The sequence below is a fragment of the Theropithecus gelada genome, chromosome 1 (assembly GCF_003255815.1).
Source record: "Theropithecus gelada isolate Dixy chromosome 1, Tgel_1.0, whole genome shotgun sequence".
Lineage (NCBI taxonomy): Eukaryota > Metazoa > Chordata > Mammalia > Primates > Cercopithecidae > Theropithecus > Theropithecus gelada.
The window spans coordinates 3,279,285-3,351,373 of NC_037668.1; the positions used below are offsets into that span (position 1 = coordinate 3,279,285).

At 38.0% G+C, this 72,089-nt stretch overlaps 1 pseudogene; it reads right to left on the reverse strand.

Moving 5' to 3' along the window:
• Positions 1 to 10,469: 10,469 nt before the first annotated feature.
• Positions 10,470 to 57,806, reverse strand: LOC112605816 (annotated as a pseudogene).
• Positions 57,807 to 72,089: the final 14,283 nt, after the last annotated feature.

Genomic DNA, 72,089 nt, shown 5'->3' on the forward strand with positions numbered 1-72,089 from the left:
TCATGTTCCAAATCTTAGAGGAAAGACTTTCAGTTATTCCCCATTCAGTTTGATATTAGTGCGGGTCTGTTATATATGGCTTTTATTATGTTGAGGTATGTTTCTTTTATACCTAGCATTCTGAGAGTGTTTCATCATAAAGAGATCTTGAATTTTACCAAATCCTTTTTCAGCATCAATTGAAATGATTATATAGTTGTTGTCCTTCATTATGTTGATATGATGTATCACATTGATTGATTTGTGTATGCTGAACCATTTGTACATTCCTGGGATAAATCCTGCTTGGTCATGATAAATAATCTTTTTAACGTAATGTTGAATTTGGTTTTCCTGGTATATTGTTGAAGATTTTTGCATCAACATTCATCAGAGATATTGGCTTGTAGTTTTATTTTTTAATGTTTCTTTGTCGGGTTTTGGAATTAGGGTAATACTGGCCTTGTAGAATGAGTTTGGAGGTATTTCCTCCTCCTATTTTTTTGAATAGTTTGAGTATAATTGGTATTAGTACTTCTCTATGCTTGGTAGAATTAGCAATGAAGCCATCAGGTCCAGGGCTTTTCTTTACTGACAGACGTTTGTTTGTTTGCTTGGTTGGTTTTTTGTTTTTGTTTTTGTTTTTGAGATAAAGTCTTGCTCTGTTTCCCAGGCTGGAGTGCAGCGGTGCAATCTCGGCTCACTGCCATCTCCCCTTCCCAGGTTCAAGCGATTCTCCTACCTCAACGTCCCAAGTAGCTGGAATTACAGTCGTGTGCCACCATGCCATGAAGAAATCCAAAACCTGAGCAGACCAATAACAAGTAACAAGATTGAAGCTGGGAGACATTATTACAGCTTCAGTATTATTACTTGTTATTGATTTGTTCAGGTTTTGGATTTCTTCATGGTTTAATCTTGACAGACTTTATGTATATGGGAATTTATCAATTTCCTCTAGATTTTTCCAATTTATTGACATATAGTTGCTCATAATAACCACTGATACTCCTTTGAATTTCTGCATTATTAGTTGTAATGTCTCCTTTTTCATCTGTGATTTTATTTATTTGGGTATTCTCCCTTTTGTTCTTTATTAGTCTGGCTAAAGGTTTGTCAATTTTGTTTATCTTTTCAAAAAATCAACTTCTTGTTTTCTTCATTTCGAATTCATTTATTTCCACTCTGATCTTTTATTCTTTCCTACTAATTTTGGGTTCAGTTTGCTCTTACTTTTCTAGTTCTTTAAGACATATAGCTTTTTCCTTTCATCAACTTTTATTTTAAGTTCTGGGTTACATGTACAGGACGTGCAGGTTTGTTACATGGGTAAACCTCTGCCATGGTGGTTTGCTGCACAGATCAACCCATCATCTATGTATTAAGCCTAGCATCCATTAGCTATTCTTTCTGATTTTTCTTCTTTTTTGATGTAGGCACTTAGAGCTATAAATTTCCCTCTTAGTACTGCTTTTGCTGTATCCTACAGGTTTTGGTATGTTGTGTTGCCATTATCATTTGTTTCAAGAAATTTTAAAATTTCCTTCTTAATTTCTTCATTGACCCACCTGTCATTTAGGATCATATTGTTTAATTTCCATGTGTTTGTATGGTTTCCAAAACTCCTATTGCTGATTTGTAGTTTTAATCCATTGTTTTCAGGGAATATGCTTGCTATTATTTCAATTTTTGCATATTTTCAGACATGATTTGTGACCTAACATATCACCCAACCTTGAGAATAATTCGTATGCTGAGGAGAATCATGTGTATTCTGCAGTCTCTGGGTGAAATATTCTGTAAATATCTATTAGGTCAATTTGTTCTACAGTGTAACTTACATTCAATGTTTCTTTATTGAGTTTCTGAATGGGAGATTTGTCCATTGTTGAAATTGCGTATTGAAGTCTCCAGCTATTAAAGTATTGAGGTCTCCCTCTCTCTCTTTAGTTCTAACAAAATTTGCTTTATATATCTGGGTACTCCAGTGTTGGGTGCATATATTATAGTCATTATATCCTGCTGCAGGCTGATGCTTTTATCATTGTATAATTATCTTCTTTGTCTCTTCTTACAGTTTTCATCTGAAAATCTATTTTGTCTGATATAAATGTAGCTACTCCTACTCTTTTTGGTTTCCATTGGCATGGAATTTTCTATCCCTTTATTTTCAGTCTATGTGTCTCTTTATAGGTGAAGTGTATTTCTTGTAGGTAACAGATTACTGAGTCTTGTTTTTTCATTCATTCAGCCAGTGTATGTCTTTTGATTGGAGAGCTTAGTCCATTTACATTCAATGTTACTGTTGATAAGCAGGGATTTACTCATGCCATTTTGTTATTTGTTTTCTGCTTTTTTTGTGTTATTCTCTTCTTTCCTGTCTTCTTTTAAGTGAAGGTAATTTTCCCTGGTGGTATAATTTTATCTTGCTTTTTATTTTTGTGTATATGTTGTATGTTTTTTTATTTGAGGTTACCATGAGGCTTGCAAATACTATCTGGTAACCCATTATTTTAAACTGATGACAGCTTAACACTTATTGAATAAACAAACAAACATGCAAAAAGAAAACTAATACAAACTCTACACTTTAATTTCATACTCCCACTTTTTAACTTTTTGTTGTTTCTCTTTATGTCTTATTATATTGTCTATGACTTGAAAAGTTGTAGTTATTTTTCATTGGTTAATGATTTAGTTTTTCTACTTAAAAGTAGTTTGCAACCACAGTTACAGTGTTATACTGTTCTGCATTTTTCTTTTTTTTTTTTTTTTTGAGACGGAGTTTTGCTCTGTAGCCCGGGCTGGAGTGCAGTGGCCGGATCTCAGCTCACTGCAAGCTCCGCCTCCCGGGTTCCCGCCATTCTCCTGCCTCAGCCTCCGGAGTAGCTGGGACTACAGGCGCCCGCCACCTCGCCCGGCTAGTTTTTTGTATTTTTAGTAGAGACGGGGTTTCACCGTGTTCGCCAGGATGGTCTCGATCTCCTGACCTCGTGATCCACCCGTCTCGGCCTCCCAAAGTGCTGGGATTACAGGCTTGAGCCACCGCGCCCGGCCTGTTCTGCATTTTTCTATGTGCTTACTATTACTAGTGAGTTTTGTACCTTAAGAGGATTTCTTTTTTTCTTTTCTTTTTCTTTCCTTCTTTCTTTTTTTTTTTCTTTTGACGGAGTTTTGCTGTGTCGCCCAGGCTGGAGTGCAGTGGCGCCATCCCCAGTTCACTGCAAGCCCCACCTCCTGGGTTCACGCCATTCTTCTGCCTCAGCCTCCTGAGTAGCTGGGACTACAGGCAACCGCCACAACGCCCGACTGTTTTTGTTTGTTTGTTTGTTTTTGTTTTTTTGTATTTTTAGTAGAGATGGGGTTTCACCGGGTTAGCCAGGATGGTCTCGATCTCCTGACCTCATGATCCACCCACTTCGGTCTCCCAAAGTGCTGGGATTGCAGGAATGAGACATGGCACCCTGCCTACCTTAAGAAGATTTCTAATGTCCTTTGCTTTCTGACTGAAGTACTCCCCTTAGCATTTCTTGTAGGACAGGTCTAGTGTTGATGAAATCCCTCAGCTTTATTTGTCTGGAAAAGTCTTTATATCTTCTTCATGTTTGAAAAATATTTTTGGTGAATATACTATTCTAGGGTAAGTTTTTTTTTTCCCCTCTTAAGCACTTTGAATATGTCATGTGATTCTCTTTTGGCCTGTAAGGTTTCCACGGAAATGTCTGCTGCCAGACATATTGACACTCCGTTGTATGTTATTTGTTCTTTCCTCTTGCTGCTTTTTTCTTTATCTTTGACCTTTAGAAGTTTGATAATTAGATGCCTTGAGGCAGTCTTCTTTGGGGTGAATATACTTGGTGTTTGATATGGTTTGGCTGTGTCCCCACCAAAATCTCATCTTGAATTGAAACTCCCACAATTCCCACATGTCACTGGAGAAACCCAGTGGGAGGTGACTGAATTATGGGGGTGGATCTTTCCTGTGCTGTTCTCTTGATAGTGAATGAGTCTCATGAGATCTGATGGTTTTAAAAATGGGAGTTTCCCTGCACAAGCTCTCTTTTTTGCCTGCCACCATCCATGTAAGACATGACTTTCTCCTCCTTACCTCCCACCATGATCGTGAGGCCTCCCCAGCCACTTGGAACCGTAGGTCCATAAAACTTCTTTTTCTTCCCAGTCTTGGATATGTCTTTATCAGCAGCATGAAAACAGACTAATACAATGTTCTATAACCTTCTCGTATATGGATATTGATATCTTTCTCTAGGATTTCTCTATTATTATCCCTTTGAATAGGCTTTCTATTCCTTTCTCTCTCTCTACCTCCTCTTTAAGGCCAATAACTTAAATTTGCCCTTTTGAGGCTATTTTGTAGATCCTGTAGGCACGCTTTATTGTTTGTTATTCTTTTTCATTTTATCTGTCTCCTCTGACAGTATTTTCAAATAGCCTGTTTTCGGGCTCACTAATTCTTTCTTTTGCCTGATCAATTCTGCTATTAAAAGACTCTGATGGATTCTTCAGTATGCCATTTGCATTTTTTTTTTTTCAGACAGAGTCTCACTCTCTCACCCAAGCTGGAGCGCAATGGCATGATCTCGGCTCACTGCAACCTCCACCTCCTGGGTTGAAGCAATTCTCCTGCCTCAGCCTCCCAAGTAGCTGGGATTACAGGTGCTTGCTATCATGCCTGGCTAATTTTTTGTAATTTTTAGTAGAGATGGGGTTTTGCCATGTTGGACAGACTGGTCTCAAACTCCTGACCTCAGGTGATCCACCTGCCTTGGCCTCCCAAAGTGCTGGGATTACACGTATGAGCCACCGTGGCCAGCCTGCCATTTGCAATTTTTTTTTTTTTTTTTTTGACGGAGCCTTGCTCTGTTGCCAGGCTGGAGTGCAGTGGCATGATCTTGGCTCACTGCAACCTCCGACTTCTGATTCAAGTGATTTTCTCCTGCCTTAGCCTCCTGAGTAGCTGGGTTTACAGGCACGTGCCATTACGCCCAGCTAATTTTTGTATTTTTAGTAGAGATGGGGTTTCACCATGTTGGCCAGCATGGTGTCGATCTCCTGACCTCAGGTGATCTGCCCATCTCAGCCTCCCACAGTGCTGGGTTTACAGGCATGAGTCACTGTGTCTGGCAGCCATTTGCATTTTTTAGCTCCAGAATTTCTGCTAAAAAATGTGATTTAAAAAAATTATTTCAATTTCTTCGTTAAATTTATCTAATAAAATTCTGAATTCCTTCTCTGTGTTATATTGAATTTCTTTGAGTTTCCTGAAAACAGCTATTTTGAATTCTATCTGAAGGGTCACATATCTCTATTTCTTCAGGATTGAGTTATTAAGTTAGTTTGGTAAGATCATGTTTTCCTGGATATCTTTATGTTTGTAAATATTCATCAGTGTCTGGGCATTGAAGACTTAAGTATTTATTGTAGTCTTTGCAGTCTGGGCATGTTCGTGCCCATCCTGTTTGAGAAAGTTTTCCAGGTATTCAAAGGGACTTGGGCCCTAAGTCCAGTAATACTCTTGTTTATGAAGACTTGCAGAGGCACTGCCTTAGCAGTCTTGGATAATATCCAGAATAATTATCTATATTACCAGGCAGAGACTCTTGTTCTTTTCCCTTCCTTTCTCCCAAATAAACAGAATCTCTGTTGTGTACTGAGCTGCCTGAAACTAAGGTGGTGGTAATGCAAGCCCTCTGTGGCCACCCATCACTGGGGCTATACTGGGTCAGACCTTGATATGGTTTAGGTGTGTCCCCAATCAAATCTTAAGTTGTAACTCCCATAATCCCCACATGTCATGGGAGGGATGCATTAGGAGGTAATTGGATCTTGGGGGTGGGTTTTCCCATGCTGTTCTCATGATAGTGAATAAGTTTCATGAGATCCGATGGTTTTATAAATGGGAGGTCCCCTGTACATGCTCTCTTGCCTGCCACCATATAAGATGTGACTTTGCTCCTCTTTTGCCTTTCGACATGATTGTAAGGCCATTAGTGGGTATATACCCAAAGAATTATAAATCATTCTACTATAATGACGTATGCACACATATGTTTATTGCAGCACTATTTACAATAGCAAAGACTTGGAACCAACCCAAATGCCCATCAATTATTGAATTTTAAAAATGTGGCACATATACACCATGAAATACTATGCAGCCATAAAAAAGAATGAGTTAATGTTCTTTGCAGGGACACAGATGAAGCTGGAAGCCATCATTCTAGCAAACTAACACAGGAACAGAAAACCAAACCCTGCATGTTCTCACTCATAAGTGGGAGCTGGACAATGAGAACACATGGACACAGGGAGAAGAACATCACACCCTGGGACCTGTTGGGAGGTGGGGGGCAAGGGGAGGGAGAGCATTAGGACAAATACCTAATGCATGTGGGGCTTAAAACCTAGATAACAGGTTGATAAGTGCAGCAAATCACCATGGCACATGTATATCTTTGTAACAAACGTGCATGTTCTGCAATGTACCCCAGAACTTAAAGAAAAATAATTAAAATAAATGTGGTGTTCCTGTGAGGGGAATTAATGATGTAAGATTCTATTCTGCCATCTTGCTCCACCCTCTTCTAAACTTTGTTTTAAGACAGCTTACATAAACTTTTACCTTTAGTAACTTCTCCCTTGCATAACTAACCTCCTCACATATGCCTATGATCAATGATAGCATGCATATCCCACATTATAACCTCCTGCTTATTCCCAAATAAATGTTTTCTCTGGAGAGCCACTCTCCCTGTTGTTACTTTAGGTTAACATAGTGGGGCGTCAGAAGTGAGATCCAAGCAAGCTCACCTTGCAAGATATCGGCAGCCCCTGGAATTGTGTACAGTATCCACCTGAGCATCTTAGGCTCTCTGCATCTGTTGAGTTGCCTTCTCACCCTAGTGAATCTCCTCTTGGATTGTTGAACTTCCTCCTTTTGATTAAGTTTTTTTTCTTTATTTGGTATCTGATTGAGATAAGGCTGCTTTAGTAAGGACCTTAAATCCCTCTTGGGATTATAAAGACTTTTATGTCTTTTCTGGTAAATCTTTTCTAGTATAAAGTTGGTTTATCTTTCCGGTAAGTACACTTGGTTTAAGTTTTGGTTACTTATGCATGTCTGTAAATTATTTTGTCCTTTTACCTTTCTTCTCTCTCTCCTCATATGTTTCTGAACATCTTTCAAAAGCGAAGATAAGCATATTAAGCTGATCAGATTTTCTGTTGGCACATGAGTGATTAATAAGAAGTGAAATGAGATTCTTCAATTCTAAAGCATACAACACTTTCAGGAACTCCAACTGGTTATATGTTCAAACATTATGGCCCTTCTTAGTGCACATTTGTAAAGCAATGAACAAATTTCACCAAAAATAACTCAGAATTCCCATGTCCATATCATCCAATCATTCAAACTTTTCAAAATTGTTTTTCTTAGCGCTATATTAGAAAATTATGTCTATAAAGTTAAACAGTCCAAATGAGATGTACATTTTTAATTGTCATCCTGAGGCTTCAAAATGCGTTTAGAACACAAGCATTACTTCACTGCAAAATACTATCTCAAAGCTGACTGAGTCTCTTTCTTCTCCAAAGACTTCCTCTTCTCTTCCTACAACTCCTCTTCTTTATTCTTCTCTGGCAGAACGTTTATTTTTTTCAAAACTTCTCAGGTACTAACACAATTCTCTTCATAGCCACCAACTCAGATTTTTATATGTGAAATTTCTAAGATGTTAAAATATGCTATTCTGGCATATTGACTATTTAAGTTAAAAACACTTGAGGGCTGGGTGTAGTGACTCATGCCTGTAATCCCAGTACTTGGGAAGTCAAGGTGGGAGGATCACTTGGACCCAGGAGTTCAAGACCAGCCAGGGCAACATGGAGAGACCCTAACTCTATTTAAAAAGAAAAAGAGAGAGAGAGAGAGAGAGAGACTTGAAAAATAGCAGGTACATAAAGATCACTTTGACCTTTATTCTTTTTTTAAAAAAGCAGAAGATAAACTTCCCATGTGAAAGTCAGCCTCCCTATACTGGAAGAAAAGGCACATCCTTGTCTTCAAGAACAACACATATAAACCTTATTAGAATAACACAACTTTAAGCCTCCTCATAGTATTTAGTCACATTTTTAGAGTTTACTATTCTTTGTCCAATCCAGCATATTGGTAACTGACTCTAACTGCTTCTTTGGGGCCTTTACTTCCTTATGGGGGCTCCCATGCAACATAAAACCTGTATTGAGTTTTTCTCCTGTTAATGTATCCTATGTTAATTTAATTTTTGGACCTAATTGTGACCCTAAAGGCTGGGACATTTCACTCACTCTAGAGCCTTCAGATGAGACTCGGGAGCCAGTTACAGAGGCTCATACTTGGCTCACTCTTTCTAGACTTTCTCCAAGCTACTCAGAAGACTGAAGCAGAGGGATCACTTGAGGTCAGGAGTTCAAGATCAGCCTGAGCAACATAGTGAAACCCTATCTCTAAAAATACCAAAAAAAAAAAAAAAAAAAAAAAAAGATGTGATCCTGAGAAAAGCAAACAAAAAGTAAGAATTCAGCTTTCTTGAATCTTTATCCATAATGCCTGGTTGAGAGAAAAAAATGTTTAAAATTTTGTCTTTATTTTTCTAAATTTGGAGTAAGAATAAAGAAATACATTTGCATAATATTTTTAAATTTTGACTGTTGTTAATATGATTTCAGGTGCCCATTGTTTATTGATCCACAGCCTCCCAGATATAGTCCTTGTTTTCCTTGTCTCTATTTTTTGTGTGATTTTTTTCTAAAGAAAAATTATAGTATACCTATTACCATATTGCAGCCCTGTTTATTGTCTTTGAGTTTTTGTTATTTTACAATCTGGACTAAATCCCAAACTCTTCTAGTTTTCTCTAATTTCTCACTACCATAGGTCTCCATGGCCATTCAATTTGTTTAGTTGGTTGCCTGTAAACCTAGATCCATAGCTCAGAACCATTATACAAACTTGAGTTATCATGCTGTGGTTATATTATTCTTTTAAAACTTTGTACCTGTTGTTGGTCAAATTTCTACAGACATACAACACCTAACAGAATAATGTTGTCAAGCACTTCAAAAGAATACTTCCAACAACTATGGAATTGACAAAATTGAACTTGCCAGTGAACTCCAGGAAAACTTAGCCTGACAGCCACTCCTTATAGACCTCCTTGTTGCTCAAATGTGGCCGGAAGAATCTTGACATTGACTCGGAATTGTTAGCTATCATCTCTCACTCCCAATGTGGGACCAGACCAACCAGGACAGGTCGATTCCAGCACTGAAGGACAATTAAAACCTAACTACAGACTGATTTAGTAGCAACGCTTTCAGAGAAAGGTTTTGATCAAAAGGGGAAAATATAAAAGCTGCTTATGGCAAAATTGAGTCACTTATGTCACACCCAAGGCTGCAGAGCTGGCAGATCATGAAGGAGGGACCTCATGCTTGTATGTCTGAGCTAAGAACTATTACCAAGACTCTCTGAAGGCCTTATGCACATATGCCCATGGTAAGAACTATTATAAGAACTCTTTGAAAACACAAAAAATTCCAGATAAATTGCTTCTATGAAGACATCTTCCCAACGGCAATTAGTGTTACCAATGAGTAATCACCAGTCCCTGCAATGGGCTTCTGTGACTGATCAACTTTGTTTTAAGACAGCTTGCATGAACTTCCTCTTTTTGCCTGAATAGCTTCTTCTTGTCCTAACATCTTTGAATATACCTATGATCTGTTCTAGCAATCGTATCCCAGATTATAATTCCCTGCTCATTCCTGAATAAATGTATGTCTTTGAAGAGCCACTCTTTCTGTTGCTTTTAGGTAGACAAAACTTATAAATGAATTCAGTGAAGTTTCAGGATACAAAATTAATGTTAAAATATCACTTGCATTTCTTGCATCAATAACACACTATCTGAAAAAGAAATCAAGAAACAAACCTATTCATGAAAGCATCAAAAAGAATAAAATACCTAGGAATACATTTAACCAAAGAAGTGAAACACCTGCACACTGAAAAAATCCATAAACATCCAGTGTTTATGGATTAGGAGAATTAAAATTGTCAAAATGTCTATACTACCCAAAAAGGTCTACAAATTCAACACAATCTTTATCAAAATTCCAAATGCATTTTTTTGAAAAAAAAAGTCTAAAATTTTTATGGAATCATAAGAGACCTAGAGTAGTCAAAATAATCAAGAGAAAGAAAAACATGGTTGGAGAAATCATACTTCTTGATTTCAAATTATATTATAAAGCAATAGTAATCAAAACAGTATGGTTCTGGCACAAAAACGGACATGTAGCCCAATGAAACAGAATAAACAGTGCAGATATAAATTCCAACCTTATAGGTCAACTAATTTTCAACAAGGGCAGCTCTTCTCTATTGGTGCTTTTATCAGTATGTGGTACTACAATCCATAATTTCAGTCCTGCATATTAAGATCAAGAGTTTCTAGCTTTCATTTTTTTCTTTATTTATCTGAAGATATTTTCTGAGGAATTATTCCAAGTGTAGCAGAAATTGGCCCATGGTGTTTACTGCTGCCTGCTTTATGAGTATATTCTTGCTTAATAGAAGAATGATTAGAAATTTTGTCAGGTCTGTGATGTAATCCTGAATGCAGTAATATAGAAGTCCCTGTTGTAAATTGATGTAGTACTGGCTACTAGACAAAAATGTCTCCTACTCTGTGAATACATCTGTTCTGTCCTTGTTGATTCTTGATGTTGAGGCTGTTCCTTGTGTGATGGCAAATGCATGAGATATTTGACATTGCTATTGCTAACATTGACAAATTATCAGTATATGACTGTCTTTTACAGAAATATTGCCTGAATTTAGCAGTACTGGCCTAGCCTGACCCTGACCCATCCTTCCTCACTGGGCAGGGCCTCCCTGCAAGAACTCCACCAACTCCAGCCAGAGGCTCAGGAACAAAACCCTGATCTCCCAGGGCCTGAGTCCCTAAGGGGAGAGGTGGCCACAGTCTCTGCAGACTAGCAGACTTAGCCTTTCCTGCTGGTAGTTCTGAGGAATCCAGGCAGCCCCGATGAGTGGGTTTCCCCCCAGCAAAGCATGCCCCCTCCACCAAGGGACAGTCAAAGTGCTTCATTAAATGGGTCCTGTTCCCCTGCCACCCACCTGGGTGAGAACCTCCAACAGGGGTTATCAGGCACCCTATACAGAAGCAATCCTACTGGCATCAGGTTGGTGCCCCTTGAGGTCAGAGATCCCAGAAGAAGGAGAGGCACCATTTTTGCTGTTATCCAGCCTCCTTGAGTGACAACTCCAGGTGTGGGAGTGAACCAGATGAGTAGGGCCTGAAGTGAGCCCCCAGCAAATTGCAGCAGCCCTACAGAAAAGGGACCTGACCATTGAAAGAAAAACAAACAGAAAGCAACAACAACAGCATCAGCAAAACAAGAAGTCTCCACAAAAACCCCATCCAATGGTCAGCAGCCTCAAAGATCAAAACTAGACAGACTTACGTAGGTGAGAAAAAATCAATGAAAAAATGCTGAAAACCCAAAGCCAGAGTACCTCTTCTTCTCCAATCACCACACCTCTCCAGCAAGGGCACAGGACTGGATGGAGGATGAGATGGATGAATTGACAAAGGTAGGCTTCAGAAGACGGGTAATAAAAAAAACTTTGGTGAGCTAAAGGAGCATGTTCTAATCCAATGCAAAGAAGCTAAGAACCTTGATAAAAGGTTAGAGGAGCTGCTAGCTAGAATAACCGGCTGAGAGGGGGACATAAATGACCTGATAGAGCTGAAAAACACAGCATGAGAACTTCGTGAAGCATACACAAATATCAATAGCCAAATCGACCAAGCAGAAGAAAGTATATCAGAGTTGGAAGACCACTTTGAGTTTGAAACAAAATATACAGACAAGGTTAGAGAAAAAAGAATGACAAACAAACAAACAAACAAAGTCTCCAAGAAATATGCGACTATGTAGAAAGACCAAATCTATGATTGATTAGAGTACCTGAAGAAGACGGGGAGAATGGGAACAAGCTGGAAAACGCACTTCAGGATATTACCCGGGACAACTTCCCCAACCTAGCAAGATGGCCAACACGTAAATTCGTGAAATACAGAGGACACCACCACTAAGATACTCTATGAGAAGGACAACCCCAAGACATATAATCATCAGATTCTCCAAGGGCGAAATGAAGGAAAAGGTGTTAAGGGCAGCCAGAGAGAAAGGCCAGGTCACCTACGAAGGGAAGCCCATCAGACTAATAGTGGACCTCTCAGCGAAACTCTACAACCCAGAAGAGATTAAGGGTCAATATTTTACATTCTTAAAGAAAGAATTTTCAACACATAATTTCATATCCTGCCAAACTAAGCTTCATAAGCAAAGGATAAATAAAACCCCTTTCAGACAAGCAGATGTCGAGCAATTTTGTCACCACTAGACCTGTCTTGCAAGGGCTCTTGAAGGAAGTACTACATATAGAAAGGAAAATCTGGTACCAGATGCTGCAAAAATACGCCAAAATATAGAGACCAATGACACTATGAAGAAACTGTATCAACTAGTGTGCAAAATAACAGATAGCATCATGATGACAGGATCAAACTCACACATAACAATACGTTAAATGTAAATGTGATAAATACCCCAGTTAAAAGACACAGACTGGCAAATTGGATAAAAATTCAAGACCCATCAGTGTGCTGTATTCAGGAGATTCATCTCACGTGCAAAGACACACATAGGCTCAAAATAAAGGGATGAAGGAAAATTTACCAAGCAAATAAAAAGCAAAAAACAAACAAACAAACAAAATCATGGAGTTCAATCCTAGTCCCTGACAAAACAGACTTTAAACCAACAAATTTCAAAAAAGACAAAGAAGGGCATTGCATAATGGCAAAGGGATCAATTCAATGAGAAGAGCTAACTATCCTAAATATACAGGCATCTGATATAGGAGGATCCAGATTCATAAAATAAGTTCCTAGAGACCTACAAAGACACATAGACTTCCACACAATCGTAGGGAGACACTTTAGCACCCCACTGTCAATGTTAGACAGATCAAAGGACAGAAGATTAACAAGAATATTTGGGATTTGAACTCAGCTCTGGGTCAAGTGGACCTAATAGACATCTACAGAACTCTCCATCCCAAATCAACAGAATACACGTTCCTATCAGTGCCACATAGCACTTATTCTAAAATCGACCACATAATTGGAAGTGAAACACTCCTCAGCAAGTGCAAAAGAACTAAATCATAACAAAGAGTCTCTCAGACCACAGTGCAATCAAATTAGAACTCAGGATTAAGGAACTCACTCAAAACCACATGATTACATGCAAATTGAAAAACCTGCTCCTAATTGACTCCTGGGTAAATAATGAAATTAAGGCAGAAATCAAGAAGTTCTTTGAAACCAATGAGAACAAAGAGACAATGTACTGGAATCTCTGGGATACAGCTAAAACAGTGTGTAGAGAAAAATTTATAGCACTAAATACCCACATCAGAAAGCCAGAAATATCTCAAATTGACACCCTAACATCACTATTAAAAGAGTTAGAGAAACAAAAGCAAACTAATCCAAAAGCTAGCAAAAGACAAGAAATAACTAAGTGTAGAACAGAATTAAGGAGATAGAGACACAAAAAACTCTCCAAAAAATCACTGAATTCAGAAGCTGGTTTTTTGAAAAAAATAACAGAATAGATAGACTACTAGCTAGACTAATAAAGAAGAAAAGAGAGAAGAATTAAATGACACAATAAAAAGTAATAAAGGAGATATCACCACTGACCCTAGAGAAATACAAACTACCATCAGAGAATACTATAAACATCTATATGCAAATAAACTAGAAAATCTAGGAAAAATTGATAAATTCCTGGACACATACAGCCTCCCAAGACTAAACCAGGAAGAAGTCAAATCCCTAAATAGATCAACAAAAAGTTCTGAAATTGAGGCAGCAATTAATAGCCTACCAACCAAAAAATATCCCAGGACCAGATGGATTCACAGCTGAATTCTACCAGAGGTACAAAGAGGTGATGATACCATTCCTTCTGAAACTATTCCAAACAATTGAAAAGGAGGGACTCCTCCCTAACTCATTTTATGAAACCAGAATCATCTTGATATCAAAATCTGCCAGAAACACAACAACAAAAGAAAACTTTAGGCCAATATCCCTGATGAGCATCAATGTGAAAATTGTCAATAAAATACCTGCAGATCAAATCCAGCAGCATATCAAAGAACTTATCTACCATGATCAAGTAGGCTTCATCCCTGTGATGCAAGTCTGGGTCATCACATGCAAATAAATAAATGTAACCCATCACATAAACAGAACCAAAGACAAAACCACACGATTGTCTCAATAGATGCAGAAAAGGCCTTCAATAAAATTCAACATCCCTTTATGCTAAAAACTCTCAATAAACTAGGTATTGATGGAACATGTCTCAAAATAATAACAGCCATTTATGACAAACCCACAGCCAGTAACATATTGAATGGGCAAAAGCTGGGAGCTTTCCCTTGGAAAACAACTACAAGACAAGGATGCCCTCTCTCACCACTCCTATTCAACATATTATTGGAAGTTCTGGCCAGAGCAATCAGGCAAGAGAAATAAATAAAGGGTATTCAAACAGAAAGAGAGGAAGTCAAATTGTCTCTGTTTGCAGATGACATGATTATATATTTAGAAAACCCCATTACATCAGCCCAAAACTCCTTAAGCTGATAAGCAACTTCAGCAAATTCTCAGGATACAAAATCAGTGTGCAAAAATCACAAGTATTTCTTGACACCAACAGTAGACAAGCAGAGAGACAAATCACGAATGAACTCCCATTCACAATTGCTACAAAGAGAAGTAAATACCTAGAAATACAACTAACAAGGGATGTGAAGGACCTCTTCAAAGAGAACTACAAACCACTGCTCAAGGAAACAAGAGAGGACACAAACAAATGGAAAAACATTCCATCCTCATGGATAGGAAGAATCAATATCATTAAAATGGCCACATTGCCCAAAGTAGTTTATAGATTCAATGGTATTGAATTGAATGCATCAAACTACCATTGATATTCTTCACAGAATTAGAAAAAAAAAACTACTTTAAATTTCATATGGAATCAAAGAAGACCCCATATAGCCAAGACAATCCTAAGCAAAAAGAACAAGGCTGGAGGTATCACACTACCTGACTTCAAACTATACTACAAGGCTACAATAACCAAAACAGCATGGTACTTGTACCAAAACTGACATATAGATCAATGGAACAAAACAGAGACTTCAGAAGTAATACCACACATCTAAAACCATCTGATCTTTGACAAATCTGACAAAAAAGAAGCAACAGGGAAAGAATCTCTTATTCAATAAATGGGGTAAATGGTGCTGGAAAAACTGGCTAGCCATATGCAGAAACTGGACCCCTTCCTTACACCTTATACAAAAATTAACTCAAGATGGATTAAAGATTTAAATATAAACCCAAAACCATAAAAACCCTGGAAGAAAACCTAGGCAACACCATTCAGGACATAGGCATGGGCAAGACTTCATGAATAAAACACCTAAAGCAGTTGCAACAAAAGCAAAAATCAACAAATAGGATCTAATTAAACTAAAGAGCTTCTGCACAGCCAAAGGAAGTATCATGCCCGCAGAATGGGAGAAAAATTTTGCAATATACCCATCTGACAAAGGTCTAATGTCCAGAATTTACAAGGAACTTAAACAAACTTACAAGAAAAAAAAAACAAACAATCCTATCGAAAAGTCGGCAGAGGATATGAAAAGACACTTCTCAAAAGAAGACATTTATGTGGCCAAAAAACAGAAAAAAAAGCTCAATATCACTGATGACTAGAGAAATACAAATCAAAACCACAATGAGATACAATCTCACACCAATCAGAATGGTGATTATTAAAATGTCAAGAAACAATAGATACTGGTGAAGCTGTGGAGGGAATGTAAATTAGTTCAACCATTGTGGAAGACAGTATGGTGATTCCTCAAGGATCTAGAACCAGAAATACCATTTAACCCAACAATCCCATTACTGGGTATATAACCAAAGGAACATAAATCATTCTACCATAAAGATACATGCACACATATGTTTATTGCAGCACTATTTACAATAGAAAAGTCATGGAACCAACCCAAATGTCCATCAATGATAGACTGGATAAAGAAAATGTGGTACATACACACTGTGGAATACTATGCAGTCATAAAGAAGAATGAGATCATGTCTTTTGGAGTGACATGGATGAAACTGGAAGACATCATCCTCAGCAAAATAACACAGGAAGAGAAAACCAAACACCACATGTTCTCACTCATAAGTGGGAGTTGAACAATGAGAGCACATGGACACAGGGAGGGGAACAACACACCCCAGAGCCTGCTGAGGGATTGGGGGTGAGATGAGGGAATTTATAGGATGAATCAATAGACGCAGCAAATCATCATGGCATATGTATACCTACGTAAAAAACCTGCACATTCTGCACATGTATCCCACAACTTAAAATAAAATAAAATAAATTTACAAATTTTTAAAAAAGAAAATGTGTGATACTGGCTCGGGGGGGCATGCCCAAGATGGCCTAATAGGAACAGCTCCAGCCTCCAGCTCCCAGCATGAGCAACAAAGACGACGGGCGATTTCTGCATTTTCAATTGAGGTGCTGGGTTCATCTCACTGGGGCGTGTCAGACAGTTGGTGCTGGTCTACGGGCGCAGCCCGACCAGCGAGAGCTGAAGCAGGGTGATGCATCGCCTCACCTGGGAAGTGCAAGGGGGAAGGGAATTCCTTTTCCTAGCCAAAGGAAATTGAGATACACAGCACCTGGAAAATCGGGTAACTCCCACCCTAATACTGTGCATTACCAAGGGTCTTAGCAAATGGCACACCAGGAGATTATACCCCACACCTGGCCCAGAGGGTCCCACGCCCACGGAGCCTCCCTCGTTGCTAGTACAGCAGTCTGAGATCTAACTGCAAGGCGGCAGTGAGGCTGGGGGAGGGGCGCCCGTCATTGCTGAGGCTTAAGTAGGTAAACAAAGCCACCCGGAAGCTCGAATTGAGTGGAGCCCACTGCAGCTCAAGGAGGCCTGCCTGCCTCTGTATACTCCACCTCTGGGGACAGGGCATAGCTAAACAAAAAGCTGCAGAAACCTCTGCAGAGGCAAATGTCCCTGTCTGACAGCTTTGAAGAGAGCAGTGGTTCTCCCAGCATGGAGGTTGAGATTTGAGAATGGACAGACTGCCTGCTCAAGTGAGTCCCTGACCCCTGAGTAGCCAAACTGGGGGACATCCCCCACTAGGTGCAGACCGACACCTCACACCTCACACGGCTAGGTACACCCCTGAGACGAAGCTTCCAGAGCAAGAATGAGACAGCAACACTCGCTGTTCAGCATTCTGCAGCCTCCGCTGCTGATACCTAGGCAAACAGGGTCTGGAGTGGACCTCAAGCAAACTCCAACAGACCTGCAGCTGAGGGCCCTCACTGTTAGAAGGAAAACTAACAAATAGAAAGGACAACCACACCAAAACCCCATCAGTACATCACCATCATCAAAGACCAAAGGCAGATAAAACCACGAAGATGAGGAAAGGGCAATGCAGAAAAGCTGGAAATTCAAAAAATCAGAGTGCATCTCCCCCTCCAAAGGAACGCAGCTCATCACCAGCAACGGATCAAAGCTGGATGGAGAATGACTTTGATGAGCTGAGAGAAGAAGGCTTCAGTTGATCAAACTTCTCAGAGCTAAAGGAGGAACTATGTAACCAGTACAAAGAAACTAAAAACCTTGAAAAATGAATGGATGAATGGATAACTAGAATAATCGATGCAGAGAAGACCTTAAAAGAACTGATAGAGATGAAAACCATGACACGAGAACTACGTGACAAATGCACAAGCTTCAGTAACCGACTCAATCAACTGGAAGAAAGAGTATCAGAGATTGAAGATCAAATGAATGAAATGAAGCAAGAAGAGAAGTGTAGAGAAAAAAGAGTAAAAAGAAATGAACAAAGCCTCCAAGAAATATGGGATTATGTGAAAAGACCAAACCTACGTCTGATTGGTGTGCCTGAAAGTGATGGGGAAAATGGATCCAAGTTGGAAAACACTCTGCAGGATATCATCCAGGAGAACTTCCTCAACCTAGTAAGGCAGGCCAACATTCAAATTCAGGAAATACAGAGAACGCCACAAAGATACTCCTCAAGAAGAGCAACTCCAAGACACATAATTGCCAGATTCACCAAAGTTGAAATGAAGGAAAAAATGTTAAGGGCAGCCAGAGAGAAAGGTCAGGTTACCCACAAAGGGAAGCCCATCAGACTAACAGCAGACCTCTCGGCAGAAACTTGACAAGCCAGAAGAGAGTGGGGGCCAATATTCAACATTCTTAAAGAAAAGAATTTTAAACCCAGAATTTCATATCCAGCCAAACTAAGTTTCATAAGTAAAGGAGAAATAAAATCCTTTACAGATAAGCAAATGCTGAGAGATTTTGTCACCACTAGGCCTGCCCTACAAGAGATCTTGAAGGAAGCATAAACATGGAAAGGAACAACTGGTACCAGCCATTGCAAAAACATGCCAAAATGTAAACTCCATCGATGCTAGGAAGAAACTGCATCATCTAACGAACAAAATAACCAGCTAACATCATAATGACAGGATCAAGTTCATACATAACAATATTAACCTTAAATGTAAATGGACTAAATGGTCTAATTAAAAGACACAGACTGGCAAATTGGATAAAGAGTCAAGACCCATCAGTTTGCTGTATTCAGAACACCCATCTCACATGCAGAGACAAACATAGACTCAAAATAAAAGGATGGAGGAAGATCTACCAAGCACATGGAAAACAAAAAAAGGAGGATTTGCAATCCTAGTCTCTGATAAAACAGATTTTAAACCATCAAAGGTCAAAAGAGACAAAGAGGGCCATTACATAATGGTAAAGGGATCAACTCATCAGGAAGAGCTAACTATCCTAAATTATATGCACCCAATACAGGAGCACCCAGATTCATAAAGCAAGTCCTTAGAGACTTACAAAGAGACTTAGACTCCCATACAATAATAACGGGAGACTTTAACACCCCACTGGCAACATTATACAGATCAACGAGATAGAAAGTTAACAAGGATATCCAGGAATTGAACTCAACTCTGCACCAAGTGGACCTAATAGACATCTACAGAACTCTTCACCCCAAATCAACAGAATATACAGTCTTCTCAGCACCACATCGCACTTATTCCATAATTCACCACATAGTTGGAAGTAAAGCACTCCTCAGCAAATGTAAAAGAACAGAAATTATAAGAAACTGTCTCTCAGACCACAGTGCAATCAAACTAGAACTCAGGACTAAGAAACTCAATCAAAACCGCTCAACTACATGGAAACTGAACAACCTGCTCCTGAATGACTACTGGGTACATACGAAATGAAGGCAGAAATAAAGATGTTCTTTGAAACCAATGAGAACAAAGATACAACATACCAGAATCTCTGGGACACATTTAAAGCAGTGTGTAGAGGGAAATTTATGGCACTAAATGCCCACAAGAGAAAGCAGGAAAGATCTAAAATTGACACACTATCATCACAATGAAAAGAACTAGAGAGCAAGAGCAAACACATTCAAAAGCTAGCAGAAGGCAAGAAATAACTAAGATCAGAGCAGAACTGAAGGAGGTAGAGACACAAAAAAATCCTCCAAAAAAATCAATGAATCCAGGAGCTGGGTTTCTGAAAAGGTCAAAAAATGGATAGACCGCTAGCAAGATTAATAAAGAAGAATCAAACAGATGCAATAAAAAATGATAAATGGGATGTCACCACCGACCCCACAGAAATACAAACTACCATCAAAGAATACTATAAACACCTCTACACAAATAAACGAGAAAACCTAGAAGAAATTAATAATTTCCTGGACACTTACACTCTCCCAAGACTAAACCAGGAAGAAGTTGAATCCCTGAATAGACCAATAGTGGGCTCTGAAATTGAGGCAATAATTAATAGCTTACCAACCAAAAAAAGTCCAGGACCAGACAGATTTACAGCCGAATTCTACCAGAGGTACAAGAAGGAGCTGGTACCATTCCTTCTGAAACTATTCCAATCAATAGAAAAAGAGGGAATCCTCCCTAACTCATTTTATGAGGCCAACATCATCCTGATACCAAAGCCTGGCAGAGACACAACAAAAAAAGAGAATTTTAGAACAATATCCCTGATGAACATCGATGCAAAAATCCTCAATAAAATACTGGCAAACCGAATCCAGCAGCACATCAAAAAGCCTATCCACCATGATCAAGTGGGCTTCATCCCTGCAATGCAAAGCTGGTTCAACATATGCAAATCAATAAACGTAATCCAGCACATAAACAGAACCAAAGACAAAAACCACATGATTATCTCAATAGATGCAGAAAAGGCCATTGACAAAATTCAACAGCCCTTCATGCTAAAAACTCTCAATAAATTCGGTATTGATGGAACGTATCTCAAAGTAATAAGAGCTATTTATGACAAACCCACAGCCAATATCATACTGAATGGGCAAAAACTGGAAGCATTCCCTTTGAAAACTGGCACAAGACAGGGATGCCCTCTCTCACCACTCCTATTCAACATAGTGTTGGAAGTTCTGACTAGGGCAATCAGGCAAGAGAAAGAAATAAAGGGTAGTCAGTTAGGAAAAGAAAAAGTCAAATTGTCCCTGTTTGCAGATGACATGATTGTGTATTTAGAAAACCCCATCATCTCAGCCCAAAATCTCCTTAAGCTGATAAGCAACTTCAGCAAAGTCTCAGGATACAAAATCAATGTGCAAAACTCACAAGCATTCTTATACACCAGTAACAGACAAACAGAGAGCCAAATCATGAATGAACTCCCATTCACAATAGCTTCAAAGAGAATAAAATACCTAGGAATCTAACTTACAAGGGATGTAAAGGACCTCTTCAAGGAGAACTACAAACCACTACTCAGCCAAATAAAAGAGGACACAAACAAATGGAAGAACATACCATGCTCACGGATAGGAAGAATCAATATTGTGAAAATGGCCATACTGCCCAAGGTAATTTATAGATTCAATGCCATCCCCAGTAAGCTACCAATGACTTTCTTCACAGAATTGGAAAAAACTGCTTTAAAGTTCATATGGAACCAAAAAAGACCCCACATTTCCAAGACAATCCTAAGCCAAAAGAACAAAGCTGGAGGCATCACGCTACCTGACTTCAAACTATACTACAAGGCTACAGTAACCAAAACAGCATGGTACTGGTACCAAAACAGAGATATAGACCAATGGAACAGAATAGAGCCCTCAGAAATAATACCACACATCTGCAGCCATCTGATCTTTGACAAACCTGACAAAAACAAGAAATAGGGAAAGGATTCCCTATTTAATAAATGGTGCTGGGAAAATTGGCTAACTATAAGTAGAGAGCTGAAACTGGATCCTTTCCTTACTTCTTATATGAAAATTAATTCAAGATGGATTAGAGACTTAAATGTTAGACCTAAAACCATAAAAACCCTAGAAGAAAACCTAGGCAATACCATTCAGGACAAAGGCATGGGCAAGGACTTCATGTCTAAAACACCAAAAGCAACGGCAACAAAAGCCAAAATTGACAAATGGGATCTAATTAAATTAAAGAGCTTCTGCACAGCAAAAGAAACTACCATCAGAGTGAACAGGCAACCTACAGAATGGGAGAAAAATTTTGCAATTTACTCATCAGACAAAGGGCTAATATTCAGAACCTACAAAGAACTCAAACAAATTTGCAAGAAAAAAACAAACAACCCCATCAAAAAGTAGGCAACGGAAATGAACAGAGACATCTCAAAAGAAGACATCCATACAGCCAACAGACACATGAAAAAATGCTCATCATCACTGGCCATCAGAGAAATGCAAATCAAAACCACAATGAGATACCATCTCACACCAGTTAGAATGGCAATCATTAAAAAATCAGGAAACAACAGGTGCTGGAGGGGATGTGGAGAAATAGGAACACTTTTACACTGTTGGTGGGACTGTAAACTAGTTCAACCATTGTGGAAAACAGTGTGGTGATTCATCAGGGATCTAGAACTAGAAATACTATTTTACCCAGCCATCCCATTACTGGGTATATACCCAAAGGATTATAAATCATGCTGCTATAAAGACACATGCACACATATGTTTATTGCAGCACTATTCACAATAGCAAAGACTTGGAACCAACCCAAATGTCCATCAGTGACAGACTGGATTAAGAAAATGTGGCACATATACACCATGGAATACTATGCAACCATAAGAAAGGATGAGTTCATGTCCTTTGTAGGGACATGGATGCAGCTGGGAACCATCATTCTCAGCAAACTATTGCAAGAACAGAAGAACAAACACCACATGTTCTCACTCATAGGTGGGAATTGAACAATGAGATCACTTGGACACAGGAAGGGGAACATCACACACTGGGGCCTATTGTGGGGAGGGGAGATAGGGGAGGGATAGCATTAGGAGATAAACCTAATGTAAATGACAAGTTAATGCGTGCAGCACACCAACATGGCACATGTATACATATGTAACAAACCTGCCCATTGTGCACATGCACCCTAGGACTTAAAGTATAATAATAATTTTTTTAAAAAGATAATATGCTACATAAACACCATGGAATACTATGCAGCTATGAAAAAGAATGAGTTTATGTCCTTTACAGAGACATGGATGAAGCTGGAAGCCCTCATCCTCAGCAAACTAACACAGAAACAAAAACCAAGCACCACATGGTCTCACTCATAAGTGGGAGTTGAACAATGAAAACACATGGACACAGTAAGGGAAACAATGCACACCAGGGCCTGTTACGGGGTGGGGAGGGTGAGGGAATGGAATTAGAGGAGGGGTCAATATGTGCAGCAAACCACCATGGCACACGTATACCTACCTGCATGTTCTACATATGTATTCTGACACTTCATTAAAAAAAAAGAAAAGAAAAGAAAAGAAGTAGTGGCCTAGGGAATGCCAATGTAGATCATTTCTGAAAACGTGGGTTTATAGGCACATCTGTGATACTATCTATTAAAATGGAATTCTGGACCAAAGATAAAGAAGTGGTGTCTCTGATAAATATCATCTATTTTTGGTTTATTAAATGACTGATTGGCCTTTGAGTTTCTAATCGTTTTCAACTTAACAGGTGCTTTCTCTAATATTTTTAGAAACTCATATTTTAGCTCATCTAATAATTCTAGAGTAACTGTAGAATCCACATATTACCGCCAATGCTTTCCATCAATGAACACAGGAATCTCTCAATTGAATCATTTGCAAGTCAAATGAATGTATACATGTGCTATCACTGTTGGTTTGTACTGAAGAGAGAAGGTTATGTGATGCAGACTGTTTATAGCCATGAAATAATACATCTCTGTCAAATCCTTGCTTGCTTTTACTAACATGGTACATTTTACCACATCTAATTGTGGATGTTCAATGATGATCTCAAAATCTGGTGTTTGTAAGGTTATGGTTTCAATTAAAACCAATTCTTGAGTCTGTTGAAAGTAAATACATTTGGTATTCAGCACTCTAGGGAGTGAAGACAAGCATGTGCTACTTTAATAACATGTTCAAGTTTTTGAGCCTGTTCCTCCCCTTTTACTGCCAAAAAATTACAGGTTGACAATATTATCCACATTCCTCACAGAAGTATTTCTGTTTCCTCTAAAGAGAGCTCAATTTTCATCTTCCTTTAGTGCAACACTGATACCCAGCACTCTTCCAAAGTTTCTGGTGAAATCCACTAATTCATTCACATTACCTCCTCATCAGTCTGCAGACATTTTACTCCAAGGATTCCTATTGAATTTGGTGAAAGAATAGTACATATAAACAATTGCAGTGTTTACTGTAAGCTGAGAGACATTGAGATGCTGTCCCACATCTTGGATGAGGTTAGCCATCTGCTGGCACTAGGAGAGCTCTTTATCGACCTGCACTCCACATTGGCTACTTGGCCTGTCATCTAGCTGTTCCCTAGTAAGAGCCAATGAGAAGAAGCTCCACGTCTGGCACCATGACACTTCCTCCTCCACCCACTCCCCACAAATTATATCTTTTTCTTTTCATTGGCATACAATAATTGTACACATTCATGGGGTACATAGTGATATTTCAATACATATAATATATAGTGAGCAAATAAAGGTAATTAGCATATTCATCATCTTGAACATTTATTATTTCTTGAACATTCAGTTCTTGAACATCTTGAACATTCACTTTTTTTCATTCTAGTTATTTGAAACTATATAGTATATTATTGTTAACTCTATAGTAATTCTACAGGGCTATAGAACTCTAGAATTTATTCCTCCTATCTAACTACAATTGCATATCTTTTAAGAAATTTTCCCTATTCTCCTCTTTCCCTTACCTTTGCCAACTTCTAGTATCTTCTGCTGTACTTTTCACTTCTATGAGATCAGCATTTTTAGCTTCGATTATATGAGTAAGAATATGCAGTATTTTACTTTCTATTCCTGGATTACTTCACTTAATATAATGTCTTCTAGTTCCATCCATGTCATGGCAAATGACAGAATTTTATTCTTTTATGACTGAATAATATTTCATTGTGTGTATATATACCACATTTGCTTTATCCATTAATCTTTTGTTGGAAATCTAGGTTGATTTCATATATTGGTTATTGTGAATAGTGCCACAATAAACATGAGGGTGCAAATGTCTCTTCAATGTTCTGATTTCCCTTCGTTTGGATAAATGCCCAGTAGTGAGATTGCTAGATCATGTGGTAGTTCTATTTGTAGTTGTTTGAGAAACCTCCATACTGTTCTTTATGGAAGCTGTAGTAGTTCACATCCCCACCAATAGTGTATAAGAGTTCTATTTTTTTCTGCATCTTCACCAGCATTTGCTATTTTTTGTCTTTTTGGTAACAGCCATCCTAACTAGGGTGAGCCGATACCTCAGTGTATTTTTGTTTTTCTTTCCCTGAGATGGAGTCTCGCTCTGTCACCCAGGCTGGAATGCAGTTTGGCACGATCTGAGCTCACTGTAGCCTCTGCCTCTTGGGTTCAAGTGATTCTCCTGTCTCAGTTTCCAAGTAGCTGGGACTATAGGCATGCACTACCAGGCCCAGTTAATTTTTTGTATTTTTAGTAGAGATGAGGTTTCACCATGTTGGCCAGGCTGATCATGAACTCCTGACCTCAGTGGATCCACCTTCCTTGACCTCCCAAAGTGCTGGGGTTGCGGGCGGGAGCCGCGGGCGGGAGCCACCGCACCCAGCCCTCACTGTGGTTTTGAATTGCATTTCTCTGATGCTTAGCGATGTTGAGTATTTTTGTATACAGATTTATTAGCCATCTGTATGTCTTCCTTTGAGAAATGTCTGTTCATATTATTTGCCCCCTTTTTATTGAATTGTTTGTTCTTTTGCTGTTGAGATATTTGAGTTTCTTGTGTATTCTGGATGTTAATCCCCTATTGGGTGAATAGTTTGAAAACATTTTCTCCCATTTTGTAGGCTGTTTTTTCTTCATGTTGATTATTTTCTTTGTGATACAGAGCTTTTCAGTTTTATATAGCCCCATTTGTTTTTGCTTTTGTTGCCTGTGTGTTTGAAGTCTTATTCATAAAATCTTTTCCCAGACCAGTGTCCTGAAGTGTTTCTACTATTGTTTTTTCTAGTGCTCTTATAGTTTGAGGTCTTAGATTTAGTTATTTGTCCCATTTGGAGCTCATTGTTGAATAGGGTGAGAAGTGGGAGTTTAGTTTCATTCTTCTGCACACAGATATCCAGTTTTCCCAGCACCATATATTAAAGAGACTATCCTTTCTCCAATGAGTGTTCTTGGTGCCTTTAATTCAAAATTCAAAAATCAATTGGCTGGAGATAAAGGGATTACTTTCTGAATTCTCCATTCTGTTCCATTAGCCTATGTATCTGTTTATATGTTGATACTATGCTCTTTTTTGTTGTTCTTGTTACTACAGCTTTGTAGTACATTTTGAAGTCTGGTAGTGTGGCATCTACAGCTTTGTTCTTTTTGCTCAGTATTCCTTTAGCTATTTGAGGTCTTTTGTGATTCCATACAATTTTTTTTTAATTTTCTAATTATGTGAAGAATGTCATTAGTATTTTGCTATGGATTGCATTGAATCTATAGATTGCTTTGGGTAGCATGGTCATTTTAACAGGATTAATTACTTTGATCCATGAGCATGGAATAAGTGTTTTGTAGTTTTCCTTGTAGAGGTCTTGTAACTGCTTGGTTACATTTATTTCTAGGTATTTTTCTTTTGTAACTATTATATGCGAGATTTCCTTCTTGATTTCTTTTTCAAGTAGTTTGTTGTTCATGTATTGAAACATTACTGAGTTTTGTATATTTATTGTGTATTCTGCAAGGTTACTGAATTCATTTATTACTTATAAGAGTTTTTTGATAAAGTCTGTAGGTTTTTCTATATATAAAATCATGCTCTCTGAAAACAAGGACATATTGATATCTTCCTTTCCAATTTGGATGCCTTTTATTTCTCTCTTGCCTAATTGCTCTGGCTAGGACTCCCAGGACTATGTTGAATAAAAGTAGTGACAGTTGGCACCTTTGTCTTATTCCAGTGCTTACAGCAAAAGCTCTCAGCTTTTCCCCATTTACTATGATGTTAGCTGTGGGTTTGTCATATGGCCTTTATTGTGTTGAGTTACTTTCCCTCTATACACAATTTTTTGAGAGTTTTTATCATGAAGGGTTATTGAATTTTATCAAATGCTTTTTTTCATTCTTCTATTTCTGTGACAAATGCCTTTGGTATTTTGAAAGGGATCATATGGGTTGGTCATTCATTTTGTTGATATGATGTATCCTGTTTATTGATTTTCATATGTTGAACCATCTTTGCATCCATGGGATAAATCCCACTTGATCATAGTGCATTATCTTTTTTGATGTATTGTTGGATTCAGTTTGTTAGTACTTTCTCAAGGATTTTTGCATCTATGTTCATCGGGGCATTGGCCTGCAGTTTCCTTTTTTTAATTGGGCCCTTATATCTCACTGAGTTTCCTGAAGATTGCTATTTCAAATTCTTTTTCTGGCATTTTATATATTTCCTTATGATTGGGGTCTGTTATTGGAGAATTGTTACGTTACTTTGGAAGTGTCATGTTTCCTTTTTTCACATTTTACCTATTCCTATGTTGATAACTATGCATCTGATGAAACAGTCACCACTTCCAATTTTATGAAATAGGTTTTATAGAGAAACATTTATTTGTTTAGGTGGGTCTTGGGGTGTTGATTCTGTAAGGTGCATTGGCTTTGGTTCTAGGTGGATGTAGTAGTGTGGTCTCTGTGTGGTTTTTTTTTTTTTTTTTTTTTTTTTTTTTTTTGAGATGGAGTCTCGCTCTGTCGCCCGGGCTGGAGTGCAGTGGCCGGATCTCAGCTCACTGCAAGCTCCGCCTCCCGGGTTCCCACCATTCTCCTGCCTCAGCCTCCCGAGTAGCTGGGACTACAGGGGCCCGCCACCTCGCCTGGCTAATTTTTGTATTTTTTAGTAGAGACGGGGTTTCACCGTGTTAGCCAGGATGGTCTCGATCTCCTGACCTCGTGATCCGCCCGTCTCGGCCTCCCAAAGTGCTGGGATTACAGGCTTGAGCCACCGCGCCCGGCCTCTGTGTGGTTTCTTTAGCTGTAACCCATGTTAGTGACATTTACAAGTGTCTCAGCAGCCCATGCTGAAACGAGTGTGGCAATGGTGGTGTGGCTTTGCTAGGGGTGGACTCATTGTTCTGTTTCTCAGGTTAGGGGTGCATGCATGTACACAGCAGATTGGCCAACTTGATGTCTGACTCACTGGGGTTGGAACCACGTGGCTATTACTCTAGTCAGGGGCACCATGTGTGATTCCTCATCTGGCCTGGGGACATGTCTGCCAGGGATGGCCCTCAGGGCTGTTTCTCAGGCCCAGAACATGGGCACATAACTGCTTGGTGGCCTAGGGAAATATCTGCTGAAGGTGGCCCATGGGGCAATTTTGCAGCCCTGGGACATGGCCACATGCCTTTTTGGCAGGCCTGGGTATGTCTGCTGGGGTTGGCCCTCAGGGCTGTTTCTCAGGTCTGGGATGGAGGAGCCCATACTCAAAAAATATTGAGAGGGCTTAACTGCACAGGTGAATAGGCTAGTGTGAGACCTAGCTGTGTCTCCTTCCACAGGGTTGGTCCAGTAAGGGTGTAGCATCAGAGAGGGCTCCCCCAAAGCCCATCAGCAGACGTGGTGAGGGAGTTACCCCTCTTATCCTTAATCCACAGCACACAACTGCAAATGCACAGATACACAAAGGAACCATGTGACTGAGTAAGAGCTTATCTACTGCTCATTGCTGTCAACTGCCATCTACTAAAATGCAGCCCAAATTACAAAGTCAAAAATCACTTTACTAAATTTACCCTCTATGAAACCAAGAGCAAGAATTCTACAACAAAGAAAGACCCTGTACAGAGCCTTAGTCCTCTGAAAACTTCCAGAAATGAAGTCAACAGATGAAACTCAATTTATACCTCAATTAAAAGAGTATCAGCCTTCCCAGATGAGCAAGAATCAGCACAAGAACTCTGGCAATTTAAAAAGCCAGAGTGTTCCCTTACCTCCAAATAAGCCCACTGGCACCCCAGCAATGGTTCTTAACCAGTTTGAATTGTCTGAAATGACAGACAAGGAATTCTGAATCTGGATGGCAAGGAAGTTCATTGAGATTGAGGAGAAAATTCAAACTCAATCTAAGGAAGCCAAGCAATCCAGTAAACCAATTCAAGGCTGAAAGATAAAATTCCCATTTTAAGACTAACCCAAACTGAGCATAAGCTAAAATATTGGCTACAAGATTTTCATAATACAATCGGAAGTATTGACAGCATAATAGACCAAGCTGAGAAAAGAATCTCAGTGCTAAAGTATGAGTTATTCGAACCAGCACAGTCAGACAAAAATAAAGAAAAATAAATAAGAAAAATGAAAAAATTATCTGATAAATATGGGATTATGTAAAGAGACCAAATGACTTAGCATCATTTCTGAGATGGAAGGAGAGAGAATAAGCTACATGGAAAATATATTTGAGGACACAGTTCATAAAAATTTCCCCGATCTCACTAGAGAAGTCAATATGCAAATCTAAGAAATACAGAGAACCTCAGCCAGATACAAGATGACCATTCCCAAGGCTTATAGTCATTAGATTCACCAAGGTCAATACAAAACAAAAAACTTTAAAAACAACTAGAGAGAATGGGGCAGGTCACCTACAGAAAAAAAATCCCATCAGGCTAGCAGCAGATTTCTCAGCAGAAATCTTACAAGCCAGATAAGATTAGAGGTCTACTTTTAGTGTCCTTAAAGTAAAGAAATTCCAACCAAGAATTTCATGTCCTGCCAAACTAAACTTCATAAGTTAAAGAGAAGTAAAATCTTTCTGTAACAAACACATGCTGAGGGAATACATTTCAACCAGACCAGCTGTATAAGAGGCCCTTAAGGGAATACTAAATACGGATTCAAAAGAATGACACCGGCTATCACAGAAGCACACCTAAGCCCATAGCCCACAGGCACTATAAGGTAACTATGCAATCAAGTCTATATAACAATCAGCTAACAACACCATGATAGGATCAAAATCACACATACCAATACTAATCTTGAATGTGAATGGGTTAAATGTCTCACTTAAAAGATACAGACTGGCAATCTATATTAAAAGACAAGACCCAACCATCTGTTGTTTTCAAAAGATCCATGTCACATGTGGCAATACCCACCAGCACAAAGTAAAAGGATGTAAGGAGTAAGATCTACCATGCAAATAGAAAACAAACAAACAAAAATAGGAGTCACTATTTTTATATCAGATGAAACAGACTTTAATAAAAATTACAGACAATAAAGGGCTTACATAATGACAAAGGATACACTCCAACAAAAAGTTTAACTATCCTAAATATACACACATCCAATATTGGAGCACCCAGATTCATAAAGCAAGTTCTTTTAGACCTACAAAAATACTTACACAACTACACAACAATAGTGGGAGACTTCAACACCCCACTGTCAGCATTAGATGGATCACATCAAAACAAAAATCTAAAAAAGAAACTCTGAGGTTGGGCACAGTGGTTCACACCTGTAATCTCAGCCCTTTAGAAGGCTGAGGTGGGTGGATCATTGGAGCCCAGGAGTTTGAGACCAACCTGGACAACATAACAAACCCTGTCTCTACAAAAAATACAAAAATTAGCAGGGCATGGTGGCATGCACCTGTAATCCCAGCTGTTCAGGAGGCTGAGGCAGGAGGATCAATTGAGCCTGGGAGGTCAAGGCTTCAGTAAACTGTGATCAGGCCACTGTACTCCCGCCTGGGCAGAAGAGTGATACCCCAGCTCAAAAATAAATATATAAATAAATTAAATAAATAAATAAGAAACTTTGGACTTAAACTCAACACTTGCCCAGTTGGATCTAATAGACATATACAGAACACTCCACCCAAAAAACACAGAATATACAGTCTTCTCATCTGCACATTGAATATGTCTTAAGATTGACCACATGCTTGGTCATAAAGCAAGCCTCAATAAATTCAAAAAAATTGAAATCATACAAAGCACACTCTCAGACCACAGTGCAATAAAAATAGAAATCAATACCAAGAATATTTCTCAAAACTACACAAATACATGGAAATTAAACAACTTACTAATGAATAACTCCTGGGGAAACATTAAAATTAAGAAAGAAATAAAAAATTATTTTAAATCAATGAAAATAAGGACACAACAATACAAAAATCTGCGGAATGCAGCCAAAGCTGTGGTAACAGGAAAGTTTATAGACCTAAATGCCTTCATCAAGAAGTTAGAAAGGTCTCAAATTAGCAATCTAACTTTGCACCTAAAGGAAATATTAAAAAAAAAAAAAAAGAACAAACCAATCCCAAAGCTAGCAGAAAAAAAGAAATAACTAAAATTAGAGAATAATGTAATGAAATTAAGATGCAAAAATCCATACAAAAGATCAATGAAACCAACTGTTGGGTCTTGAAAAAATAAATAATATCGATAAACCCCTAACTAGACCAACAAAGAAAAAGAAAATCCAAATAAGCACAATCAGAAGTGACAAATGTGATATTATAATTTATCCCACAAAAATACAAAAGATCCTCAGAGAAACAATGAACCACTCTATGCAGACTAATTAGAAAATCTAGAGAAAATAAATAAATTCCTTGAGGCATACAATCTCCGAAGATTGAATCTGGAAGAGATTGAAACCCTGATTAGACCAAAGTCAACTTTTGAAATTGAATCAGTAACAAAGAACATGACAACAACAACAAAAAGCCCCATACTGGATGGATCCACAACCAAATTCCACCAGATGTACAAAGAAGAACTGATACCTGTTATACTAAAACTATTTCAAAAGATTGAGGAGGAGGTCCTCCTCCCTAATTTGTTCTATGAAGCCAGCATCATTCTGATACCAAAATCTGGCAAAGATGCAATGAAAAAATAAAACTCTAGGCCAACATCCTTCAGGAACATAGACACAAAAATCCTCATTAAAATACTAGCCAGTCAAATTCAGTAGCACATTAAAAAGTTAACCCAGCACAATAAAATGGCTTTATTCCTGGGATGCAAGCTAGTTTAATATATACAAATCAATAAATGTCATTTACCACATAAACAGAATCAAAAACAAAAGCTACATGATCGTCTTGATAGAAGCAGAGAAAGCTCTTGATAATATCCAACATCTCTTTATGATAAAAACCCTCAATAAACTAGACATTGACAGAACATACATCAAAACACTAAGAGCAGTCTATAACAAACCCACAGCCAACATTATCCTGAATGAGCAAAAGCTCAAATCATTCTCCTAGAGAACTGGAACAAGACAATGATGTCCAATCTCACCACTCCTATTTAACATATTACTGAAAGTCCTAGTCAGAGCAATCAGACAAAAGAAAGAAAGAAAAAGCATCCAATTAGGAAAAGAAAAAGTCGAACTATCTCTCTTCACTGATATTATTATGTACCTAGAAAATTCTAAAGACTCTACCAAAAAGCTTCTAGAATTGATAAACAACTTTACTAAGGTTTCAGGGTACAAAATCAATGTACAAAAATTAGTAGCATTCCTATATACCAACAACACCCAGACTGACAGCCAAATCAAGAACAAAATTTCACTTGCAATAGCCACACAAAAAAGAAATACCTAGAAATACAGCTAACAAAGCGGGTGAAAGATCTCTAAAAGGAGAACTATAAAACACTCATGAAAGAAATCAGAGATAATGCAAATAAATGGAATAACATTTCATGCTCATAGATTGGAAGAATCAATATCATTAAAATGGCCATACTGCCCAAAGCAATTTACAGGTTCAATGATATTCTTATTAAACTACCAATATGATTCTTAACAAAATTAGAAAGAACTATTCTAAAATTTATATGGATCCACAAGAGCCTAAATAGATAAAGCAATCCTAAGCAAAAAGAGCAAAGCCAGAGATATAACATTACCTGATTTTAACTATACTATAAAGCCACAGTTACCAAAACTGCTTGGTACTAGTACAAAAACAGACATAATGGAACAAAATAGAAAATGACAAATAATGCTGCACACCTACAGCTATCTGACCTTCAACAAGGCCAACAAAAACAAGCAAAGAGGAAGGGACTCCAAGTCAATAAATAGTTCTTGGATAACTGGCTAGCAGAAGATTGAAAATGGATCCATATCTTTTCCCTTTCACCAGATACAAAAACTAATTAAAAGTAGATTAAGAATTTAAATGTAAGACCTCAAACCATAAAAATCCTAGAAGAAAATCTAGGAAATACTCTTTTCAACATCAGCATTGGGAAAGAATTTCTGGCTAAGTCCCCAAAAGCTATTACAACAAAATAAAACAAAAAAGACAAGTGGGACCTAATTAAACTAAAGAGTCTTTTCACATAGAAAGAAACTATAAACAGAGTAAAAAGACAATCTGCAGAATGAGAGAAAATACTTGCAAGCTACGCATCCAACTAAGATTTAATATGTAGAATCTGTAAGGAACTTAACAACTGAGAAAAACAAATTAACCCCATTAGAAAGTGGGCAAAGGACAATAACAGACACCTCAAAAGTGCCCAAGAAACATGAAACAATGCTCAGCATCACTAGCCACCAGAAAAAAAATGCAAATCAAAACCACAAGAGATACCATCTCACACTAGTAGAATAACTATTATTAAAAAGACAAAAAATAACAGGTCTTGTTAAGGTTGCAGGGAAAAGGGAATACTTATACACTGCTGTTAGGAATGTATATTGGTTCAACCATTGTGGAAAGCAGTGTGGTGATTTTTCACAGAACATAAAACAGAATTGCCATTCAATGCAGCAATCACATTATTGGGCATATACCCAAAGGTATACATAAATTGTTCTACCATAAAGATACATGCCCCTATATGTTAATTGCTGCAACACTCATAATAGCAAAGACATGGAATTGACCCAGATGCTCATCAGTGGTAGATTGGATAAAGAAAATGTGGTAAAAGACATAGGGTGGGACGAGATGGTGAAATAGAAGCTTCCACTGACCATCACCCTGTAGGAACACCAAGTTAAACAACCATCTACACAAAAAAAGCACCCTTCATAAGAACAAAAAATCAGGTGAGTACTCACAGTACTTGATTTTAACTTCACGTCATTAAAGGCACTGAAGATGGTAAACAAGGTAGTCTTGAATTGTCCATTCCACCCCTCCCCCACTGCTCCTGCAGAGGTCACATGTCATGGGGAAAGCTGTGCATGGGGGAGATAGAGAGTGCAGTAATCGAGACTTTGCATTCAACTTAGTGCTGCCCTGTCACAAGGGAAAGCAAAACCATGCTGACCTAAGCTGATACCTACCCATGGAGAAAGAACTTAAACCAGCTCTAGCCAGGGGGAAATCACCCATCCCAGGAGTCAGAACTTAAATTCTGGCAGGCCTCACCACCATGGGCTGAAGTGCTCTGGGGCTGTAAATAAACTTAAAGGGCAGTCTATGGCACAAAAATTGCAATTCCTGGGCAAGTCCTACTGCAGAGAAAAACTCAAAGCCAGTGGACTTCTGGGGCATACGATTTACTGAGACACCAGAGAGAACAGCTAAAGGAGTGCTTTCACTACTCATCCCCACAACCCAGGCAGCACAGCTCATGGCTCCAAAGAGAAGGGTCCAATTCAACAAGAAAAGCTAACTATCCTAAATATATATGCACCCAATACAGGAGCACTCAGATTCATAGAGCAAATTCTTAGATACCTACAAAGAGACTTAGACTCCTACACAATAATAGTGGGGGATTTTAACACCCCACTGTCAATATTAGACAGGTAATTGAGACAGAAACTTAACAAAGATATCAAGGCCCGAACTCAGCTCTGGATCAAGTGAACCTGATAGATATCTACAGAACTCTTCACCCAAAAATGACAAAATATACATTCTTCTCATCACCACATGGCACTTACTCTAAAACTGATCACATAATCAGAAGTAAAACACTCCTCAGCAAATGCAAAAGCACTGAAATCATAACAAATAGTCCCTCAGACCACAGCACAATCAAATTAGAACTCAAAATTAAGAAATTCACTCAAAACCACACAACTACATGGAAATTGAGCAATCTGCTCCTGAATGACTATTGGGTAAACAATGAAATTAAGGTAGAAATCAAGTTCTTTGATACTAATGAGAACAAAGAAACAACATATCAGAATCACTGGGACACAGCTAAAGCAGTGTTAAGGAGAAAATTTATAGCACTAAATGCCCATCACAAAGCTAAAAAGATCTCAAGTTAACAACCCAACATCACAACCAAAAGAACTAGAAAACAAAGAGCAAACAAACCCAAAGCCAGCAGAATTCAAGAAATAACCAAGATTAGAGTTAAACTGAACGAGATGGAGACACAAAAAGCCCTTCAAAAAAATCAACAAATCGAGGAGCTGTTTAATAATTTTAAAAATTAATAAAATAGACTGCTAGCTAGACTAATAAAGAAGACAAGAGAGAATGATCAAATAAACACAATCAGAAATGATAAAGGGGATAGAACCACTGACCCCACAGAAATACAAACAACCATCAGAGAATGAAATAAACACCTCTATGCACATAAACTAGAAAATCTAGGAGAAATGGATGAATTCCTGAACACATAAACTCTCCCAAGACTGAACCAGGAAGAAATTTAATCCCTGTATAGACCGATAATGAGTTCTGAAGTTGAGGCAGTAATAAATAACCTGCCAACCAAAAAAGCCCAAGACCAGACAGATTCACAGCAGAATTCTACCAGGGGTACAAAGAAGAGCTGGTAGTATTTCTTCTGAAACTATTCCAAAAAATTGAAAAGGAGTGATTCCTCCCTAACTCATTCTGTGCGGTGAGCATCATCCTGATGCCAAAACCTGGCAAAGATACAACAACAGAAGAAAACTTCAGGCCAATATCCCTGATGAACATTTATGCAAAAATCCTTAGTAAAATACTGGCAAACTTAATCCAGCAGTACATCAAAAGGGTTATCCACCATGATCAAATTGGCTTCATCCCTGGGAGGTAAGGTTGGTTCAGTATACGCAAATTAATTAATGTGATTCATCACATTAACAGAGCTAAAGAAAAAAAAAAAACACATGACTGTTTCAACAGATGCAGAAAAGGCCTTCGGTAACATTCAACATCCCTTCATGTTAAAACTCTCAATAAACTAGGTATTGAAGAAACATACCCCAAAATGACAAAAGTCATGTATGCCAAACCCACAGCCAATATCATACTGAATGGGCAAAAGCTGGAAGCATTCCCCTTGAAAACTGGCACAAGATAGGGATGCCCTTTCTTACCACTGCTATTCAACATAGTATTGGAAGTTCTGCCCAGGACAATCAGGCAAGAGGAATAAATAAAAGTGTTCAAATAGAAAGAGAAGAAGTCAAATTATCTTTTCCCAAGCTTTTCACTTGGGAAAGGACAAAACTTATCAATGTGTTCAAAGGTTGTTTTCAGGCAGGAAATCTCCAAATTGGTTAAGCATGTAACCTCTCTACCTCACTTCCAACAGGAATTAGCACAACTGGCAGAAGTCCAACCCCAGGAAGTAGAACAATCTTTATTTAACCCAGGAAATTTGGTATTAAGAAAAATTCTCATCTCCATCTCCTTCCCTAAGCCAAGCTGGGAAGGGCCCTACACTGTTCTTCTTTCAACTCCCTAGGCAGTAAAAGTTACAGGAATCAACTCCTGGATACATCACACTCAAGTCAAAGCCCGAAGAGCTAAGGCAACAACCCCTGACAGCCCAGAGGAATGTCCTGAATATCAATGTTAAGAAATAGAAGATCTTAAGTTGAAAATTATAAAAGGTAAGTAACTGAGTGAGGTCTACTCATCTTATTCAGTTCCACTCCTACCTCACCAGATACCTTTTATTATTTCTACCCTTTCCTCTCAAAATTTGCCACTAAATAGTAAGACTTCTTTTTAATTCATATTTGCAGGGAGATTTAATTATACAGGGAATTGCATTTGTAACTTTGTAGATCCCCAAAGGGAAATGTTATATCTTGGCAAGTAAAGTTTTCAACAGAAATTATTTACTATGCCACTTTTGTGGTATAGTAGGATTAATAATTGCAAGAAAAATTTAGTAAAGATTGTTTTGCTTATAGCAGGAGTAATCGTTATGGATAATAAGCAAGCATAAAAGTTTTACTATCATTAAGTTTAATAAGACTTTTTATTGAAAATTAATAATATAATGTGCTCTAAATTATGGAAAGAAGGTTATAAAGAAAAAGATTTTATATAGGAAATGATTTTGTATGGTAAACACTTGTCCTAAAAGTAAATAACTGGTAGTTTAAAGGATGGATGTTTAGGACAAGTCAAAAAGTTTAAGTGCGTTGTTAGAGGGTCTGTGAAAGTCATAAAAGATTTTAATAATTAAAGGAAAGGAATTGTCAAGATTAACGCTAAAGGTATTTTAGCGACCCAATAATGTATCTCTCCCAAGCATATTGCAAGTTATAAAAATGGCTAAGACTAAAGTTATTCTCTAATGGTAAGCCAAGGAGAAATGTATGCTTTTCTCAAGAAAAATGTTACTTTTATATTAACGTTTCTGGTAATGTACAGGGACATCTAGTGGAGGCAAACCGGTATTGCAATTCATTGGTGCAACTATACAGGTGTCAAACTCTACTTGTCAGTTATGGCCTATGGGACACCCACTAGCAGTGGTCATCTTAATGCTCATATTCTAACCCTATATTTTAAACCTTCTTGTAAAATTTATCTCTTTTTGCCTAGAAGCAATAAAAGTTCAAACAGTGCTGCAAGCAGAGCCATACATGGACATGCCATTCTTCCAAAAACTCTTAAATCAACCTAGGAGAAGGCCCGACTGCTGTTCCCCCACATGACACCCCTTTTCAGCAGGACGTACCCAGAAAGAATCATCACCCAACACCCCCTAAAAGCAGTTAGGTTTGCTTCTCTTGAGGGAGGGAATAAGACAGGAGTAATTAAGAAATCATTTTTAGGCAGGTAGAAAAGGCAAAGATTCTGGGTGGAAATTTTCCTGTAATAAGAAGCGACCTCCGAACGATTTCTTTTCTAACAGAAAGGTGGCTTAAAGAGCTAGGCTGGCAAGCTTTGATATGCAAATGCTAACCATTAAAAACTCACCCAATATGGCCATTCCTGCCTTCTTCTTCTTGTCACCAGGTGTGCCAAGTGTCATGGCCACTTCCAGATAACACTATGTGTTCAAAACATCATGGCCCCCTGCATTTGCATATTAAAAGGCTGAGGTGGGAGGGCCGGGTTTTTCACGGGCTATGTAAATGACACACCTAGTCAAACCAATCCCCTGGGCCCTATGCAAATCAGGCACTGCCTCCTCACGCCTCCAATAGAACCGACAATTTTCCAACACACACAGGGTTCCCTCTCTTAGCTTGGAGCTCCCCTCCTTCTGTCTCTGTACAGGGGAGCTGCTTTATTCTATCTTGCCTATTAAACACTCTCCACTGCTTAAAACCACTCCACATGTGTCTGTGTCATTTTATCTAAATCAGCGCAAGACCAAGAACCTGGGTGTTCCTCCAGTCATCAGAGCCATATCACAATTGCACAGCTTTCTTTTGTAAATGGCCCGGTCTGAGGTATGTCTTTATCAGCAGTGTGAAAATGGACTAGTAAGTAAACCAGCACCAGTAGAGTGGGGTGTTGCTGAAAAGATACCCGAAAATGTGGAAGTGACTTTGGAACTGGGTAACAGGCAGAGGTTGGAACAGTTTGGAGGGCTCAGAAGAAGATAGAAAAATATGGGAAAGTTTGGAACTTTCTAGAGACTTGTTGAATGGCTTTGACAAAAATTCTGACAGTGATATGAACAATAAGGTCCAGGCTGAGGTGGTCTCAGGTGGAGATGAGAAACTTGTTGGAAACTGGAGCAAAGGTGACTCTTGTTATATTTTAGCAAAGAGATTGACAGAATTTTGCCCCTCCCCTAGAGATCTGTAGAACTTTGAATTTGAGAGAGATGATTTAGGTTATCTGGCAGAAGAAATTTCTAAGCAGCAAAGCATTTCAGAGATGACTTGGGTGCTGTTAAAGCCGTTCAGATTTAAAAGGGAAACAGAGCATTAAAGTTTGAAAAATTAGCAGCCTGACAATGCAATAGAAAAGAAAATCCCATTTTCTGAGGAGAAATTCAAGTCTGCTGCAAAAATGTGCATAAGTAACAAGGAGCCAAATGTTAATCACTAAGACAATGGGAAAAATGTCTCCAGGCCATGTCAGAGACCTTTGCGGCAGACCCCTCCATCACAGGTCCATTGGTTTAACAGGAAAAAAGTGGTTTCATAGACTGAGCCCAAGGTCCCTGTGCTGTGTGCAGCCTGGGGATTTGGTGCCCTGTATCACAACTACTCCAGCTATGGCTGAATAAGGCTGATGCAGAGCTTGGGCCATGGCTTCACAGGGTGCAAGCCTCAAGCCTTGGCACCTTCCATGTGGTGTTGAGCCTGTGCACAGAAGTCAAAAATTGAGGTTTGGGAACCTCTGCCTAGGTTTCAGAAGATGTATGGGAATGCCTGGATGGCCAGGCAGAAGTTTGCTCTAGCGGTGGAGTCCTCATGGAGAACCTCTGCTAGGGCAGTGCAGAAGGGAAATGTGGGGTGGGAAATCCCACACAGAGTCCCTACTGGGGGACCACCTAGTGGAGCTGTGAGAAGAGGGCCACCATCCTCCAGACCCCAGAATGTTAGATCCACTGACAGCTTGCACTGTGTGCCTGGAAAAGACACAGACACTCAACACCAGCCCATGAAGGCAGCAGGGAGGGAGGCTGTACCCTGCAAAACCAGGGCTGGAGCTGCCCAAGACTATGGGAGCCTACTTCTTGCATCAGCATGACCTGGATGTGAGACATGGAGTCAAAGGAGATCATTTTGGAGCTTTAAGATTTGACTGCCCTGCTGGATTTCAAACTTGCATGGGGCCTGTAGTTCCTTTGTTTTGACCAGTTTCTCCCATTTGGAATGCCTGTATGTACCCAATACCTGCACCCCCACTGTAACTAAAACGCAAGTAACTGGCTTTTGATTTTACAGGCTTATAGGTGGAAGGGACTTGCCTTGTCTTGGATGAGACTTTGGACTGTGGGCTTTTGAGTTAATGACTTTAGGGGACTATTGAGAAGGCATGATTGGTTTTGGAACGTGAAGATATGAGATTTGGGAGGGGCCGGGTGGAATGATATGGTTTGGCTCTGTGTTCCCACCCAAATCTCATCTTGTAGCTCCCATAATTCCCACATGTTGTGGGAGGGACCTAGTGGGAGATGATTGAATTATGGGGGCAGGTCTTTCCCGTGTTGTTCTCATGATAGTAAATGGGTCTCATGAGGTCTGGTGGTTTTAAAAAATGAGAGTTGCCCTGCACAAGCTTTCTCTTTGCCTGCTGCCATCCATGTAATACGTGACTCACTTCTCCTTGCCTTCTGCCATGATTGTGAGGCCTCCCCAGCCGTGTGGAATTGCAAGTCCAATTAAACCTCTTTCTTTTGTAAATTGCCCAGTCTTGGGTATGTCTTTATCAGCAGCATGAAAACAGACTAATACACTATATCTAGAAAACCTTATAGTCTCAGCCCAAAAGCTTCTTAAGCTGATAAGCAACTTCAGCAATCTCAGGATACAAAGTCAATGTACAAAAATTGCCAGCATTCCTATATACCAACAACAGGCAAGCAGGGAACAAAATCATGAATGAACTTCCATTCACAATTGCTACAAAAAGAATAAAATACCTAGGAATACAGTTAACAAGGGAAGTGAAGGACCTCTTCAAGGAGAACTACAAATCATTGCTCAAAGAAATCAGAGAGGACATGAACAAATGGAAAAACATTCCAGGCTCATGGATAGGAAGAATTAATATTGTGAAAATGGCCATAATGCTTAAAGTAATTTATAGATTCAATGCTATTCCTATCAAATTACCGATTGCATTCTTCACAGAATTAGAGAAAAAGTATTTAAAAATGCACGTGGAACAAACAAATAGCCCAAATAGCCAAAACAATCTTAAGCCAAAAAGAACAAAGCCGGAGGCATCATGCTATTCAACTTCAAACTATACTACAAGGCTACGGTAGCCAGAACAGCACGGGACTGGTACAAGAACAGACACACTGACCAATGGAACAAAATAGAGAATTCAGAAACAAGACCAAACACTTACAGCCATCTGATCTTGGACAAACCTGACAAAAATAAGCAATGGGGAAAGGGTGCTGTACTTAATAAATGGTGCTGGGAGAACTGGCTAGCCATATGCAGAAAATTGAAACTGGATCCCCTTCTTACACCATATACAAAAATTAACACAAGATGGATTAAAGACTTAAATGTAAAACCCAAAATTATAAAAGCCTTAGGAGAAAATGTGGGCAATACAATTCAGGACATAGGCATGGGCAAAGATTTCATGACAAAAAATGCCAAAAGCAATTGTAACACAAGTAAAAACTGACAAATGGGATCTAATTAAATTTAAAAGCTCCTGCACAGCAGAAGAAACTATCACAGTGAACAGACAACCTACAGCATGGGAGAAAATTTTTGCAATCTGTTCATCTGACCAAGGTCTAATATCCAGAGCCTAAAAGGAAATTAAACAAATATACAAGAAAAAAAAAAACCCATTAAGAAGTGGGCAAATGACTAGAACAGACATTTCTCAAAAGAAGATATACATGCAGCCAACAATCATATGAAAAAAAAGTCCAACATCATTGATCATTATTTGCAAACCAAAATCACAATGAGATACCATCTCATGCCAGTCAGAATGGTGATTATTGAAAAGTCAAAAGCAACAGATGCTGGTGAGGTTATGCAGAAAAAGGAAGCTTTAATGCTGTTGGTGGGAGTGTACATTAGTTTTACCATTGTGAAAGACAGTGTGGTGATTCCTCAGAGAAATAGAGGCAGAAATACCATATGACCGAGCAATCCCATTACTGGGCATATACCCAAAGGAATATAAATCATTTGATTATAAAAATACATGCACTTGTATGTTCATTGTGGCACTATTTGCAATAGCAAAGACATGGTATCTACCCAAATGTCCATTAATAATAGACTGAATAAAGAAAATGTGGTACATATATACCATGAAATACTATGCAGTCATAAAAACGAATGAGTTTATGTCCTTTGCAGGAACATGGATGGAGTTGAAAACCATTATCCTCAGCAAACTAATGCAGGAATAGAAAACCAAACACTGCATGTTCTCACCTATAAGGGGGAACTGAATGATGGGAACACATGGACACATAGAGGGGAACAACTCACACTGGGGTCTGTCTGGGTGGGGAGGGTTGGGGAAGGAAGAACATCAGGAAGAATAGCTAATGGATGCTCGACTTAATACCTAGGTGATGGGATGATCTGTGCAGCAAACCACCATGGCACACATTTACCTGTGTAACAAACCTTCACATCCTGCACCTATACCGCTGAACTTAAAATAAAAGTTGAAGAAAAAAAAAAAAAGAAAGAAAGTGTACATATGCACAATGGAGTGCTATTCAGCCATAAAAAATAATGAGATCTGTCATTTATCACAAAAGAATGAAACTGAAGGTCATTTTGTTAGGTGAAATAAGCTAGGCACAGAAAGACAAACTTCATGTTCTCACTTAAGTGTGGAAGCTAAAAATTAAAGCAATTGAGCTCACAGAGGTAGAGAGTAGAAGAATAGTTACCAGAGGCTGGGAAGAGTAGGGGAGGTAAGGGTGGAGGTGTAATGACTAATGAACACAAAATTAGTTAGAAACAATAAATAATACCTAGTATTTGCTAGCACAACAGTGTGATTATTGTCAAAAATAATTTAGGTTGGGTACGGTGGCTCATGCCTGTAATCCCAGCACTTTGGGAGGCCGAGGCGGGCAGATCACAAGGTCAGGAGTTCGAGACCAGCCTGGCCAACATGGTGAAATCCCGTCTCTACTAAAAATACAAAAATGAGCCAGGCATGGTGGCAGGCACCTGTAATCCCAGCTACTCGGGAGGCTGAGGCAGGAGAATCACTTGAAATGGGGAGACGGAGATTGCCGTGAGCTAAGATCATGCCACTGCACTCCAGCCTGGGCAACAAGAGTGAGACTCCATCTCAAAAAAGTAATAAATAATAATAATAATTTAATTCTACATTTAAAAATAATGCAGAGTATATAGAATTGGATTATTTGTAACACAAAGGTACTGCATTTACCCTGATGTGATTAGTATGCATTTCATGCCTATATAAAAATATTTCAAGTAACATACAAATGTCTACATCTACTATGTACCCACAAAAATTATAAATAAAAGTAAACTTAAACAGTTAAGCACACATACAAAGAAAATGTGGTACATATACACCATGGAATACTATGCAGACATAAATAGTATGAAATCGTGTCTTTTGCAACAACATAGATGCAGCTGGAGGCCATTATCCTAAGCAAAGTAATGCAGAACGAGAAAGCCAAATACCACATTCTCTCACTTATAAGTGGGAACTAAGCATTGTGCACACATGGACATAAATATAGGAGCACTGTGGACTACCAAAGGGTGAAGGGTGGGAGGTGGGCTAAAAAGTAGGTATCAAGTACTATGTTCATTGCCAGAATGTCAAGATCAATATCCACACTCTGAACCTCATTATCACACAATATTTTTATGTAACAAATCTGCACACGTATCTCCTATATCTAAAATAAAAGTTGAAAAATTTTAAGAACTACTAGGAAACCTATTTCAACATTATACTAAAAAGATCATTCACCTTAATCAAATGGGATTCATCCCAGACATGTAAGGATGGCTCAACATACATAAATCAATAAACTTGATGCATCTCATAAATGAAATCAAGGGCAAAAACTATATCATTATTTCAAAAGACTCAGAAAAAGCACTTGATGAAATTCAACATCTTTCATGATAAAAACTCTGAACGCATTAAGTTAAAGATTCCACGGGGTGGGGAGGGGGGAACTCTATTAAGGCTAACAAACAAATTCGGTAAAGTTGAAGGGTACACAATCAACATACAAAAATTAGTCGTATTTCTATATGCTAATAGTGCACTATCTGAAAAAGAAATTATGAAAACAATCCCACTTTTAATAGTTACCCCAAAATACCTAGTAATAAATTTAACCAAGGAGGTTAAGATATCTACAATGAAAAAGATAAAACATTGATGAAAGGCATTAAGAAGGATACAAATAAATGGAAAGATATACCATGTTCATGGTTGAAAAAAATATTTTTAAAATATCCATACTATCCAAAGTGATCTACAGATTTAATGCAATGTGTATAAAAATACCAATTACATTCTTCACAGAAATTTAAAAAATGTAAAATGTATATGAAACTATAAAAGACCACAAATTGTCAAAATGATCTTAAACCAAAAATACAAAGTCGGGGGCAAAATCTCAAAATATTCTACAAAACTATAGTAATTAAAACAGCATGATACCAGCATATAAACAGACACATGACCACTGGGACAGAATAGAGAACCCAGAAATAAATCCATGCATTCACAGTCAAATAATTTTTGACAAAGGCACCAATAACACACTTTGGGGAGAGGGACAGCCTCTTTAATAAATGGTGCTAAGAAAACTGAAGATCTATGTGCAGAAAAATGAAACTAGATGCCTATCTCTACATATGAAAAAAGAACTCAAATGTAAAACCAAAAACTATGAAAATACTAGAAGAAAACATAAGGGAATTGCTTCATGACATTGGTCTGGGCAATAATTTTTTTTGGATAAGAACTCAAAATCACTGGCAAAAGCAAAAATAGACAAATGGGATCATATACTAAAAAGCTTCTGCACAGCAAAGAAAAAAATCAACAGAGTGAAGAGACAACCTATAGAATGAGAGAAAATATTTGCAAAGCAAGTTAGTAACTAAAAAACAAAAAATCTTGTTACATATGGGCAAAAGATATGAACAAATATTTCTCAAAAGAAGCACACAAATTGCTAATAGGTTTATTCTTTATGTGTTCAACATCACTATCATCAGAGAAATGCAAAACAAAATCAAAAATCACAGTGAGTGTCACCTCACCCCACTAAAATGGCTAACCAAAAAAACCCACCAAATGCTGGCAAGGATGTGGAGAAAGGACGCACCGTTGGTGGAAACATAAATTAGTACAGCCATTATGAACCACAGTATGGAAGTTCCTAAAAACCACAAATCAAACTACCATATGATCCAGCAATCCCCCTTCTGCATCACATCCAGCGGAAATGAAATCAGTATGTCAAAAAAAACAAACAAACAAACAAAACAAAACTGTGATCCCTTGTTTACTGTAGCATTATTCTCAATAGCCAAGATATGTAATAAACCTAAGTGTCCATCAGTGAATAAATGGGTACAAAAAATGTGGTAGTTATACACAGATAAATACTATTTGGCCATAAAAAAAATAAAATGTTATTTGCAACAACATGGATGAACCTGAAGCCATTATATTAAATGAAATAAGCCACGCATAGAAGGACAAATACCACATGTTCTCACTCATATGTGGAATTGAAAAAAGTTGATATTGTACGAGTAGAGAGTAGAATAGTACCTACTCCGGTCTTGGGGGTGTGAGAGAGGAGGCTAAGAAGGGGTTGGTAAATGCGTAGAAAGTTGCAGTTAGGCGGAATAAGTTCTAGAGTCCCATTGAACGGTAGGGTGAATATAGTTAACAACAACATACTGTATATTAAAAATTGCTAGAAGAGATGATTTTTTTTTTTTTGGAGACGGAGTCTCCCTCTTGTTGCCCAGGCTGGAGTGCAGTGGCGCGATCTTGGCTCACGGCAACCTTTGCCTCCCGGAAATAAGGGATTTTCCTACTCAGCCTCCAGAGTAGCTGGGATTACAGGCATGCACAACCATACCCGGCTAATTTTGGGTTTTTGGTAGAGATGCGATTTCTCCATGTTGATTAGGCTGATCTCAAACTCCTGACCTCAGGTGATCCGCCCGCCTCGGCCTCCCGAAGTGCTGGGAATACAGGTGTGAGCCACTGCGACTGGCCGATGATTTTTAAATATTTCACCACAAAGAAATGGCAAATGTTTCAGGTGAGGAAATATGCAATTAATCTGATTTTATCGTTACACAATGTATGCATGTATCAAAACATCACACTTTATTCCATAAATATGTACAATTATTATCAATTAAAAATAAAATAAAACTTTAAAAAGATGTGGCTAGAATAGAAACTCCTTGGTACTCTTTCCCTAGTTTAGCCGTTAGAGGAAAAACTTCGCACAAATTGAATCATACAACTATATTATCTCTTGCTTGTTTAACTCAAAATTACTTTGTTAGGTTCACCCTTGTGGTTCCATGTAGCTGTAATTTGTTTTCATTTCTATATAAAAAATTCCATTGTGCAAATTATTGGTAGTATTGGATAGTTTTAAATTTTTTGTTGTTTTACTGTGAGCATTCCTACACACATATATCCTGCTGCACATGTACATGAGTTTCTCTACATATACAGCTAGGAATAAAATTGCTCAGGTTTAAAATATACATATGTTCAGCTTTACTAAATAATGTCAAACAATTTTTCAAAGTTATTATACCAATTTCTACTGTGCCAGCAGTGAAAGAGTTCCTGTTATTCCATATTACCAACTCTGATATTGTCAGACGTATAATTTTTTAATCCATTGATGTGTAATAATATCTCATTATGGTTTTAACTTTCAAATCTCTGATTACTAATGAGGATGAGCACTTTTAATGCATTTTTGGCCGTTTAAATTCCTATTGTATAAAATGTTTATTTTTTCTGTTTCTTCCTATTGAGTAGTCTGTATATTTAAAATTGATTTGTAGAAATTCTATGTCAGTGTCATTTGTCAGATATGCGTTGCAGTCTACAGTCATACCACCCTGAACACACCTGACCTTGTCTGACCTAGAAAGCTAAGCAGGGTTGGGCCTTGTTAATCCTTGAACAAGAGATATGTGTTACAAATATATTTTATCATTTCACAACTTACCTTTTTCTTAAATATGTCTTTTAATGAAGTATGTACTTAAAATTAATGTAGTTGAATATGTCAGTCTTTTCCTTTATAGTTAATGCTTTTTGTGTGTTATGCAGTAAATACTTTCCTATCCCGAGGTCTTGAGGATAGTCTTCTATGTTATCTTCTAAAATATTTGTAGTTATTTTTTCACAGGACTTGGTGAAACCCAAAATTTTATTTTTGTGTATAGTGCGAAGGAAATGTAAATTTCCAAATTATCTATATGAATACTCATCTGCTGTAAAATAATTTATTGAATAAAGAATATTTTTACAGTATTCTACAATGCCTCCTCCAGCATACAGCACTAATCTGTGTGTTCACATGTCAAATTATAGATCTCTATTTTTTCTTTCAGTCTGTTTTGTTTATTCCTATTTTAATAACACTGCCTTAAATACATAGCTTCATTTAAAATTTTGATATCTGAAATAGCAGATACTAATACATCTTGTTTTTCTTTTGCAAAACATCTTAGTTATTCCTAACTCTTTGTACTTTTACATATATTTTTGGCAAGTTCACAACATACTCTTGACATTTTTATTTGGATAATATTAGCTCTACAAATCAATTGGAAGAGGGTCATTGTTTTTACAACATTGTGTCTTCCAATTCATCAACATTCTGTTTCTTTTCATTTATTTAGGCATCTAGTCAGGTTTTACAATTTTTTCCATGAAGATATTTGTATTAGTTCATTCTTGCAGTGTTATAAAGAAATACCTTCTCAAGACTGAGTAATTTATAAAGAAATTTATTTGGCTCATGGTTCTATAGGCCATACAGAAAGCATAGTGGCTTCTCCTTCAGAGAGGCCTCAGGAAGCTTCCATTCATGGTAGAAAGGGGGAGCAGGCATGTTACATGGCCAGAGCAGGAGCAAGAGAGAGTGAGAGGGGAGGTGCTACACACTTTTTTTTTGAGACGGAGTTGCACTCTGTCACTCAGGCTGGAGTGCGGTGGTGCTATCTTGGCTCACTGCAACTTCTGCCTCCCGGGTTCAAGTGATTCTCCTGCCTCAGCCACCTGAGTAGCTGGGATTACAAGTGTGCACCACCACACCTGGCTAATTTTTGTATTTTTAGAAGAGACAGTGTTTCACCATGTTGGCCAGGCTGGTCTCGAACTCCTGGCCTCAAGCGATCCACCTGCCTCGGCCTCCCAAAGTGCTGGGATTACAGGCGTGAACCACCATGCCCAGTCAGTGCTACACACGTCTAAACAACCAGATCTCGTGAGTACACCACTACATGTTCATGAATGGTGCTAAACTATTCATGAAGATTCCACCCCCATGTTCGAATCCCTGCCCATCCTGCCCCACCTCCAACACTGGCAATTACAATTCGGTGTGATGTTTAGGTGGGGACACAAATCCAAACCATACCAATATTGAATATTTTGTTTCATTTATTCCCGAGTATTTTTAATTTGCTACTATTAAACAAAAGTGAAACAATTTTTGAATTTGGAAAACTTCCTAAGTTTTTTTTAGTTCTAATGATTTGGCTATAAAGACATTTCGATTTTCTATTATGATGACATAATTTGTGGATAATGACAGTTTTGAGTCTTTCTAATCCTTAGACCCAACATTCTACTTGTACCAATATGAAGCAGACATTATTGTTCTCTTGTTCTTGATTTTAAAAGCTTAATATTTCACCATTAAATATGTTACAGTTATAGTTCTACTTTTGTTTTTAATACATATCTTGCAATTTTCCACCTGTGGGTTATCCAGGTTCAACTACTCCATCTTAAAAACTGTGCCACTGTGCTTTGATGAAGACCCATGTGGCTGGCAACAGCTCTTGCCTTTTGTCTCTGGGGTCCTGGTCTGGGTAGGACTCCTGGGTGTTCTGTTGGTTCATTTGGGGCCATCAAGCCACTTTGGACCACTCACTGTCTGCTCTGCCTCCACCAGTGAGAAACCCTTCCCGGGAAGAGTGAAAGCCAAAGCCAAGAGAAGCCTTGTTCCATATTTGGTGATTGAGTAACAGTGGGTGAAATCCTCTCTCAAACAGAACTAGAAAGAATTCAGTGCTTGTACTCTACAGTGAGTAATGTCAGGGTTGACCCATCCTAAAGCCTATCTTGCCATGCTCTTACAGTGTTGGAGGCTTCTACATTTGGTACTGGCAGTCAGTAAGTTTTAATGATGACTGTATATGGGATGTGAGTTTACAAAGCGATGGAACATAAGAAAAGCAATTGCACTTAACTATGCCATATGTATGTATCCACTGACCAAAAATAAAACCAACCAACCAAAAAACAAAACAAAAAACTATCACAGTTAATCCTTAGATTTACTCAAAAGGATATGGACAAGCCTCACAGCTTGCCTGATGTTTATCTTCTATGAAAGTAGACCCTACAGCAGTCCCTGCAGTAGTCCCACAGCCACATAGGAGTCATTTTTTTCTGACTCTCCAAGTAACAGATCAGTTTCAAAGTAATAAGATTCACATTGAACAAAATGTGAAAGCTGCCATGGCTTAAAGGCCTCGTGCTCCTGAGAAGCTTAATATAACTCCATAGGCATACCTTCCAGGGTTCCCACAAGGGACTTGCTGAGTTACAAGAATTCCATACAAAGGATATCTGAAAGATATGACTTCTTGTGAGGTATTTCTAGCTCTCCAAGTCCAGATGGAACTTACCAATCAGAGTTCATTTTAACCATAGTAAATATTGCTTAATTACATAATTGACACATGTAAGCTTTATTTCCAGAGCTGGTAAGCTAACCGAAGGTAAAAGTCTCATTCGGAAAAGAATTTATTCACAGTCTACCTTCCCATGACCTTTCATTAACATCTTTAATATAGTAAAACAAAATTAATACATTTTATAATCACCAGAATTTTAATCATTTAATGAGACTTCTTATTTGATATCCTTTCTTGTCCGTTAGCCAATTGGACTTTTCTTTGGCCAGTTAGTTTTCAGAGTGATCAGGGACCTTTGTATCCTCAAGATCAAATGTAAGTTTACTTCAAAAAATACAACAGAACATTTAGTAGAGCAAACATAGTACAGTGTCATTTAAGTGTTCCTTTTATATACCATTAGTAAATTAGGAATTCTATTCATTTTGAAAGTACCTTCTTAGTCACTCAAAAATAAGGGTTTGTACATATCCCTTGGCTTATATTTAAAAATTAAAAAAACTTAGTCAATTGAAGTCTAAGATATGTTTGCATTCCTCTCAGACCAATGATAGCAGGGCACTTTGGTAAGACCCCAGTAAAGGGTCATGCTATACAAACATGCACAGGCTGACTTTATTGGAATGTTGTTCTCAGCCTGGCTATGGTTACCCACTCCCACACATACTGGACATTTTGTAAAGCTTTTTCCTTGTGACTGTGTCGTTAAGGGGCTATCAGTATGTCTTGCCAACACACAGCAAAGGCTACCCTTGCCAGGGGTTTACTCAGAAAGATAAATAACAGAAGACACAGCTGCCAGTGAGACAACCAAATGTATACCTCTTCTGTGTGAGTAGAGCTTGCAGTAGTCCTTGCAGTAGCTCACATTGCCAGATAGGAGCTAGTTTCTCTGGTTCCCCTGGTGTTTGCGCAGGTGTGAAACAAAAGAAGTGTATCTAGGAACCATCCTAGTTTAAAAACTTCATGCCCTTCAGAGCAAATACCACTTTAGAGATGTCATTTTTTTTATTGCAGATATTAAAAATTTATGTTTTCTCTCTCCTTGTTTCCTAAATAAGGCTTGCTAGGTGATTAAACTTTTCAAAGAACAAGCTTTTATTTTTTTCACTGTTTCTTTTTTCTGTTCACTAATTTCTGCTCTTGTCTTTATTACCTCCTTTAGTCTATTTTTCTTGGGGTTTAATTGACTTTCTCTCTAGTTTTCTTAAGGTTTAATTCACTTTCCTACTTTTCTTATCTTATTACATATGTACTTAAAGTTTTACATTTCCCTCTTTAGATATGTTTCAGAAATTAAAAAAAATTTGTTATATTAAATTTAAAATATTTTCTATTTTCTACTGTGAGGTCTTCTTAGACTCATGGTCATTAGAGCATGTTGTTTAATTTCCAAATGTTTAAGTATTTTTAGGAGCTTTATTGGGGGTGGCGAAAGGACAAAGACCAAATGCATTTTTTATTGTACCACAAATTGCTATGGTATTGTAGTGAACGTATTCATTTATTTGCTTCCCCTTCTGGACTGTGAACTTCTTGAGGGCAGTTTCTGATATGTTTTTCTCTTTTCCTCCTGATTCACAAAATAGATACTCAAAATTTTTAAATAAATGAGTTACTGCCTGAATGAAGCAAGCAAGTTGCATTTTATTAGCCTATAACATTGCTCAGTACTAAAAATTTGATAGAACTAGACATTTCAGTAAAAAGAAAACTATCATAAATTTGGGGGTACAGATGCACATTTGCTACACAGGTAAATTGTGTGTCACAAGAGTTTGGTATACAAATTATTTTGTCACCTAGATGATAAACACGGTACCTGATAGGTAGTTTTTAGAACCACATCCCCCTTCCACCCTCCACCCTCAGGTAGGCCACAGTGTGTGTTGCTCCCTTTTTTGTGCCCACGTATACTCAATATTAAGTTTCTACTTATAAGTGACAACATGCAATATTTGGTTTTCTGTTTCTGTGCTAGTTCACTTAGGATAATGACCTCCAGTACCATTTATGTTGCTACAAAGGACATAATGTTGTTTTTTACGGCTGTATAGTATTCCATGGTGTATATATTTTATGGCTGTATAGTATTCCATGGTGTATTATGGTTGTCTAGTATTCCACAATGTATATATTCCATGGTGTACATTCCACGCTATATAATATTCCATAGTGTATATAGTATTCCATGTAGGTCTATCCAGTCTACTTTTGATGAGCATTTTGATGAGTAGGTCTACCCAGTCTACTTTGGTTGATTCCATGTCTTTTCTAGTGTAAATAGTACCACAATAAACACACATGTGCATTTGTCTTCATGGTAAAACAATTTATATTCCTTTGGTTATATACCCAATAATGGGGCTGCAGGGTTGAAAGGTAACTCTGTTTCTTGAGAAATTGCCAAACTGCTTTCCAAACTGAATTAACTAATTTACATTGCCACTAGCATTGATTAAGTGTTCTTTTTTCTCTGCAACCTCACAAGCATCTGTTATGTCTTGACTGTTCATTTCAATTTCTCTAATGATTAATGATGTTGAGGATTTTTTAATTATTATTATACTTTAAGTTCTGGGGTCCATGTACAGAGTGTGCAGGTTCGTTACATAGGTACATACGTGCCATGGTGTTTTGCTGCACCCATCAACCCGTCATTTACATTAGGTATTTCTCTTAATGCTATCCCTCCCCTAGCCCCTCACCCCCTGACAGGCCCCAGTGTGTGATGTTCACCTCCTTGTGTCCCTGTATTCTCATTGTTCAACTCCTACTTATGAGTGAGAACATGCAGTGTTTGGTTTCCTGTTCTTGTGTTAGTTTGCTGAGAATGATGGTTTCCAACTTCATCCGTGTCCCTGCAAAGGACATGAATTTATCCTTTTTTTATGGCTGCATATATTTCATGGTGTATATGTGCGACATTTTCTTTATCCAGTCTATCATTGATGGGCATTTGGGTTGGTTCCAAGTATTTGCTATTGTGAACAGTGCCTCAGTAAACATACGTGTGCATGTGTTTTTATAGTAGAATGATTTATAATCCTTTGGGGATATACCCCATAATAAGATTGCTGGGTCAAATGGTATTTCTGGTTCTAGATCCTTAAGGAGTTGCCACACTGTCTTCCACAATGGTTGAACTAATTTACACTCCCACCAACAGTGTAAAAGGATTCCTATTTATCCACATCTTCTCCAGCATCTGTTGTTTCCTGACTTTTTAATGATCGCCATTCTAACTGGCGTGAGATGGTATCTCATTGTGGTTTTGATTTGCATTTCTCTAATGACTAGTAATGATGAGCTTTTTTCATATGTTTGTTGGCTGCTTAAATGTCTTCTTTTGAGAAGTATCTGCTCGTATCCTTCAGCCACTTTTTGATGGGGTTGTATTTTTTTCTGGTAAATTTGTTTAAGTTCTTTGTAGATTCTGGATATTAGTCAGATGGATAGTTTGCAACAATTTTCTCCCGTTCTGTAGGTTGCCTATTCACACTGATGATATTTTTATTTGCTATGCAGAAGCTCTTTACTTTAATTAGATCCCATTTGTCAATTTTTGCTTTTGTTGCCATTGCTTTTGGTGTTTTAGTCATGAAGTCTTTGCCCATGCTTATGTCCTAAATAGTATTGCCAATGTTGAGGATTTTTATGTGCTTTTTGACCACATGTATGTCTTCTTTTGAGAAGTGTCTGTTCATACTATTTGCCCACTTTTTATGGGGTTGTTTGTTTTCCAGTTATTAAATTGTTTAAGTTCCTTATACATTCTGGATATCAGACCTTTGTCAGATGCATAGTTTGCAAATATTTTCTCCCATTCTGTGAATTGTCTGTTTACTCTGTTGGCAGTTTATTTTGCTATGCAAAAGCTCTTTAGTTTAATAAGGTCCCATTAACTAATTTTTGTTTTCATTGCATTTGCTTTTGGTATCTTCATCATGAAATATTTGCTAGGACCTATATCCAGAATGGCATTTCTTAGCTTTTCTTCTAGAGTTTTTATATTTTTAGGTTTTACATTTAGGTATTTAATCCACCTTTAAGTTGATTTTTGTATATGGTGTAAGGAAGGGGTCCAGTTTCAGTCTTCTACATATGGCTAGCCAGTTAACTCAGCACTAGTTATTGAATAGGGAGGACCTTTCCTCATTGTTTGTTTTTGTTGATTTTGTTGAAGATCAGATGGTTGTAGGTGTGTAGCATGATTTCTGGGCTCTCTATTCTGTTGCATTGATCTATGTGTCTGTTTTTGTACCAGTACCATGCTATATTCATTACTGTAGACTTGTAATATAGTTTAAAGTTGAGTAATGTGATTCCACCAGTTTTTTTTCCTTTTGCTTAGGATTGCTTTGGCTGTTAGGGCTTTTGTTGTTGTTCCAAATGAATTTTAGGATAGTTAATTCTAATTCGTGAAAAATGTTGGTAGTTTGATAGGAATAGCATGTAACCTATAAATTGCTTTGGACAGTATTGCCATTTTAACAAAATGTATTCTTTCCATTCATGAGCATGGAATATTTCTCCATTTGTGTGTGTCATCTCTAATTTCTTCCAGCAGTTTTGTAATTCTCATTAGAGAGACCTTTTGCTTCCTTGGTTAGCTATATTTCTAGGTATTTTATTCATTTTGGGGCTATTGTGGATGGGATTGCATTCTTGATTTGGCTCTCAGCTTGGATGTTATTGGTGTATGGGAATGCTACGGATTTTTGGCACATTGACTTTGTATCCTGAGATTTTGCTGAAGTTGTTTTTATCAGATCTAGGAGCTTTGGGGCAGAGACCATGGGGCTTCCTAAGTATAAAATTATATTGTCTGCTAACAGAGATAGTTTTGCTTCTTCTCTGCTTGTTTGGGTGCCTTTTATTTCTTTCTCTTGCCTCATTACTCTAGATAGGACTTCCAGTACTATGTTGACTGGGAGTGGTGAGGGTAAGTATCATTTTCTAATTCCAGTTTTCGAGGGGAATGTTTCTAGCTTTTTCCCATTCAGTATGATATTGGCTGTGAGACTGCCATAGACGGCCCTTATTATTTTGAGGTATGTTTCTTCAATGCCTAATTTGTTGAGTGTTTTTATCACGATAGGTAGTTGAAATTTATCAAAAGCATTTCTGCATCTATGGAGTTGATTGTGTGGTTTTTTAGTTTAGTTCTGTTTATGTGATGAATTCACATTTATGGATTTGCATATGTTGAACCAAACTTGCATCCCAGGGATAAAGCTCACTTGATCTTGGTGGGTTAGCTTTATGATGTGCTGCTGGATTTGGTTTGTTAGCATTTTGCTAAGAATTTTTGCATTTATATTCATTAAGAGTATTTGCCTGAAGTTTTCTCCTTTAGTTGTGTCTCTGCCAGATTTTGGTATTGGGCTGACACTGGCCTCATAAAATGAGTTAAGGAGAAGTCCCTTTTCCTCAATGTTTTGAAATATTTTCAGTAGGATTAGTACCAGCTCTTCTTCATACATTTGGTAGAATTTGGCTGTTAATCTCTCTAGTACAGGGCTTTTCCTGGTTGTTAGAATTTTATTACTGATTCAATTTTGGAACTCATTCATCTGTTCAGGGTTTCACTTTTTTGCCTGGTTCAATCTTGGGAAGTTGTATGTTTCCATAATTTATGAATTTCCTGTAGGTTTTCTATTTTGTGTGCACAGAGGTGTTTGTAATCATCTCTGAGGGTTTTTTTTTTTCTCCTGTGGGGTGAGTGGTAATGTTACCTTTCTTATTTCTGATTGTGTCTATGTGGATCTTCTCTCCTTTTCTCTTCATTAGTCTAGCTAATGGTCTACCAATCTTATTTTACAGAACAAATTTCTGGTTTCATTTATCTTTTGTATGATGATAGGATCAAATCTACACATATTAATATTAACCTTGAACATAAATGGGCTAAATGCCCCACTTAAAAAACACATAGTGGCAAGTTGGATAAAGAAGTAAGACCCAACTCTATGTTGTCTTCAAGAGACCCATCTTACATTCAAGGACACACATAGCCTCAAAGTAAAGGTAAGGAGAAAAAAATCTGTTTCAATACTCAGTTCCTTTCAGTTCAGCTCTGATATGGTTATCTCTTGTCTTCTGCTGGCTTCAGGCTGGTTTGCTCTTGCTTTTCTAGTTCTTGTAGGTGTGATGGTCAGTTATTAATTTGAGATCTTTCTATTTTTTTCATGTGGGCATTTAATGCTATAAACTTCTCTCTTAACACAGCTTTATCTATTTTCCAGGGATTCTGGTACATTGTCTTTGCTTTTATTAATTCCAAAGAATGTCTTGATTTTTGTCCTAATTTCATTATTTACCCAAAAGTCATTCTGGAGCAAGGTTTTAAATTTCTATGTAATTGTATGGTTTTGAGCAAGCTTTTCAGCCTTGGTGTTCATTTTTATTGCACTGTGGCCTGTGAGTGTGGTTGGTATGATTTTGGTTTTTCTGAATTTGCTAAGAATTATTATATGGCCAATTGTGTAGTCAATTTTAGAGTATGTGCCATGCACAGATGAGAAGAATGTATATTCTGTTGCTTTTGGATGGAGAGTTCTGTAGATGTCTGTTAGATCCATTTAGTCAAGTGTCAAATTCGGGGACTGAATATCTGTCTCAGTTTTCTGCCTTGATGATTTGTCCAATACTGTTAGTGGGGTGTTGAAATTTCCCACTATTATTTTGTGGTTATCTAGTCTCATTGAAGGTCTCTAAGAACTTTCTTTATGAATCTGGGTGATCTTGTGTCAGGTGCATATATATTTAGGATAGCTAAGTCTGAACCCTTTACCATTATATAATACCTTCTTTATCTTTTTTGATTATTGTTTTGATTAAGTCTGTTTTGACTGAAATTGGAATAGCAACCTGTACTTTCTTTTTTATTTTTCATTTGCTTGGTAGATTTTTCTCCATGCCTGTACTTTGAGGCTATGTGTGTCCTTGCAGGTGAGATTGGTCTCTTGAAGACAACATATAGTTGGGTCTTGCTTCTTTATCCAATTGCCACTATATGGCTTTTAAGTGGGGTATTTAGTCCATTTATGTTCAAGGGTAATAATGACACATGTGGATTCGATCCTGTCATCATGGTGGTATTCAGACTTGTTTGTGTAGTTGCTTTTTACTGTCAGTGGTCTATGTACTTAAGTGTGTTTTTGTGGTGGTCAGTAATGGTCTTTTGTTTTCACATTGAGCACTCTCTTAAGAACCTCTTGCAAGCAGGTCTGGTGTTAATGAATTTCCTTAGCATTTGCTTGCCTGAAAAGGATCTTATTTCTCCTTTGCTTATAAAGTTTTGTTTGACTGCATATTAAATTCTTTGTTGGAATTTTTTAAAAAGTACTGAATATAGGCCTCCAGTCTCATCTGGCTTGAAGGGTTTCTGCTGAAAGTTTCACTGTTAGCCTAATATGGGTCCCTTTGTAGGTGACCTGCTCCTTCTCTCTAGCTGCCTTTAACATTTTTTCTTCTGATGAGTATGTGTCTTGAGGTAGTCTTCCTGTGTAGTATTTCAGAAATGTTCTCTGCATTCCTGAATTTAAATGTTGGCCTTCTTAATGAGGTTGGGAAAACCTCATGAACTATATATCCTCATGAACTATATATCCTCAAATACGTTTTCCAAGTTGCTTCCTTTCTCTCACTGTCTTGCAAAAATGCCAATGAGTCATAGATTTGATCTCCTTACATAATCTCATATTTCTCAGAGGTTTTGTTCATTCTCTTTTTCTTTATTTTTGTCTGACTAAAATGATTCAAAGAATCAGTTTTCAGTCTCTCAGATTATTTTCTCAGTTTGTTTTATTCTGTTATTAATACTTGTGATTGTATTATGAAATTCTTGTAGTGAGTGTTTCAGCTCTATAGCCCAGCTTGGTTCTTTCTTAAAATATCAGGACTTTAAGCAAGTCTGAATACATTCAAAGGGCCAAAAATTTGAAAGATATTCACTTTGACAACAGTAAAATTAAGCTATTTGCCATTACTTTCAATGCCAAAAACAGCAATTTATTTTGCACCAGTCTAATAGAAATCAGTGACAAAAAAAAAAAAAACTTTAAAAATACTCTAGGTGCACACACCCTTTCACACTGCTGCTGCTGCTGCTAATGTTCCATCTTTCCATCTTTCACATTTCACCTCTTGTATCACTTTATTGAATTCTTAGGTTGGGTTTTAACTTTCTTCTGAATCTTGATGATATTTGTTTTTATCCAGATTCTGAATTCTATGTTTGTCATTTCATAACATAATTCTATGTCTGTCATTCTTAACCAGCCTGGTTAAGAATAATTGCTGGGGAACTATTCTGATCATTTGTAGGTAAGAAGACATCTGACTTGTTTTTATTATTATTTTATCTTATTTTAAGTTTGGGGATACATGTGCAGGATGTGCACATTTACATAGGTAAACATGTGCCATGGTGGTTTGCAGCACCTATCAACTCATCACCTAGGTATTAAGCCCCACATGTATTAGCTATTTATCCTGATGCTTTTCCTCCCACTACAACCCCAACAGGCCTTGGTGTGTGTTGTTCTCCTCCCTGTGTCCATGTGTTCTCATCATTCATCTCCCACTTATGAGTAGAACATTTGGTGTTTGGTTTTCTGTTCCTGTGTTAGTTTGCTGAGGATAATGGCTTTCAGCTACATCCATGTCCCTGCAAAGGTTGCACTGTGCTGAGATCACACCAATGCACTCCAGCTTGGGCAACAGAGTGAGACTCCATCTCAAAAAACCAAAAAACAAACAAACAAACAAAACTGTAGTTTTTATCTCTGATAATACTCCATATCTTAAAATCTATTTTCCCTCAAAATAATATTGGCCCACTGGCTTTTCTATAATTAACATTTTTATCAGCATCAGTGTATCCTTTTTGGAAACTCTACGTCCTTATGTTTAAAGTGCATTTTTTAAAAACACAATATAATTGTCTTATATTTTTGATACAAGAAAAAAGTCACAAATTTTTAATAGGTACTCCTATCAATAAATTATGTATATTTCCCCACTTTTTTCTACTAGGATAAATTTTATTAAACATTACAAGAAAAAAGTTTCAAATATGCACATCTTTCTTCACACAATAAAGTACTTTTGCTCTGATGCACAATTTTATATGTAATTTTAAATCCTCCCAAAGTTAACATACTTACCAATATTAAAAATAATTACCTCATGCCCTACAATCTCTTTTGAGCTATAAATGTGTGGCTGTGTGTGTGTAATTTAGGCTAAATTCTAAGAGCAGTCAGTAACCCTGATCAGAAATTCACGTTCCCATTGTTGTCAATTCACATTTGATCAGAAAGGTTGCATTCCACAGGCAGCTTCTGCAAGGCTTTAACTATCTTCATCTTAGATAAACACAAAACATTTGTCTAATTAGCATAATGAATAATAGAAGTATTTTTCAAATAATGACTGATTAGCATAATAGATGACAGAAGTATGGATCAAATGGTAGATCTACTTTTACTTTTTTTTTTTTTGAGACGGAGTCTCGCTCTGTCGCCCAGGCTGGAGTGCAGTGGCCGGATCTCGGCTCACTGCAAGCTCCGCCTCCCGGATTTACGACATTCTCCTGCCTCAGCCTCCCGAGTAGCTGGGACTACAGGCGCCCGCCACCAGGCCCGGCTAATTTTTTGTATTTTTTAGTAGAGACGGGGTTTCACCGGGTTAGCCAGGATGGTCTCGATCTCCTGACCTTGTGATCCGCCCGTCTCAGCCTCCCAAAGTGCTGGGATTACAGGCTTGAGCCACCGCGCCCGGCCAACTTTTACTTTTTTAAGGAATCAACATACTGTTTTCCATAGTGACTGTAATAGTTCATATTCCCACCAGCAGTGTAAAAGTGTTCCCTTTTCACCACTTCCATGCCAAAATCTATTATTTTTTGAGTTTTTAATTATGGCTATTCTTGCAGGAGTAAGGCAGCATTGCATTGTGGTTTTGATTTGCATTTCCCTGATAATTAGTGATGTCAAGCATTTTTTCATGTTTGTTGGCCATCTGTATATCTTCTTTTGAGTATAGTCTATTCATGTTCTTAGCCCCCTTTTTGATGGGATTGTTTTTTTCTTGCTGATTTATTTGAGTTACTTGTAGATTCTGAATATTAGTTCTCTGTAGAATGCATAGTTTATGTAAATTTTCTCCCAGTTTATGGGTTGTCTGTTTGCTCTGCTCATATTTACTTTGCTGTGCAGAAATTTTTTAGCTTAATTAAGTCCCATCTATTAATCTTTGTTTTTGTTGCATTTGCTTTTGGGTTCCTGATCATGAAATCTTTGCCTAAGCCAATGTCTACAAGGGTTTTTCTGATGTTACCTTCCAGGATTTTAATGGTTTCAGGTGTTAGATTTAAGCCTTTGGTTCATCTTGAGTTGGTTTTTGAGTTGATTTTGCTGAGAGATTAGGATCCAGTTTCATTCTTTTACATGTGCTTTGCCAACTATCCCAGCACCATCTGTTGAATAGGGTGTCCTTTCCCTACTTTATGCTTTTGTTTGCTTTGTAGAAGATCAGTTGACTGTAAGTATTTGGGTTTATTTCTGCATTCTATATTCTGTTTCATTGGTCTATGTGCCTATTTTTATACCAATACCATGCTGTTTTAGTGACTACAGCCTTATAGTATAGTTTGAGTTCGGGTAATGTGGTTCATCCAGATTTACTCTTTTTGCTTAGTCTTGCTTTGGCTATGCAGGCTCTTTTGTGGTTCCATATAAATTTTAGGATTTTTTTTTTCAGTTCCGTGAAGAATGATGATGATATTTTGATGAGAATTGCATTGAATTTGTAGATTGCTTTTGGCAGTATGGTCATTTTCACAATATTGATTCTACCCATCCATGAGGATGGGATGTATTTCCCTTTGTTTGTGTCATCTATGATTTCTTCAGACAGCGTTTTGTAGTCTTCCTTGTAGAGGTCTTTCACCTCCTTGGTTAGGTGTATTCCTAAGTATTTTAATTTTTTGGCAGCTATTGTAAAAGAGGTTGAGTTCTTGATTTCATTCTGAGGTTGGTCACTGCTGTCATATAGCAGTGATACTTGTATACATTTATTTCCTATCCGGAAACTTTACTGAATTCATTTATTAGATCTAGGAGCTTTTTGGATGAGTCTTTAGGGTTTTCTAGATATACAATTTTATCATCAGCAAACAGTGACAACTTGACTTCCTCTTTACTGGTTTGAATGCCTTTTATTTCTTTCTCTTGTCTGATTGCTCTGGCTAGAACTTTTAGTACTATGTTGAATAGAAGTGGCAAAAGTGGGCGTCCTTGTTTTGTGCCAGTTCTCAGAGGGAATGCTTTCAACTTTTTCCCATTCAGTATAATGTTGGCTGTGGGCTTGTCATAGATGGCTTTTTTTTTTTTAACCTTAAGTTATGTCCGCTTTATGCTGATTTTGCTGAGGGTGTTAATTATAAAGTGATACTGGATTTTGTCAAATGCTTTTTCTGTGTCTATTGAGATGATCATGTGATTTTTGTTTTTAATTCTGTTTATGCGGTATATCACATTTATTTACTTGCGTATGTTAAATCATCCTTGTCTCCCTAATATGAAACCCACTTAATCATGGTGTATTACTTTTTTCAATATACTGTTGGATTCAGTTAGCTAGTATTTTGTTGAGGATTTTTACATTTATGTTCATCAAGGATATTGGTCTGTAATTTCTTTTTTTATTATGTCCTTTCTTGGTTTTGGTATTAGGGTGACACTGGCTTCACAGAATGATTTAGGGAGGATTCCGTCTTTCTCTATCTTTTGGAATAGTTTCAGTAGGATTAGTACCAATTCTTTGAATGTCTTAATAGAATTCAGCTGTAAATCCATATGGTCCTGGACTTTTCTTTTGTTGGCAATTTTTATATTACCATTCCAACCTTGCCGCTTGTTATTGGTCTGTTCAGTTTCTATTTCTATTTCTTACTGATCTAGGAGGGTTTTATATTTCCAGGAATTTATCCATCTCCTCTAGGTTTTCTAGTTTGTGTACATAAAGTTGTTCATAGTAGCCTTGAACAATCTTCTGTGTTTCTGTGGTATCAATTGTAATATCTCCCATTTTTTTCTAATTGAGTTTATTTGGAATTTCTTTTTTCTTGGTTAATCTCACTAATCGTCTATCAATTTTGTTTATCTTTCAAAGAACCAGCTTTTTGTTTCATGTATCTTTTGTAACTTTTTTGTTTTAATTTCATTTAGTTCTTCTCCAATCTTTGTTATTTCTTTTCTTCTACTGGGTTTGGGTTTGGTTTGTTTTGTTTCCCTAGTTACTTGAAGTGTGACTTTAGATTGTCTATCTGTGCCCTTTCAGACTTTTTGATGTAGGCATTTAATGCTGTAAACTTTCCTCTTAGCACCACTTTTGCTATATCCCAGAGGTTTTGATAGGTTGTGTCACTATTATCATTCAGTTCAAATAATTCTTTAATTTTCATATTGGTTTTATTATTAACCCAATAATCATTCAGGAGCAGATTATTTAAGTTCCATGTATTTGCATGGTTTTGAAGATCCTCTTTGGAGTTGATTTTTAATTTTATTCCACTATGGTCTGAAAGAGTACTTGATATATTTTGATTTCCTTAAATGTATTGAGACTTGTTTCGTGACATGATATGGTCTATCATGAAGAATGTCCCATGTGCTGATAAATAGAATGTATATTCTGAAGTTGTTGGGTAGAATGTTTTGTAAATATCTGTTAAGTCCATTTGTTCTAGGGTATAGTTTAAGTCTGTTGTTTCTTTGTTGACGTTCTGTCTTGATGACCTGTCTAGTGGTATCAGTGGAGTATCGAAGTCCCCCACTATTATTGTGTTGCCATGTATCTCATTTCTTAGGCTTAGTAGTAATTGTTTTATAAGTTTGGGAGCTCTAATGTTAGGTGTATATATATTTAAGACTGATGTTTTCCCGTTGGACTATTCTCTTATCATTATATGATGTCCCTCTTTGTCGTTTTTTATTAACTGTTTTTGCTTGAAAATCTGTCTTGTCTGACAGGAGAATAGCTACTCCTGCTTGCTTTTGGTGTCCATTTCCATGGAATATATTTCCCACTCCTTTTCCTTAAATTTATGTGAGTCCTCATGTGTTAGATGACTCTCTTGAAGACAGCAGATACTTACTTGGTTGATGATTTCTTATTCATTCTGCCATTCCATATCTTTTAAGTGGAGCAATTAGGCCATTTATATTCAATGTTAGTATAGAGATGCAATGTACTATTCTATTCATGGTGCTAGCTGTTGCCTTAATACCTTGGTTTTCTCTCTTTCTCTTCCTCTGTGTGTGTGTGTTATTGTTTTATAGGCCCTATGAGATTTATGCTGTAATGAGGTTGTATTTTGTTGTATTTTGAGGTTTATTTCAAGATTTAGAACTCCTTTTAGAAGTTCTTATAGTGTTGGCTTGGTAGTGGCGAACTCTCAGCATTTACTTTTCTGAAAAATACTTTACCTTTCCTTCATTTACAAGGCTTATTTTCACTGGATACAAAATTCTTGGCTGATAGTTGTTTTGCTTAAGGAAGTTAAAGATAGGACCCCAAATCCCTTCTAGTTTGTAGGGTTTCTGCTGAGAAATCTGTTAATTTGATATGTTTTCCTTTATAGGCTACCTCATGCTTTTGCCTCACAGCTCTTAAGATTCTTTCCTTTGTCTTGACTTTAGATAACCTGATGATTATGTGCCTAGGTGATGATCTTTTTGTGATGAATTTCCTGGGTGTTCTTTGAGCTTCTTTTACTTTGATATCTTGATCTCTAGCAAGGCCAGGGAAGTTTTCCTCAATTATTCCCTCAAATAAGTTTCTAAACTTTTAGATTTGTCTTCTTCCATGGGAATGCCAATTATTCTTAGGTTTGGTCATTTAACATAATCCCAAACTTCTTGGAGGCATTTTTCATTTCTTTTATTCTTTTTTCTTTGTCTTTGTTGGATTGGATTAATTAAAAAGCCTTATCTTCAAGCTCCGAAATTCTTCCTTCTACTTGTTCAATTCTATTGTTGAAACTTTCCAGCGTATTTTGCATTTCTCTAAGTGTGTCTTTCATTTCCAGAAGTTGTGACTGGTTTTTATTTATGCTATTTATTTCTCTGGATAATTTTTCATCCATAGTCTGTATTATTTAAAAAATGTTTTAAAGTTGAATTTCATGTCTTTCTGGTGCCTCCTTCAGTAGCTTAATAATCAATCTTCTGAATTTCTGGCAATTCAGAGATTCCTTCTTGGTTTGGATCCATTGTTGGTGAGCTAGTGTGATCTTTTCAGGATGTTAAAGAACCTTGTTTCATCATATTACCAGAATTTACTTTCTGGTTTCTTCTCATTTGGTTAGACTATATCAGAGGAAAGATCTGGGGTTCAAGGGCTGCTGTTCAGATCCTTTTGTCCCATAGGATGATCCATTGATGTGGTGCTCTCTTTCTTCTCCCTAGGGATGGGGCTTCCTGAGAGCAAGACTGCAGTGATTGTTATTGCTTTTCTGGGTCAAGCCACCCAGCAGAGCTACCAGGCTCTGGGCTGGTATGGGGGAGTGTCTGGAAAGAGTCCTGTGATGTGATCCATCTTCAGGTCTCTCAGTCATGGATACTGGCACCTGCTTCAGTGGAGGAAGCTGGGGAGTGAAGTGGGCTCTGTGAGGGTCCTTGGTTGTAGTTTTGTTTAGTGTGCTCATTTCCTCGAATGCTGGTTGTGCTAGCAGTGAAGTGGTCTTGTAGACAGACTCAGGACCTCTGGTTAGCCAGGATGTTACAGACAGTGAAATTAGCTATTGTTTTCTCCTTTCTTGGAGCTGGGTTTTTTTTATAAGTTGCTGTAATGGCTTGAGTACATTGGCCTCCAGCCAGGAGGATGCACTTTCAAGAGAACATCAGCTGCCATAGTATGGTGGCATACAGGCTTGCCCTAAGGTCACCAAGATAAGTATTCAGGTTTCCCAGATGATGGGCAGTGTCATAGAACTCCCAAGAAATTATATCTTTTGTCTTCAGCTACCAGGGTAGGTAGAGAAAGACCATCAGGTGGGGGCAGGGTTAGGCATGTCTGAACTCAGACTCTCCTTGGGCAGGGCTTGCTGCAGCAGGTGTGGGGAATGGGGGTGTGGGCCTCAGGCCAACAGAGTTATGTTTCCAGGGAGATTATGGCTGCTTCTGTTACATCATACAGTCACCAGGAAAGTGACAAAAAGTTGGCAGTGACAGGCCTCACTCTGCTCCCACTCAGCCAGCAAGGCCAGTCTCACTCCCACCATGCCTCACCAGCAGCACCAACCCTATATCCAGGAAGCTGGTGAGCAGGGCTGAGATCTTGTTCCAGGCTATAAGCCTCCCTACCAAGAATGCAAGCAGGGCTTTCAGGTCCCACCTGTCCCTACCTGCCATGGCTTCTGTGCTCACATCTGCACTTCCTCTTCATCCCCCCAGCACCCCCTCTCCCAGATTCAGCCCAGAAAAATTCATGCTCAGTCAAAATTATTACAAAGTTCAGTTGGGAGTTTTCTTTTTTCTGTGGTCCTTCCCCAGTTCCACTGGCAGCCCTCCCCAAAAACTCAGGTGAGATAAAGTCAGAAATGTCTTCCTTGGACTTCCCTGGGGACTAGGAGTTCTCACAGGGCTCTTCCCACTGCTTCTTTTACTTTTATATTTCACTCGGGTTTCTAAGTTTATTTCAGCTCTAGGTAAGGTTAAATCCTTCTCCCATGATCTGGATTTTCAGGTTCCCCAGGGAGGATGTGTGTTCAGAGGTGAAATCTCCCCCTCTCACACTTTGGGCACTCACAGTTTTTTGGCTGTCTCATGGAGTTTGTAGTGGCAAGCCACTTATTTCAAAGGGTCCATGAATTCTTTTGTTTTGCTGGTATGTTCCTGCAGTAGTTCTTCGAGCAAAACTTCACAATGTGAGTCTCCGCATGCTGTTCTGTCCATCTGAGTGGGAGCTGCAGGTTAGTCCTGCCTCCTGTCTGCCATTTTTTTCTCCCCCTAACAGCACTTTTTGAATCTGGGCCACTATCCTTTGTTCAATATAATGTGTCAAAAGTGAAATATTGAATTTTCAAGCCTTGGCTTCAAGATGCCTTGCAGGTTATGCTCTTGCATTTGGAATACACAGAGCCATAAAAAGAAGCTAGATAACTTCAGCTGCATGAAAGAACCCATTGAGATCAGTGCAAGAACATTCCAATTAATCTTCATACAAACTAATGGCCCATAGAACTTTTGAGGATATAAAATTTTTGTTGTTTCAAGCTAAATTTGGGAGTCATTTGCTATGCAGCTAAAGATAACTGAATCAGAAAATGATACCTGGAAACTGGGTGCTGCACAACAAAAAATAAAATGTTTCACTGGCTTTGGGACTGGGCAATAGGTAGAGGCCAAAATGTAGTGAGGAAAATGCTATTGGGACTGGGAAAATAGTGACTCATATATGTAATATGAAACAATTAGCAAAACTGGGCATCTGAATCCAGCGCAAATTGTTACATCACAAAATTGTAAGCATATAAAATAACTGCTTTTTGAAGCCATTAAGTTTGGGATGGTTTGTTATATAGCAATAAATGACTAAGACTAATTTTGACAATATCTTTTAATTGGCATATTTAGTCCATTTACATTTAATGTGTAATTACTAATTTGGCTGGGTTTGTATCATCTTGTAATTTTTTAATTTATCCAATCTATACTTTGCTACTTTTGTTCTGCCTTTCTTGTTTTCTTTTGGATTGATGAACTTTGTTTAGCATTTCATTTTATTCCCTCCATTGGACTTTTTAGTTCTACTTCTTTGTGTGAGTGGGGAGAGAAATGAAGAGAGGTTTTTTTTTCTGTTGCCTACAGAATCTTGGAAAATAGAAAATACACTTAATAATTTGTGAATCTAGGAACATTTATAGAAAGACTGTTGCAAGAATCAACTAGCTTCTTACATCTTCATAAAAGGTACAGAAACAGAGAGATGAACTAACAAAAGAACCATTTTGTTTTCAAACAGAAATCAGAGAAAATATAAAGTTCCAAGGACTTACTGTGCTGGAAAATAAAGTAATTTCTTATCTTTTATCTATTCAGCTGGTAAACTATTCTCAAAGTGAGAAATAGGCTCAGGATACATATTCTCGGCCAGACGCGGTGGCTCAAGCCTGTAATCGCAGCACTTTGGGAGGCCAAGACGGGTGGATCACGAGGTCAGGAAATCGAGACCATCCTGGCTAACACGGTGAAACCCCGTCTCTACTAAAAAATACAAAAAACTAGCTGGGCAAGGTGGCGGGCGCCTGTAGTCCCAGCTACTCGGGAGGCTGAGGCAGGACAATGGCGTGAACCCGGGAGGCAGAGCTTGCAGTGAGCTGTGATTGGCCCGCTGCACTCCAGCCTGGGCAACAGAGCGAGACTCCGTCTCAAAAAAGGAAAAAAAAAAAAAGAGTGTGATCCTTTGCTAGAACCTCTGAGAGATTAAGCCAGTTCTTAGTAGATGTTGTTGGTCACTCAAAGTGTTCCTAAGAATATTAAGGTCATGTTTCAACAGCAACCTGATATACCTACGCTAAACAGTAGTCTGTCTCAGAAAAAAAAGTATGGTTATTGCTATTGGGGTATGGAATAGACCCTAGTAGGACTCATTGCAATCTACTAACTTTTTTTAGACACACTACTAGAAAAGACATTATCAGTTTAGATTAAAAGGGACTAAGATGGTTCAAAATGAAAAAGGAATCTCAGACCCCCACATTTGTATGAACAGAAAGCATACTAAGAAAACTATTTAGCTGCAAATATAGTCAATTTCTTCTAGAAAAGAAAAAATGTCTCAGTTGACAGAGCCCAGAACCCAGATAACAGAACCAAGTTCCACAGAGAGCTATGGAATAGGGAACTACTCCAGAAGCAGAACCAGACCCCAGTGACAGAACATCTCTGGCTCAGTATAGGGAAACCTAACATTTGCCTAGTGGAATTTCAGAATAGCTGTGGGACAGCAACTGCTATAGTTTTCTCATTTTATTGGCAAGTGTCTATTGCAGTTATCATCTCCCTGTCTCACTATTGTAAATTGGTAGTGTGTATGGCACATAAGTTGTCTTTTTAGTTCAAAATTCCTGTAATTGAGAAGAGCCACACTTAAGGAGTTATGCCCAAAAAGGCTCAATGATATCTACACTCAGTGCGAATCACTAGATTATGGATTTTGAGCCTGATGCCATAATTAGATGACACCTTGTGTTTACTTGGACCAAATATGCACATTTTGCATGTGGTAAATAGAAATTATTTGTAGCCATAGTGCAGACTGTTACAGATTGCACATGGCTACAAATTCTTTGTAGCATCCCCTATCAATAGATGGAACATATTTCTCTAGTTTTTAAAGCTGAGATTTTTTTCTTTAAGATGCAGTCTTGCTCTGTCACCCAGGGTGGAGTGCAGTGGCACAAACACAACTCACTGCAGCTTTGACCTCCAGGGCTTAACCAATCCTTCTGTCTCAGCTTCCCAAGTAGCTGGAATTACAAATGAACACCATCATGTTGCTCAGGCTAGTCTTGAACTCCTGGGCTCAGTAATTCTCCTGCCTCATCCTCTCAAAGTGCTGAGATTACAGACATGAACCACTGCACTCTGGCAAAAGCTGAAATAATCTTATGATTTGCTTTGACCAAGAGAAAGTGATACAAGTGACACAGTTAGACTCCTAAGCCTACTTCTCAAGAGGCCTTGTGGCTCTTGTGTATTTTGAATAATTCTGCTGCATTTCAAAGCAGCCTGAAAGAGTCTCAGAAAGATATAGCCCAATTGACAGCACCAACTGTCAGATATGTAAGTCAGTCCACATTAGCTCATATAGCCCTAGCTCAGGTGTGAAATGTCTGCAGCTATATGAATGTCCACAAGTGAAACCAATATAAGAACCAACCATCTGAACCCAGTACAAATTGTTAAATCACAGAATTGTAAGCATATAAAATAAGTGCTTTTGAAGCCACTAAGTTTGGTGTGGTTTGCTATATACAGCCATAGACACCTAAGACTCATTCTGACAATATCTGTCCTGTAATTGGCACACTCAGTGTATTTATATTGAATATAGTTATTAATTTGGCTGGATTTGTGTCTATTGGCTGTTTTTTTAAAAAAATTGTCCCATCTCTATTACTTTATTCTATCTTTCCTGTTTTCTTTTGAATTAATGAAGATTTAAAAAATTATTTTATTTTATCACCCTCTATTGGATGTTTTTAGTTCTAGTTCATTGTGATATGGACAGAAGGCAAGAAAATACTGGGTAGAAGAGGGTGGTTCCCTGGCAAAGGCCCTACCCTCAAGCCTAAAAACCCATGGCCTTAAATGGGAACAGGCATTCCTGTTTTCACGCCCAAAAGTTGCCTTTTGGCCTACCTATCCTGTACACAGATAAGTCCCAAACCCTTTTGTGTTCATCTCCATGAGATATGAACAGAAGAGCAGAAGAGCAGAGGAGCAGAAGAACAACACGGTAGAGGAGCAGAAGAACAACACGGTAGAGAAGAGAAGAGAAGGAGCATCTGAACGTTGAGAGGAGTTCAGCTGGGGACAATCAGAGAGGAGATTGGCCTCAGGATGGCCAAACTCCAGGGGAAGATCAACTTTCCATTCCATCCCCTTTAAAGCTTCCCATCCATCCCACTGAGAGCCACCTCCACCACTCAATAAAGCCCCCACATTCGTCATCCTTCAAGTCCATGTGTGATCTGATTCTTCCTGGATGTCAGACAAGAGCCCAGGTGTCAAGAGGGCACTGAGCTGGTTAACACCTAAGCCATCGACAGGTGGCAAAGCTAAAAGAGCTCACTGCAACACATGCCTACTTAGGCTTTGGGAGTTGCAGGTACCCACCCCTAGATGCTGCCATGGGGCCAGAGCCCCAAAGTGCTCGCCCTGGCTCCTGCACCTGCCAACTGCATGCTCCCCCACTCATAAAGGGTTTTGAGCGCAAGGCAGCTGAACAGACAAGCCACACCCCTGTCACACGTCCTGAGAGGGGGATCAGGGAACTTTCCTGTTTCAGCTATATTTTTTTAAAAAAATTATTGATACATTATATTGGTACATATCTATAGGGTACATGTGAAATTTTGTTACATACATGAAATGTGCAATGATCAAGTTAAGGTATTTAGGGTATCCATACGTCAAGTATTTATCATTTATATTTGCTGGAAAGACCAAGTTATCTCTTTTAGCTATTTTGAAATATATAATACATTGTTGTTAACTACAGTCACCCTTCTCTGCTATCAAACATTAGGACTTATTCCTTCTATTTTATTGTATATTTGTACTCATTAATCAATCAATCTTCATTTCCTTACCCATGCATCCTTTCCAGTCCCTGCTATCAATTGTTCCATTCTCTATATCCATATGATTAACTTTTTTATCTCCCATATATGAGTGCAAAAATGTATTTGTCTTTCTGCACCTGAGTTATTTTACTCAACATGGTAACTTCCAGTTCCATCTATGTTGCTGCAAATGACAAGATTTCCTTCCTTTTTATGGATGAATAGTAATCCACTGTGTATATACATGACATTTTCTTTATCCATTTGTCCATTGGTGGGCACTTAGTTTGATTCCATATCTTGGCTATTGTGAATGGTGTTGCAACAAACATGGGGATGCTGGTATGCCTTTGATATGCTGATTCCTTTTTTTTCGATAAATATCCAGTAGTGGAGTTGTTGGATCACATGGTAATTCTAGTTTTTTGAGAAATCTCCATACTGCTTTCTTTTCTTTTCTTTTTTTTTGAGACAGTCTTGCTCTTGTCACCCAGGCTGGAGTGCAATGGCGCAATCTCGGCTCACTGCAACCTCCATCTCCCTGGTTCAAGCAATTCTCCTTCCCCAGACTACCAAGTAGCTGGGATTACAGGTGCCTGCCACCATGCTAGCTAATTTTTTGTATTTTTAAGAGAGATGGGGTTTCACCATGTTGGTCAGGCTGGTCTCGAACTCCTGACCTCAGGTGATCCACTTGTCTCGGCCTCCCAAAGTGCTGGGATTACAGGTGTGAGCCACCACACCTGGCCCTCCATATTGTTTTCTATAGTGGTTGTACTAATTTACTAATTTATATTCCAAACAATAGTGTATAAGAAAGAGTTCTCTTTTGTCTGTATCTTCACCACAATCTGTTAACTTTGTCTTTTTAATAATAGCCATTCTAACTGGGGTAGGATAATATTTCATCACGGTTTTTATTTGCAGTTTTGATTATTAATGATGCCGAGCATATTTTCATATATCTGTTAGCCATTTGTGTGTCTTCTTTTAAGAAATGTCCATTTATGCCCTTTGATTATTTGTTTTTTTATTTGTATAAATTGATGGCAGTACAGGTGTTGCTTTGTTACATGCATAAATTGCATGGTGGTGAAGTCAGGGCTTTTAGGGTATCCATAACTCAATGTACATTGTACCCCTTAAGTAATCTCTCAATCATACCCCATTCATCCACTCACCACTCCAATTCTCTTGCTATCATTGCACATTCTACGTGCATGTGTGCACATTATTTAGCTCCCAGTCATAAGTGAGGATATGTGATATTTATTTTTATGCATGTGAATCTTTCACTTAAGATAATGGCCTCGAGTTCCATCCACATTGCTGCAAAAAGCAAGATTTCATTCCTTTTTATGGCTGAATAGTATTTCATTGTCGGTATCATATTTTTTAATCCAATCATCTTTCAAAAAAACTTTTATTTTAGGTTCGGGGGTACATGTGCAGATTTGCTATATAGGTAAATTGCATGTCATATGAATTTAGTGTACAAATTATTTCATCACTCAGGTAAATAAGCATAGTATCTGATAGGTAGTTTTTCGATCTTCACCCTTCTCTCACTGTCAACGATATCTAGACTTGCTGCAAAGGCATGATCTCATTCTTCTTTATGGCTGCACAGTATTCCATGGTGTATAGTTACCAAATTTTCTTTATCCATAGTAACATTGGTGAGCATTTACGTTGAATCCATGTCTTCGTTATTGCAAATAGTGCCACGATGAACATACACATGCATGTGTCTTTAAGGTAGAATGATTTAGATTCCTTTGGGTACATATCCAATGGGATTGCTGAGTCAAAGAATTATGTTGTAAATTTTTTGAGGAATCACAAAATTGCTTTCCACAATGGCTGAACTAGTTTACATTTCCACCAGCAGTGCAAAAGCATTCCCTTTTCTCCATAAGCTCACTAGCATCTGTTATTTTTTGACTTTTTAAACAGTAGCCATTCTGACTGGTGTGAGATGATATCTCACTGTAGTTTTTATTTGCATTTCTCTCATAATTAATGACATTGAGCATTTTGTCATGTACTTGT